This window comes from Triturus cristatus, chromosome 1_1, assembly GCF_964204655.1.
Source record: "Triturus cristatus chromosome 1_1, aTriCri1.1, whole genome shotgun sequence".
Taxonomy (NCBI): domain Eukaryota; kingdom Metazoa; phylum Chordata; class Amphibia; order Caudata; family Salamandridae; genus Triturus; species Triturus cristatus.
The window spans coordinates 1,218,898,110-1,218,970,198 of record NC_140579.1 but is presented as its reverse complement, the minus strand read 5'-3'; positions in this window follow the sequence as shown (position 1 = coordinate 1,218,970,198).

Sequence of the window (72,089 nt, the reverse complement as noted above, 5' to 3'; positions counted from 1 at the left end):
CCTCAAGTGTTTGGCAAAGGATTGTGGGACAACGTATGCATGTCGGCAACCCAGTAGGAAGCTGCATGTAAGAAGACAATAAAATCAGGGCATTTTATGGCACTACACATCATTAGATATGTATTCTTTATTGTTTAATTTAAATTCCTAAATATATTTATATATGTGAAACTATTGATTTGTTTATTCCCAATCCAAGATGGTGAACCTTTTTTTGGTTTTATCACATCTTGTTTAGCACTATAAAAGGAAAGACCATTTTGAATCCAGTTGTGTTGCAATTTTGCTTGCTGCCTGAACTCCATGGATTTTCTGCTTTCACCAGTTCCTGTTATCTGTCGAATACTACTTTGTTGTACCCAAGAATTCACTGGAGCAAAATGATGCCAATTCCCAATGCCCCTCCTGAGTGTCTTCTCAACCCCCTCGAATATTTACAGGGGGTAAAGAATTCCCAAGGAGGGAAGGGGGTAGTGGATAAAATAATAAACAACAGAAGAGTCTGCCTCGTTCTCACAAAAGTATTTTCTTTCCTAAAGTACGAAAGCATTCTGAAAAAGAGAAGACAATCATAAGCATTAAATTCTTCTTCCTGACTGATAACTCTCAATACTCCTGGCGATTATATCACTTTACATACCCTTTGAAAGTACAGGCTTAGCTCCTCTTCTACAGTCTGTATGGTAATTACGAATATTCTGTATACTGTAATACACTGCAGGGCAGATAACAATTAATCTCTGAGCAGGACCCAACAGGTGATTAGGGCTATACTGTACTATATTCTGAATGCCCTTTTATGTCTAGAATTTCATACTGACTGCTAATAAGTAATAATGGCACATTAAATAATTATACTCTAATTCACATTTGTTTCTTTTTTTCTTCTTCTATATAGGGTACTTGCGTGACTGCAGTCCGAGATGTTGACACAGCAGCACTTCACGGAAAACAGCAGCGCTTCTCAGGAAACAGCAGGTAAGGGATAAGGAAGGGGAAAATAAGGAAAACTAACTTGCAGTAAGAGTTCTCAGTAGCCAAAACTGAGGTGACTGAGGGAGGAAAACGGAATAAATTCCTGACGCAAGACTCTGACAAAAGGAGCCCGACGGCCAGACGCTACACTAAACGTCCGACGCGCAAGCCCAACGGAAACTTGCCCTAAACACTAATCTAAATGAACAGGTTCTGAGGGGAATTTCTTGGAACACTAACTCGAGGACAGGTTCTTGGTGAAGTGCGCAGAGCGGCGGTTGCGCAGGTGCTTTACCTCAAGCTCTGCTCACGGGCGCTGCCACAGAAGACTAGACTCTTTACCTGCATAGTAGTGGACACAGCCATTTTCAGAGCTCTTCGCCTCACCAGGGAGCTCCAGGACGGATCGATTTGTACTATACTGATTGTATGAGGGGGGTCAATGACCGTTTTACTACGGATCCTGATATTATCTTCCTGCTTTTCATCTTGCTACTTGGCCTGGACAGCTGGAAAGTTTTTCTCCCATCTCCACTTTTTTTCTCCCGACTGCTGGTTTTATTTTTGGGAAAAATTCTAGACTCCCAATTACAATCTGGCATCTGGGTTTGTTTCTGAGAACTGTAGGCTGTTCCTTCACACGAAGAAGACCCTACACCAGGTGGCAAGACAACTTGGTCTTAATTGGAGACACTCTTATGGAAATGTTTAGCAAAGCCTAAAGGTGAATTAGGTTTTGGGTTTTATTTCGAGGTAAGAGCACACTAACCCCAATATATAGTATGCCCTATTTTTATATATTAGCTACCTACCCTGTTGGCTTCCAAGGCACCATTTAGGGGTGAGTTATGAACAGTGCTTTAAATGGGAAAAAATAAGTGCAGGTACTCATTAAAATGAGCTAGAGGTGTAATGAGGGGGCGGGGTTAGGGGCGCGACTAAGGGCAAGACATGATTAAACTTAACTTCTATATTAGTTGCAGCACATACCAAAACACATGAGAAATTTGTTTATATAAACAAAGCAGTTTAACTCATTACACAAAATGAAAAAGAAATGCGATAATATGTTAACATTTCCTTTTTTTGCAATAGTTGCACCTTCTTAATGTCATACTGTTAATTGCTGTTTGGCACAATACTATATATTCTTGAGCACGCGAGTAGGAAGAGACTGAAAATACCCCTCCGTTGAACCAAAGCTCTTATGTCACCAAGCAAATGAAGCAACTCATAATGACCCTCCCCAGAAGATATCTCTTGTCTCTTCCATCAATCTATCCATTCATCCTTTCATCCTACCATTTACCTGCTGATGTCCACCATTTAACCGTTACATGCTATCGTCTATTCAGTCTTTCATCAGTCATTCAGTTTTTCACCATTCCGTCTATCCACCCTTCATATCTAAACCTATCTATCCATCCATCTCCAAACCTATCAATTCATCCTTTCACTCATCCATCTCTTTATCCACACTTTCCCTCATCCATCAATAATTTCGTCCATCCATCCATCAACCCTTTCACTCCTTTTTTCCATCCCCCTTTCACTCAATCCCTCCTTTCACTCATCCATCACCCACCCTTTCATCCATCCTCCCTACCTTTCATTCATCCATCCATCCTTTCACTTATCCACCCATCATACGCCCTTTTATCCAATCATCAACCCTCTTGCACCCATGCATGCTTTCACTCATCCATCCATCTATACATCCACCCTTGCTCACTCATCCATCCACTCACTCATCCACTCACCCATCAACCCACCAACCCTCCCTTTTACGTTATTTATGAATCTTTGTCACCGGTCAGACATGTACAAACAAAGTGCCACACATTTTCTTTAAAATACCTCCTGAGAGTGTCTTGATTCTCTCTTTCTTTCACTTTTCTCTTACAAAAACAGGCATCCAAATGTAGGCAAACACACAAACATAAGCAGACACACAAAAGACTCGGGTATGATAAAAGCCATGTTATACTCTTCACATACCATGGCTTTTTGAATTGCCACCAGGGCCGGACTGGCCGTAGCCTGATTGCCACTGCCAGGGGACTGCCATGATTCCTGTGTTGGCACAAATTCACAGGATAGTGTGAATGTGATTGACAGTGTAAAGAGGACGTTCTCCCACGAGGAAAATTGCACCCTCCCGGCACTCCGCTCTTGCTTTTTTAATAATTATTCTTTCGATCACAGTTTTGGCCATTTTCTATTTAATTTGGTTACAAATTTCATTTAAATCATCTTGTGGTTATGCAGCACTAATGTTGACTTCACATTGTACTTAGCATACATCTTCACATTGCTTTAGCACAAACCCCGATTCCAAAATCAAGAATCACTCTTTGTAATAATCCAAGCGCTTGATACCAACGTGTGTATAAACTCATTCAAAAAACAAAGTACAACAATGTACTGCTCCAGTAACACCTAGTTACCATTAATCAATGGTGCCTTAATGTCACAATCATGCGTTCAAGTTCCTGACCACGTGAAATGACGTTCATAATACAAGTGGCTCAGCAGCCCCAAGGGTGACTGTGGAAAAATAACGGGTGTCTGGCACAAGAATGTGCCCCGTAAGAAAGAATGTGTGCCTGCTTAATTGTGATACTGAACTTAAATAAGTGCTCGTGACATAGATCAGAATCCAAGTGAATGAGAACCCGGTGCAACCCGGAAGTTAATAAAGTGAACTCCGCTTCACCTAAAATACAAGATGTCCCGAATGCTGGGACGTGGTGTCAATTACATGGAATAAAAGAACGTGTAACGTGACGAAGAATTGAAAGGAAACAAAAAATTGAAAATGTAAATGTGAGTCACTGTCTCCAAAGTACAATAACTGTGAATGGAAACCATGTCAGTAAGACGCGTACTGTGGGTCGAATTCAGGCAAGGAATACACACTGGCACCCTAAACATAAGGACAGGGACAACTTCATGCATTAAGCTTGTTTACACTTAAAGGAGTGCGATCGCAACCTTCGTTTTTGCAATGTGATTGACAGCACAGAGCCTGAACGGACCCTGCTCCATCAAACACATCACAGCATGATGGCGAGCACCCGGACATTATTCAAAGGAGCCCTGCTGAATAGCTCAGCTGGGGCTCAGATCGGGGCTACAGAAGCGGCGCCTTGGCTGACAGAGACACGTTCCACTCCTGCTCACCAGCACAGCCAATGAGCCTACCTTTTCATGAGTACCGGTACTCTCCAGGGCGGTAGAGAAGTGCCGGTACTCAGAGTGATAATTCTAAGAAGTGCCGGTACTCAGTACCAGTGAGTACCGGCCCATTTAAAGCACTGGTTATAAATATATAAAAATAAGCTTCATCTACATGGCAAAGGAACTTTTCCCTGCTGTGTCACTACACTGTATTTACACTTTAGCCTAGCCAGGGTACGGTGCTGCTCCTGGCAGACATATTTTTCTTATATAGGTGCTTAGTGTAAATGTATAGTGCAGCCCACATATGACACTTGCCTTCTCTGCCATTAATGTATTTTATGCACTATGTCCTATGGTCTTACCGGACAGTTAAACAGACCAATAGAGTGAAACCAATTTTACCAATACCATTTTAAGGCCACAGCACGGGAAACAACCTTTACAACTCAGTCATTACATCGCACTAGCTTTACAACGCAGTCATTACATCGCAACATCCTTTACATCGCATGTCACTACAACGCATGTCATTACAATGCATGTCACTACAAGGCAGGCATTACATCTCAAGTCATTACAATGCATACCATTACAACGCATAGTACCCTTACACTATCTGACACTTACCATACTGTTGCACTCACTGGAGTTAGAATAGTAATTTTTACCTCTACACTATCCAACACACCCTACTACTGCACTCACTGGAGTTAGCATAGTAATTATTACCCCTACACTATCCAACACTTACCTTAAATGCGATGTAATGGTATGCATTGTAATGGTATGTGTTGTAATGGTATAATGCGATGTAATGGCATGCATTGCAAAGGTGGTTGCTAAAAATGCAATGTAATTGCATGCAATGTAAAAGAATGCGTTCTAAAGTATGTTGAGATGTAAAAACTGCGTTCTAAAGGCATGCGTTGTAGATGTATGCGTTGTAACATCATACATTCCCACAGCACACGCGCTGTGGCACTAAACAGAAGTTTCACAGTGCGCAGAGTCCTAATACCAGCAAATATAATATCCAGAAAAAGGAGATAAATCTGAGGTTACTATACAGAAAAGCCACATTTTCTTAAATTCGCTTTATTATTTTTGACAAACTCTTTTTTTAGTGATTGCATTTCACTTTTGAGGGTTATCGCACTCATTTTTGGGGCCACTTCTACCAAGTGTTCAAGGAAGGGTCACCAATATTCAACGTCTGGATCACCGCCTCTCGTTTGTGGTACTACTCCATGGATTAATTTTTTCTTCCCAAGGGGCAAACACAGACTCTCTTAGTGCCGGGGGTGTGAGAAAGGCAGCCTTGCACTCTCTGGAAGGCGCCACTCAGCCACCACTGTAGATGTATGGGTTTGACAGAATAAAAAACAAGGAAAAGCAGGTGTTCAGCCTTTCAGGGACAGAAAATAAGAAAGTTGCAAAGTGATTAACGTGTTATTGCTAGTGGAGGGACCCTGAGTGTTGTGTCCTGCTGGACCCAATCTAGTGTTTTACCAGCCACTCCCACGAAGGCGGGTCCTTACACCCACCCCATACCCATCCAACACAGGCGTTACCGGTCAGGTGACCCTGCCAATGAGAGGGCCTGAGTGCATGTGCTCGTGGCCAGTTCCAGTAACTACTATGAGGTGTCTGTGCCATTTATAGTACGGCATATAGGCCTCGGGCCCAAGACACAACAATGGTGACGTGCGGGTCTGAACCCACGTGTTTGCTGGCAGCTACTTTGCTATTCTTCATGGGGGAAAGTGTTTAAGGCACCCCCTGTACCGGCTGCCAGTGTGACAGCAACCGAGAGCTGACAAAGGAGAAGTGTCGCAGCAGCACTGCGCTCGAGGTGCCTCTACGCTGCTGACCCTCACTGTAGGCAGCAAGGAGCTCCGCCCCACCCAAACTGCCAGCGTGGGTGAAGAAGCTATGCCAACATTGAGGTGGCCGAAGTGCCTGCAGGTGAGAGGAGCGTGAATCAGCCCTCCGCGTCCAGTAGTAAAGTCCCCTCCTGCAGCACTTGGGACAGAGCCAATGTGTTAAGTGGGCAGTGCACCCCTAGAAGAGAGTGAACTTTGGTTTTGCCGTGCAGGGGAGGACGGAGACTGTCCATCTCCAACACCTTGCCATCCGCCTGCCTCCAAGTGTCCCAAAAGTGGGAGAAGCCTGCAGCGCTGTCTCACGCTGCCCGTGTAGGCCAGATCAGCAAGGTTGACAGACTCTCATAGCAGCCTGCAGAGTAGCTGCGCACCAGTCTGCTGAGGAGAAGAAAAATCCCCATTGTGCCCACCTGATGAGTCCTAACACACATAAAGGGAAGGCGTAATTGATTTGGGCAGGAGGCCCAGAGCAGTACCACCAGTGCAGGAGGTCTGAGGGCAAAGAGAAAGCAAACTTGAAGCACCGCAGATGCCCAAGGAAAAGCTGTGAGGGTGAAAGAAGGCTGAATCAGCGCGGCGGCCGTGTCCTGCCCATGTGGTGTGAAGGAGAAGTCTGTCCTTCCTCGGGAGAAGGGTCGCAGATTAGCCTGCCTTCTATGCTGCTTCCACAACGCCAGCTGTGCCCCCAGGGAGAGAGAGGTGAGCTAGCGGCAGCACTGAGCAACTAGTATGCGGCAGCATCTGCATCTTCAGACTACGCAGGGCCCGAGACATAAAAGACAGCTGTCAGGGCCGGAGAGGAATGGTGGCTGTAGCGCCACCTAGCGGTCTCATGGTACCCAGCACTACGGTGCTAGAAACCATGCAACCCTGCCAAAACTCTGGCCCAGCATTGGTGAAAGTGCTGCACCGTATTAAGGCCTGTGAGACTACCGCGAGACCAGCCTGAGAGTGCCACCAACGTGTTAGGGTAAGGTAAGTCCCTTGTGAGGCACATAGATTCAGACACGGTTGGCATGACTAGTGAGTGGAGGGGGGAATCACAGGGGGCGGGAGTTTAATTTAAAAATAATTATAAGATTTTTTTTTAACTTACCTTTCCTCTGGCCGGGTCCCGCGTCTTCACTGCTCCTGCTCTCCTGCTTACCTGTCTCTGGCAGGAACAGGAAGCAGGCAGCCAGGCTCCCTCCCCTAGGCCAATCACAACGCTGCAAACAGCGTTGTGATTAGTTGGGATGCTGCCCAGCCAGCGCCTTATGGGGAGGCCAAACTTTCTTTGCGCACTCAGGGGTGGGCACACCACTCCTCCCCTGACCTGGTTGCAAAGCAGCCCCACCCACCCCCAACCAAACATAAAATGGTAATAACTTCCAGTTATTAACCATTTTATGTTTCTGCTTCTCGCACTGTGAGAAAGCAGTGGGGTGACTCTCCTCCGCCCTAGTTGAGGAGCCGCCCCCGCATAGAAGCTGCCAACTGCCTGAGCATCAAAGGTAGGAAAAAAAAAGAGGACAGTGCTCACGAGAGAGCCCCCTCCCTGCCGACTGCCCGACGTGACCGTGCAGATGGGAGTCTATGAACACAGACCGCCCCATCAGACAGTGAAAGTGCAGGGAACAAGGTCTGTGACTCCTGTGCTCAACAAGAGACTCAAAGGCTGCCACTCTTCCTTCTTTCCTGCAGCTAGTCGTGCACCTTGGAAGTCGTCCCTCAAGGAAAAGGACATTGCATGAAGCTGCACAGCACCTGTAGCTGGCCAGAAGCTGCCACTACATTCACCACTGCCTGAGCCCTGCCACAGAGTGGGGCAATTACATTTAAAAAAGGAAAGAGGGCTTGCAATGCCCTGCGCTCCAAGCAGCAACAGCACGAGACTGGTCAAGATGCGACCACACGCGTGCTGTTGACTGCCTGTCATTTAAGAGAGGAGAGACTGGGAACCTCTACAAGGAGACCCAAGAAGCCCAAAGTTGCCCAGCCCAGAAAGCAACCAAAAGTCAAACCAAAGCTGAAAATCCCAAGGAGAAGAAAAAGGGAGTACTGCAGCACAGGTCACAGAATGATCAGCTGCAGTGCCTGTGAGGAAAAACATAGCCCCTCAGCGTCAGGCAAGAACTGTTGGACACGGACATCTTAAACACAGCACGCACCACTGTTACCGCACACAGCCAGAGATCCATTTCCCTTGAGAAAGCTCAAAGTGTATAGGCCTGAGAGAAGAGTCCACACAACGGTAAACGGCCCTGATGAGAGACAAGAGAGCTGCGCACCACCTAATAGCTGTCTGTTGGGATCTTATGCTAGAATGTAGAATGTGCTAGGAGTGGAATGTTGATGGAGAAGATTTCACTTATAAAAAGAAATCTGCTTTTATGCGCCATTGTTTAAGGTCGGAAGGTAGGGAAATCTTGAAACATTTACCACAACAGCAGGCAATTTTGGGGGAAGGTGATATAGTGGATGATTACATGTCTGCCATGAGGATGTTAGACACGAGGTTCAAACCACATAAAAACGTCATGCTAGAAAGACATAAATTTCATAAACGTCATCAATTGCCAGGAGAGCCAATTGAAACGTATGTTGGTGATTTAAGGGTATTTGCGTCTACTTGCAAATACAAGGAGTTTGAAGAAGAGTTGATTAAAGATCAAATTGGTAAGTACACCAAAAAAAAATTTTTTCAAAAGATGTTACTAACTACAACTAATCTCATCTTAAAGCTGTAGAATTAGCTGCAGGTATAGAGAGCACTGCTTCATTCATTTCAGAAATGTCTCTTGGTGGTCATTCATCAAAGAGTATGGTGGTTTGTGTTTGTGACAAAAAGAAAGAAAAAATAGAAAACCAGAACATTATTATGTTACAGGTGTGGAAATACAAATTATTTAGGGAATTCAATGTTGTGTTCTGCATGTGATAAAGTATCTTCTAGGAGTAAAAAGAAAGGGCCTTTTGTACAATTGTGTAGATCTAAAATGAAACCTAAAGCATCCTCATCTAAACTCGCAGGTAATGTAGGCAAACAAGATGAACACTCATCTGATACCAGTGATGAAAGTGAAATATTGTGAGTAGATATTGTTCTCAATGATCCGCCAAACAAATGTGAAGTTATGGAAGTGAATAGTAATTCCATTTAAAGGCAATATTGTCACATTATGGTCAATGACATAGCTGTTACCATGATGGCAGACTGTGGCTCTCCAATCACGTTGTTAAGCATTAATGAGTGGAAAAAGTTTCATGGAGTAGATTTGGTAGAGTCATCCATTAAACCTTTAGCATAAGCTGGGAAACCTATTGAATTTATCGGAGAATTTACAACCAATCTTTCTTTCAAAGGGAACAACACATCTGCTGTTGTATATGTTGCCAAACATGGGACTTCATTGTTGGGGTGGCTAGAAAAACGTAATGTAGGTATCATTCTGGACCCCAATAGTGTGGAATAAGTACTGCTCAAGAAAGAATTGTTGTGTGTTAATCATGTACAAGAATCTGAGTGGCTGTCCAAGTTTTCCAAAGCTTGTTTTGTCGGTAAAGTATTTGTTGAGGAGATGGTGTTTTGGGTACCTTTTGAAGCAGGAGAAGGAGGGGTTGCATCTGAGTTCATCACGGAGGGAGTTCTACAACCTGTGTACACTACCCAAAAAGGATCTGGACTGGGTGGTTTTCTTTTTCAGTTTCGGAGGGATGAGAAGAAGTGAGTTAGAGCTTCTCAGAGTTCTGGATCTTCCTGCTTTCACAAGTTTGCTGTTTAGGTAGTTGTGGGATGAGTGTGAAGGGTTTTGTGTGTCATACATGCAGACTTGTAGATGCATTTACCTTCAATAGGAAGCCAGTTGAGTGATTTAAGGGTTGGTGTGATGTGTTCAAACCATTTAATGCCTGTGACGAGTTGGGCTGCCATATTGAAGACTGACCTAAGTGGGGCTAGGTGCAATTTTTGTCCCTGTTAGGGTGGTGTTCCCAAAGTCCAGTCTAGAGACAACTAGAACTATTGTCTTGAAATCATCATGGGGATGAAAGGTTTAATTTTCTTGAGGTGTTTTAGGGAGTACAGTGAAATATTTGGCAGATTGTTTGACTTGGTCTTTCATTGACAAGTTCTCGTCCAGGGTAATGCCTAGTGACTTTACCGAATCGGAGAGGATGAGGGAGCAGTTTAGGGCATCCAGGTTCTTGAGCCAATCCTGTATTGGTAGGTGGTTATTTTTCAGAGAGAACAATATTAATTCAGTTTTGTCTGGGTTCAGTTTTAGGTGGTTCAGGCGAAACCATGATTATATCTTGGATAGGGTGTCATTGAGGTGTTGGATGTCACTGGGAGATTTGATTCTGTAATAGAGTTGTGTGTCATCTGCATATAGGTGATGTTTAATTCCAGTTTGCTTTAGTATGCTTGTGATTGGTTCCATGAAGAGATTGAAGAGGGCCGGGGAGAGGATGGAGCCTTTGAGCCTTGGGGGACACCAAGCGTGACTTGTGAAGGCTTAGAGAGACAGGAGTTAATTTTAATTTGTTGCAATCTGTGTTGAAGGTAGGAGGTGAACCATTTTAGTACTGTACCGTTAATGCCAAAGTGTCTTTTTAGAGTCTCAAGTAACGCTGTATAATTTATTGTGTCGAATGCCGCGGATAGGTCAATAAGGACGAGAAGACAAGCTTCACCTTCATCTAGGGGTCTGTGGATATCATCGGAGATATTGAGCATAGCTGTTTCAGTGCTACAGCCCTTTCTGAAACCTGATTGAAAGGAATCAAAGAGGCTGAAATCGTCAATATATTTGTTGAGTTGTCGGAGGACACATTTCTATAGGGTTTTAGCTAGGAATGGGATATTAGATCTGAGGTTGTTGTGATCATTAGGGTCAGTCCCTGTTTTTTTTAGAATAGGTGTGATTTGTCCAAGTTGGAGTGAGTCAGGTACACAGCCCGAAGTGACAGAGGAGTTAATGATTTTTGTCCAGTAGGGGACGATGATGTGGTTGAGATTTTGTACTATTGTGGAAGGGAGGGGGTCAGTGGTGTGGAAAGTGGGCTTCAGGCTCGGAATTATGTTGAATACTTCTATTACGGACATGGTTTTGAATTCTGACCAGTTCATGACACACCCTGTTTTGTGAACTGTTAGGACCTACCTCAGATCACCCTCAATGTCAACGGATTAGAACAGTTGCAGACCAAGGACTCGTTTCCACCGGTGTGCTGCCTGAGTGTTACTGATGTATCCAAGTCAACACTCGTGCCCTGAAACACTGGGATTAAGTTATGGATGCCAGTGAAGATGCACTGTTGCAGTCTGTGTCATCAGTCCCATGCACGCTGAGGTCCTGCTGTTCGACTTTAGAAGCTGATGGACCCTGTGGTGTTCATTTTGTTAGTTCTTTGTCATTCCTTCCCACAGATTAGACTTGCTTTTGTTTTTAATGCTGTGTCCTGCTGCAGACAGTCTAGTGTTTTGTCAGCCACTCCCACGAGCGCTGTTCCTTACACCCACCCCACACCCATCCAACACAGGTGTCAATGGACAGGTGACCCTGCCAATAAAAGGGCCAGGGTGCATGTGCTTGTGGCCAGTTCCAGTTACTACTATGAGGTGTCTGTGTCATTTCTAGAACGCATGTGGGCCTAGGGTCCAAGACACAACACTCGAGTAAAAGGCTTCTCCTTGTCTTTCCACCGTCTTGTTTAGCATGCAGATAGAGAAAATAGAAAAAAAAACAGAGATTCGAAAGATGACCGAAAAAAGAACAAAGTAACACTGCAGAAAGATGAGATGAAGAGGGGGGCGACACTGACCGGGGAGAGAGATAATCAGATAGGTGGGAGACAGCTAACAAAGAGAGATGGGGAGACAGGTGAAAAACAGGGCTGTAGTTGTGGGGAAGATCAGGGAGCATAGCAGTGCCCATTCAGCCTTTTTTTTGTCTTTGGGATCACCAATGACCCATTCAGGGAGTAGAGTATCTGCTTAAAACTGCCTTTAAATGATTGCATTCACCATGGACTTCAAACAAGAGGCAAACTAAAGGGCAAGACCTGCTCTGCTCCCAGAAGAGTAACTATGTCTGAGTTGGTTTATGGATAGGGACATCTTTATCATAGGCACATTGTATCTCCTCCTTTCTTAATCACTGTTAATGTTAATGGGATTTATAAAGTGCACGTATACCCGGGGGTGTCTTGCTGCTGAGAACACAGTAGCCCGATCAAGCGTCTAATTCTGGAATCACCAGGTTTTTAGTCCTTTCCTGAAGATGGTGAGGGAGCTAGCACTTCTAAGTTCACTCGGAAGAGTATTCCAGAGTTTGGAGGTGCCATAGAGAAAGCTGCGGCCGCCCCAGTGAGATGTACGGATTCTAGGTACCGTCAAGAGACTGGCCCCTGTAGAGCGGAGTTGTCTGGCTGGTTCATACCAGACGAAAAGGTTTTGAAGAAAAGAAGGACCTGTGTGGTTAAGTGCTTTATAAGCCAGACACGGGGCCTTAAATTTGATGCGTTGTGATACAGGGAGCCAGTGCAGGTTGCGAATCTCTTTGGACACCGATTTGTACCTAGGAATGTTGACCAGTAACCGCGATGCTGTATTTTGAACTGTCTGAAGCGTTTTTAAACATTGCTTCTGTAAGTTCAAGTAAAGCCCTTGGCAATAGTCCAGTTTGGACTGGATTAGCGATGTTACCAGTGTCCGCGGGGATATAAGGCAAGATCTTCCTTATTTTCTTAATAAGAAAGTGGGAGGCAGAGACAATAGCATTTGTCTGATGAGAAAGTGAGAATTTATTGTCAAACCATACTCCCAAGTTCTTAGCCTTGACCGCTAGTTTTGGCGATTCTCCCATCTCTGCCGGCCACCACAGATTACCCCAGTTTGGATGCATATTCCCAAAAATTAGGACCTCAGTTTTTTCAGAATTGAATTTTAGACAATGTGTACTCGTATATCTATTTATTGTACTCATGCAGTTCTGAAATTGTTGAGTAGGAGGGGCCTGATTTCTATATGCAGCCACCACTATCTGGGTGTCGTCGGCGTAAGACGTCAGACTAAATCCAAAATCCCAGATCAGAGGAGCCAGTTCGGAGATGTAAACATTGAAAAGAGAAGGGCTTAAGGAGGAGCTCTGAGGTACTCCGCACGGGAGGGTATATGGCTCTGAATGATACCCATCTACCGATACTGTTAATCTCCTGTCCTTGAGACAGTAGGACAGTAGGGCTAATGCTGTACCCCTGAACCCCAGACTCTCCAGCCGCTGTTGCAGGAGAAAATGATCCACAGTATCAAAAGCGGCTGACAGATCAAGGAGCACAAGGGCAGATGTGCCTTCTCCATCCATCACCGCTCTGATCTCCTCTGTGGATTAATGAGTGCTGTTTCCGTGCTGTGCTCTTGGCGAAATCCAAACTGGGAGTGATCAAGAAGGTTATTATCACGAATAAATTGGGATAATTGAATATTCATAATTTTTTCAATTATTTTGGCTGGCAACAGCAGCCGGGCCATAGGCCGGTAGTTGTGTGGGTTAGTCTCATCCAAGTTGGATTTTTTTAGCAGTGGAAGGATGGTGGTATCTTTCTATCTGGAAGGAAAGTTGCCAGAGTCAAACAAAGAGTTAAAGATTTCTGTGAGTCCAGGACTCACTACTTGCGCTGTTCTATAAAAAATGCCGGCGCGCACGGGTCAGAGGGGGATCCAGACTTTGCTTCTCTTATATATTTTTCCACTGCTTCAGATGAAGTAGGGGAGAAGCTGACCAGGGTATTAATTTTAGAATCAGGGCTTGTCGTTGAATGATGGGGAGGTGAACTGATGCATCCTCATAGACTTTAAAAATGTCCAAGACTTTGGTTTTAAAGGCAGCTGCAATGTCGTCACAGAACTTTTGGTTGCCCTTTATCTCTGAGTTTTTGGGTATAGCTAGTTTGTTTACTACTGCAAATAATGTTTTAGAGGAGTTTTTTGGTTTCTCGATCTGATAAGTAAAATAGTCCCTTTTTTCTAATATCAATAAGTTTTTATAGTGAGTAAGGGCAGTTCTATACGCTTTTCTCTCAGGTGTGTAATAATTTGCTCTCCAACACCTTTGTAGTCAACGACACCTTTGCTTTTCTTTCTGTAGTGCGTCAGAGAACCAGGGGGCTGAGGGGGTGTTCCTATTCCCTGAGGTTTTTTTGTAGGCACTGAGGCCTTCACTGCATCATTAAGCCATTCACTATATTTGGTGACAGCTACATCTGAGTGACCGTTTAGTAGTAGTCGTGAGCCCTCCAAATGTGTACGGAGGATCGTTTTATCCACTTTACTCCACTCTATGTGAATAGAGGGGGGGGGGCTTAAAGGTCCCTTCGAGCCTGACAGTGGTGACTGGGATGATGAACTTAACTAACAAATGATCTGACCATGTCAATGGAAGGATTTCTTTTAGTGTGAGTCCTTGGCCCAAGATACCGTCTAGCGTGTGCCCCGCCTCATGGGTGGGGGTCTGTTCTAGTTGAGTTAAGCCTACAGCTCCCAATGTGTCTAGAAGTACACCTGTCTCCCTATTGTCCTTGTCTTCATGGTAGAAGTTGAAGTCATTGTTTAAAAGAGTTGGTTCTAGGAGGCTATCTAGATTCAGAGTGAAAGTGCTTCTAGTGCCTGGAGGACGGTACAGTAAAATGCCTCTGAAGGTCGACCTTGGGCTGAGTTCGAGGGCAAAGTGAAGAGCCTCATAAGAGGGCGTGAAAGTAGGATTTTAAGGTTACTGGGGACTGCTCCCTGAAGATAATTGCTACTCTGGCCCCTCGTTTTAGTGGCCTATTGACCCCGATAGCCTGAAATCCATTCGGAGTTGACAAAGTCTGGGTCGGAGGCAGCATCTGCCTAAGTTTCAGAAATAAAAAGTATATCTAAATCAAAGTTGGAGATCATATGTGCGATTTCATACTTGTGCTTTGCCAGTGATCTAACGTTTGCAAGGCCACAATGAATTTCAGCACTCTCTGGGAATTTGGAAGAATTGTAGCTCCGGGGAGGTGGGGAGGCTGGAAGGCTCTAATCCTTTGTGGTTGCGGAAGTGTGAAGCCGCAGGGACAATTTGCCTTCTCTCCTCCAGGAATTAGCGAACAACAATTATCCTTAGGGATGTTAAGAAGGAGTAAATCCCTTGCGGTGTGTCTGAGAATATGGGCATTCAAAGTCCCAGGGGTTATGGCCCTGGCCCGGTCCAGGCGCGGACGAGCGCAGACGGACTTGCTTTAGGGGCGCCAGCGGCGCACCTGCTGCGCGCGTCCTCTGCGCGTCTGCACCATCTGGCCGTTAAATGTGGAATCCCGGTGGACGACTAGACCCCGTCCTAACCGGAAGTGCCTGGTGGTGGAAGTGAGGAGAAAGTAGTAGAGGTGGGTCTGCCCGCCGCTCAATCGGCACAGCAGCCGTGGCGGAACGGGGTTGGCACCCACTCAACACAGTAACGGGCTAAAGTGCAAAGTGCAAGATTCTGGTGAGGAGCAAAATTAAAGTATTGGTTTTAGCAGCAAAAGATTTTTAAAACAGAGATAAGGTTTGGTAATATTCACAAAGTAAAAGCACCACAATGAAACAGTTAAAACATACAGCCTAAAGGCAAGGCTAAAACAAGCTTGTGCGAGGCGCCAGCAGAGCTAACTTGAGTCCGCTGCGCGTCTGCACCATCTGGCCGTTAAATGCGGAATCCCGGTGGGCGACTAGACCGCGTCCAAACTGGAAGTGCCTGGTGGCGGAAGTGAGGAGAAAGAAGTAGAGGTGGGTCCACCCTCCGCACAATCGGCACAGCAGCCGTGGCGGAACAGGGTCGGCACCCACTCAACACAGTAACGGGCTAAAGTGCAAAGTGCAAGATTCTGGTGAGGAGCAGAATTAAAGTATTGGTTTTAGCAGCAAAAGATTTTCTGCCTATTCCCTGAGGTTTTTTTGTAGGCACTGAGGCCTTCACTGCATCATTAAGCCATTCACTATATTTGGTGACAGCTACATCTGAGTGACCATTTAGTAGTAGTCGTGAGCCCTCCAAATGTGTACGGAGGATCGTTTTATCCACTTCTCCACTCTATGTGAATAGAGGGGGGGGCTTAAAGGTCCCTCCGATCCTGACAGTGGTGACTGGGATGATGAACTTAACTAACAAATGATCTGACCATGTCAATGGAAGGATTTCTTTTAGTGGGAGTCCTTGGCCCAAGATACCGTCTAGCGTGTGCCCCGCCTCATGGGTGGGGGTCTGTACTAGTTGAGTTAAGCCTACAGCTCCCAATGTGTCTAGAAGTACACCTGTCTCCCTATTGTCCTTGTCTTCATGGTAGAAGTTGAAGTCATTGTTTAAAAGAGTTGGTTCTAGGAGGCTATCTAGATTCAGAGTGAAAGTGCTTCTAGTGCCTGGAGGACGGTACAGTAAAATGCCTCTGAAGGTCGACCTTGGGCTGAGTTCGAGGGCAAAGTGAAGAGCCTCATAAGAGGGCGTGAAAGTAGGATTTTAAGGTTACTGGGGACTGCTCCCTGAAGATAATTGCTACTCTGGCCCCTCGTTTTAGTGGCCTATCGACCCCGATAGCCTGAAATCCATTCGGAGTTGACAAAGTCTGGGTCGGAGGCAGCATCTGCCCAAGTTTCAGAAATAAAAAGTATATCTAAATCAAAGTTGGAGATCATATGTGCGATTTCATACTTGTGCTTTGCCAGTGATCTAACGTTTGCAAGGCCACAATGAATTTCAGCACTCTCTGGGAATTTGGAAGAATTGTAGCTCCGGGGAGGTGGGGAGGCTGGAAGGCTCTAATCCTTTGTGGTTGCGGAAGTGTGAAGCCGCAGGGACAATTTGCCTTCTCTCCTCCAGGAATTAGCGAACAACAATTATCCTTAGGGATGTTAAGAAGGAGTAAATCCCTTGCGGTGTGTCTGAGCATATGGGCATTCAAAGTCCCAGGGGTTAATGAGGCTGAAGTTATCTTCTTATTCGGCCAGCTTCTTATTCGCAGTCTGAAGTTAGCTTCTTATTCGGCCAGCTTCTTATTCGCAGGCTGAAGTTAGCATCTTATTCAGCCAGCATCTTATTCAGCCAGCATTTTATTTGCAGGAAACATTTTATATATGCAATCATAAATAATTCAATTAACTCCATCTTATGGGACTCTGCATTGCCATGCAGTGAATATGTTGTTTTGGGAATACAACACATACCACTATTATGTCTATTAGGATTTAGTCTGACATTAGCAATCCTTACACCATCACAATTTAAGCAATGGAGTACCTGTTTGTAAGTTGTCTGACCTGATCATAATTTGTGACACCATATGGGTTGCCTTGACCTCAGAGCATCCCCGGGTAGTTATATTCTAATAAGTAATCATACTTTCCCTATAAGAAATTCACTTTGGATCACAATCATTTTAAAAACAATCCATCCTCCCACAAAATCCATAAGGACTTACACTGAGCCAAGCAATGTTACCACCTTTGCCCACTGTGCCACCCTCAGGCCAATGCATTCATATGGAGTTATTGATGAATAATTAACCTACATTTCTCCAATCAAGATCACTTGGCTCACCCATTTTCATACTGATCTGAATAAAGGAAGTTCCCCTCTACACTTCTGATATGTAAACTGCCTGATCCGAGCAAAATTTGCCACAACAGGTGGCACCAAACTGGTTGCCCTCACTTCAATGCATTCCTATATAGTTCCATGCAAAAAAAGTAACTGTGGTTCTGTTCTAGGAAAAACACATTGGCTCGCAAAAATTTATTTTGTTTTTGAACCATACCACATCCCCCTACAAGCTCCATAAGGATTTATCCTGAGCCAAGCAACGGTTCCACTTGTGCCCACTGTGCCACTTTCAAGCCAATGCATTCCTATGGAGTTATAAACGAATAAGTAACCATCCTTTCTACCATGGAGATCAGCTTGGCTCACCCATTTTCACACTGATCCTAATAAAGGAAGTTCCCCTCTACACTTCTGATATGTAAACTGCCTGAGCCGAGCAAAATTTGCCACAACAGGTGGCACCAAACTGGTGGCCCTCACCTCAATGCATTCCTATATAGTTCCATGCAAATAAGTAACTGTGGTTCTCTTTTAGGAAAACACATTTGCTCGCAAAAATGTATTTTGTTTTTCAACCATACCACATCCCCCTACAAGCTCCATAAGGATTTATCCTGAGCCAAACAACGGTTCCACTTGTTCCCACTGTGCGACTTTCCAGCCAATGCATTCCTATGGACTTATAAACGAATAAGTAACCATTCTTTCTCCAATGAAGATCAACTTGGCTCACCCATTTTCATAATGGTCCTAATAAAGGAAGTTCCCCTCTACACTTCTGATATGTAAACTGCCTGAGCCAAGCACAATTTGCCACAGCAGGTGGCACCAAACTGGTGGCCGTCCCCTGAATGCATTCCTATATAGTTCCATGCAAATAAGTAACTGCGGTTCTCTTATAGGAAAAACACATTGGCTCGCACAAATGTATTTTGTTTTTCAACCATACCACATCCCCCTACAAGCTCCATAAGGATTTATCCTGAGCCAAGCAACGGTTCCACTTGTGCCCACTGTGCCACTTTAAAGCCAATGCATTCCTATGGAGTTATAAAGGGAATAAGTAACCATTCTTTCTCCAATGAAGATCAACTTTGCTCACCCATTTTCATAATGGTCCTAATAAAGGAAGTTCCCCTCTACACTTCTGATATGTAAACTGCCTGAGCCAAGCACAATTTTCCACAGCAGGTGGCACCAAACTGGTGGCCGTCACCTCAATGCATTCCTATATAGTTCCATGCAAATAACTAATTGTGGTTCTCTTATAGGAAAAACTCATTGGCTCAGAAGATGTATTTTGTTTTTCACCCATACCACATCCCCCTACAAGCTCCATCAGGATTTAGCGTGAGCCAAGCAACGGTTCCACTTGTGCCCACTGTGCCACTTTCAAGCCAATGCATTCCTATGGACTTATAAACGAATAAGTAACCATTCTTTCTCCAATGAAGATCAACTTGGCTCACCCATTTTCATAATGGTCCTAATAAAGGAAGTTCCCCTCTACACTTCTAATATGTAAACTGCCTGAGCCAAGCACAATTTTCCACAGCAGGTGGCACCAAACTGGTGGCCGTCACCTCAATGCATTCCTATATAGTTCCATGCAAATAACTAATTGTGGTTCTCTTATAGGAAAAACTCATTGGCTCAGAAGATGTATTTTGTTTTTCACCCATACCACATCCCCCTACAAGCTCCATCAGGATTTAGCGTGAGCCAAGCAACGGTTCCACTTGTGCCCACTGTGCCACTTTCAAGCCAATGCATTCCTATGGACTTATAAACGAATAAGTAACCATCCTTTCTCCAATGAAGATCAACTTGGCTCACCCATTTTCATACTGGTCCTAATAAAGGAAGCTCCCCTCTACACTTCTGATATCTAAACTGCCTGAGCCAAGCACAATTTGCCACAGCAGGTGGCACCAAACTGGTGGCCGTCACCTCAATGCATTCCTATATAGTTCCATGCAAAAAAGTAACTGTGGTTCTCTTATAGGAAAACACATTGGCTCGCAAAAATGTATTTTGTTTTTCAACCATACCACATCCCCCTACAAGCTCCATCAGGATTTATCCTGAGCCAAACAACGGTTCCACTTGTGCCCACTGTGCCACTTTCAAGCCAATGCATTCCTATGGAGTTATAAAGGGAATAAGTAACCATCCTTTCTACCATGAAGATCAGCTTGGCTCACCCATTTTCACACTGATTCTAATAAAGGAAGTTCCCCTCTACACTTCTGATATGTAAACTGCCTGAGCCGAGCAAAATTTGCCACAACAGGTGGCACCAAACTGGTTGCCCTCACCTCAATGCATTCCTATATAGTTCCATGCAAATAACTAATTGTGGTTCTCTTATAGGAAAAACACATTGGCTCAGAAGATGTATTTTGTTTTCCACCCATACCACATCCCCCTACAAGCTCCATCAGGATTTAGCCTGAGCCAAGCAACGGTTCCAATTGTGCCCACTGTGCCACTTTCAAGCCAATGCATTCCTATGGACTTATAAACAAATAAGTAACCATCCTTTCTCCAATGAAGATCAACTTTGCTCACCCATTTTCACACTGATCCTAATAAAGGAAGTTCCCCTCTACACTTCTGATATGTAAACTGCCTGAGCCAAGCACAATTTGCCACAGCAGGTGGCACCAAACTAGTGGCCGTCACCTCAATGCATTCCTATATAGTTCCATGCAAAAAAGTAACTGTGGTTCCCTTATAGGAAAAACAGATTGGCTCGCAACAATGTATTTTGTTTTTCAACCATACCACTTCCCCCTACAAGCTCCATAAGGATTTATCCAGAGCCAAGCAACGGTTCCACTTGTGCCCACTGTGCCACTTTCAAGCCAATGCATTCCTACGGACTTATAAACGAATAAGTAACCATCCTTTCTACCATGAAGATCAGCTTGGCTCACCCATTTTCACACTGATCCTAATAAAGGAAGTTCCCCTCTACACTTCTGATATGTAAACTGCCTGAGCCGAGCAAAAGTTGCCACAACAGGTGGCACCAAACTGGTTGCCCTCACCTCAATGCATTCCTACATAGTTCCATGCAAATAACTAATTGTGGTTCTCTTATAGGAAAAACACATTGGCTCAGAAGATGTATTTTGTGTTTCACCCATACCAAATCCCCCTACAAGCTCCATCGGGATTTAGCCTGAGCCAAGCAACGGTTCCACTTGTGCCCACTGTGCCACTTTCAAGCCAATGCATTCCTATGGACTTATAAACGAATAAGTAACCATCCTTTCTCCAATTAAGATCAACTTGGCTCACCCATTTTCATACTGGTCCTAATAAAGGAAGTTCCCCTCTACACTTCTGATATGTAAACTGCCTGAGCCAAGCACAATTTGCCACAGCAGGGGGCACCAAACTGGTGGCCGTCACCTCAATGCATTCCTATATAGTTCCATGCAAAAAAGTAACTGTGGTTCTCTTTTAGGAAAACACATTGGCTTGCAAAAATGTATTTTGTTTTTCAACCATACCACATCCCCCTACAAGCTCCATAAGGATTTATCCTGAGCCAAACCACGGTTCCACTTGTGCCCACTGTGCCACTTTCAAGCCAATGAATTCCTATGGAGTTATAAACGAATAAGTAACCATCCTTTCTACCATGAAGATCAGCTTGGCTCACCCATTTTCACACTGATCCTAATAAAGGAAGTTCCCCTCTACACTTCTGATATGTAAACTGCCTGAGCCGAGCTAAATTTGCCACAACAGGTGGCACCAAACTGGTTGCCCTCACCTCAATGCATTCCTATATAGTTCCATGCAAATAACTAATTGTGGTTCTCTTATAGGAAAAACACATTGGCTCAGAAGATGTATTATGTTTTTCACCCATACCACATCCCCTACAAGCTCCATCAGGATTTAGCCTGAGCCAAGCAACGGTTCCACTTGTGCCCACTGTGCCACTTTCAAGCCAATGCATTCCTATGGACTTATAAACAAATAAGTAACCATCCTTTCTCCAAGGAAGATCAACTTGGCTCACCCATTTTCATACTTGTCCTAATAAAGGAAGTTCCCCTCTACACTTCTAATATGTAAACTGCCTGAGCCAAGCACAATTTGCCACAGCAGGTGGCACCAAACTGGTGGCCGTCACCTCAATGCATTCCTATATAGTTCCATGCAAAAAAGTAACTGTGGTTCTCTTATAGGAAAACACATTGGCTCGCAAAAATGTATTTTGTTTTTGAACCATACCACATCCCCCTACAAGCTCCATAAGGATTTATCCTGAGCCAAGCAACGGTTCCACTTGTGCCCACTGTGCCACTTTCAAGCCAATGCATTCCTATGGAGTTATAAACGAATAAGTAACCATCCTTTCTCCAATGAAGATCAACTTGGCTCACCCATTTTCATACTGGTCGTACTAAAGGAAGTTCCCCTCTACACTTCTGATATGTAAACTGCCTGAGCCAAGCATAATTTGCCACAGCAGGTGGCACCAAACTGGTGGCCGTCACCTCAATGCATTCCTATATAGTTCCATGCAAAAAAGTAACTGTGGTTCTCTTATAGGAAAAACACATTGGCTCAGAAGATGTATTTTGTTTTTCAACCATACCACATCCCCCTACAAGCTCCATAAGGATTTATCCTGAGCCAAGCAACGGTCCCACTTGTGCCCACTGTGCCACTTTCAAGCCAATGCATTCCTATGGAGTTATAAACTAATAAGTAACCATCCTTTCTACCATGAAGATCAGCTTGGCTCACCCATTTTCACACTGATCCTAATAAAGGAAGTTCCCCTCTACACTTCTGATATGTAAACTGCCTGAGCCGAGCAAAGTTTGCCACAATAGGTGGCACCAAACTGGTTGCCCTCACCTCAATGCATTCCTATATATTTCCATGCAAATAACTAATTGTGGTTCTCTTATAGGAAAAACACATTGGCTCAGAAGATGTATTTTGTGTTTCACCCATACCACATCCCCCTACAAGCTCCATCGGGATTTAGCCTGAGCCAAGCAACGGTTCCACTTGTGCCCACTGTGCCACTTTCAAGCCAATGCATTCCTATGGACTTATAAACGAATAAGTAACCATCCTTTCTCCAATTAAGATCAACTTGGCTCACCCATTTTCATACTGGTCCTAATAAAGGAAGTTCCCCTCTACACTTCTGATATGTAAACTGCCTGAGCCAAGCACAATTTGCCACAGCAGGGGGCACCAAACTGGTGTCCGTCACCTCAATGCATTCCTATATAGTTCCATGCAAAAAAGTAACTGTGGTTCTCTTTTAGGAAAACACATTGGCTTGCAAAAATGTATTTTGTTTTTCAACCATACCACATCCCCCTACAAGCTCCATAAGGATTTATCCTGAGCCAAACCACGGTTCCACTTGTGCCCACTGTGCCACTTTCAAGCCAATGAATTCCCATGGAGTTATAAACGAATAAGTAACCATCCTTTCTACCATGAAGATCAGCTTGGCTCACCCATTTTCACACTGATCCTAATAAAGGAAGTTCCCCTCTACACTTCTGATATGTAAACTGCCTGAGCCGAGCTAAATTTGCCACAACAGGTGGCACCAAACTGGTTGCCCTCACCTCAATGCATTCCTATATAGTTCCATGCAAATAACTAATTGTGGTTCTCTTATAGGAAAAACCCATTGGCTCAGAAGATGTATTATGTTTTTCACCCATACCACATCCCCTACAAGCTCCATCAGGATTTAGCCTGAGCCAAGCAACGGTTCCACTTGTGCCCACTGTGCCACTTTCAAGCCAATGCATTCCTATGGACTTATAAACAAATAAGTAACCATCCTTTCTCCAAGGAAGATCAACTTGGCTCACCCATTTTCATACTTGTCCTAATAAAGGAAGTTCCCCTCTACACTTCTGATATGTAAACTGCCTGAGCCAAGCACAATTTGCCACAGCAGGTGGCACCAAACTGGTGGCCGTCACCTCAATGCATTCCTATATAGTTCCATGCAAAAAAGTAACTGTGGTTCTCTTATAGGAAAACACATTGGCTCGCAAAAATGTATTTTGTTTTTCAACCATACCACATCCCCCTACAAGCTCCATAAGGATTTATCCTGAGCCAAGCAACGGTTCCACTTGTGCCCACTGTGCCACTTTCAAGCCAATGCATTCCTATGGAGTTATAAACGAATAAGTAACCATCCTTTCTCCAATGAAGATCAACTTGGCTCACCCATTTTCATACCGGTCCTAATAAAGGAAGTTCCCCTCTACACTTCTGATATGTAAACTGCCTGAGCCAAGCATAATTTGCCACAGCAGGTGGCACCAAACTGGTGGCCGTCACCTCAATGCATTCCTATATAGTTCCATGCAAAAAAGTAACTGTGGTTCTCTTATAGGAAAACACATTGGCTCGCAAAAATGTATTTTGTTTTTCAACCATACCACATCCCCCTACAAGCTCCATAAGGATTTATCCTGAGCCAAGCAACGGTTCCACTTGTGCCCACTGTGCCAATTTCAAGCCAATGCATTCCTATGGAGTTATAAACTAATAAGTAACCATCCTTTCTACCATGAAGATCAGCTTGGCTCACCCATTTTCACACTGATCCTAATAAAGGAAGTTCCCCTCTACACTTCTGATATGTAAACTGCCTGAGCCGAGCAAAGTTTGCCACAATAGGTGGCACCAAACTGGTTGCCCTCACCTCAATGCATTCCTATATAGTCCAATGCAAATAACTAATTGTGGTTCTCTTATAGGAAAAACACATTGGCTCAGAAGATGTATTTTGTTTTTCACCCATACCACATCCCCCTACAAGCTCCATCAGGATTTAGCCTGAGCCAAGCAACGGTTCCACTTGTGCCCACTGTGCCACTTTCAAGCCAATGCATTCCTATGGACTTATAAACAAATAAGTAACCATCCTTTCTCCAATGAAGATCAACTTGGCTCACCCATTTTCATACTGGTCCTAATAAAGGAAGTTCCCCTCTACACTTCTGATATGTAAACTGCCTGAGCCAAGCACAATTTGCCACAGCAGGTGGCACCAAACTGGTGGCCGTCACCTCAGTGCATTCCTATATAGTTCCATGCAAAAAAGTAACTGTGGTTCTCTTATAGGAAAACACATTGGCTCGCAAAAATGTATTTTGTTTTTCAACCATACCACATCCCCCTACAAGCTCCATCAGGATTTATCCTGAGCCAAACAACGGTTCCACTTGTGCCCACTGTGCCACTTTCAAGCCAATGCATTCCTATGGAGTTATAAACGAATAAGTAACCATCCTTTCTACCATGAAGATCAGCTTGGCTCACCCATTTACACACTGATCCTAATAAAGGAAGTTCCCCTCTACACTTCTGATATGTAAACTGCCTGAGCCGAGCAAAGTTTGCCACAACAGGTGGCACCAAACTGGTGGCCGTCACCTCAATGCATTCCTATATAGTTCCATGCAAAAAAGTAACTGTGGTTCTCTTATAGGAAAACACATTGGCTCGCAAAAATGTATTTTGTTTTTGAACCATACCACATCCCCCTATAAGCTCCATAAGGATTTATCCTGAGCCAAGCAACGGTTCCACTTGTGCCCACTGTGCCACTTTCAAGCCAATGCATTCCTATGGAGTTATAAACGAATAAGTAACCATCCTTTCTCCAATGAAGATCAACTTGGCTCACCCATTTTCATACTGGTCCTAATAAAGGAAGTTCCCCTCTACACTTCTGATATGTAAACTGCCTGAGCCAAGCACAATTTGCCACAGCAGGTGGCACCAAACTGGTGGCCGTCACCTCAATGCATTCCTATATAGTTCCATGCAAAAAAGTAACTGTGGTTCTCTTATAGGAAAACACATTGGCTCGCAAAAATGTATTTTGTTTTTCAACCATACCACATCCCCCTACACACTCCATAAGGATTTATCCTGAGCCAAGCAACGGTTCCACTTGTGCCCACTGTGCCACTTTCAAGCCAATGCATTCCTATGGAGTTATAAACGAATAAGTAACCATCCTTTCTACCATGAAGATCAGCTTGGCTCACCCATTTTCACACTGATCCTAATAAAGGAAGTTCCCCTCTACACTTCTGATATGTAAACTGCCTGAGCCGAGCAAAGTTTGCCACAATAGGTGGCACCAAACTGGTTGCCCTCACCTCAATGGATTCCTATATAGTTCCATGCAAATAACTAATTGTGGTTCTCTTATAGGAAAAACACATTGGCTCAGAAGATGTATTTTGTTTTTCACCCATACCACATCCCCCTATAAGCTCCATAAGGATTTAGCCTGAGCCAAGCAACAGTTCCACTTGTGCCCACTGTGCCACTTTCAAGCCAATGCATTCCTATGGAGTTATAAACGAATAAGTAACTCTCCTTTCTCCCATGAAGATCCACTTGGCTCACCCATTTGCATACTGATCCTAATAAAGGAAGTTCCCCTCTACACTTCTGATATGTAAATTGCCTGAGCCGAGCTAAATTTGTCACAACAGGTGGCACCAAAAAGAGTGCCCTCACCTCAATGCATTCCTATATAGTTACATGCTAGTAAGTAATTGTGGTTCTCTTATAGGAAAAACACTTTGGCTCACAAATATGTTTTTTGTTGTTCAAACATACCACACCCCCCTACAAGCTCCATAAGTATTTAGCCTGAGCCAAGCAACGGTTCCACTTTTGCCCACGTTGTCTCTTTCAAGCTAATGGCAATAAAGAAGCCTAATAAAGAGAGCACTGCTATGGAGCATGGGTCGCATACAAGGACCAGCTTTGGCCCACTGAAAAGTACTTTAGTTGTGTTGTCGACAACAGACGAGATGTGGGAAGCAACAGCCGATGCTTCGGCACCAAAGCACAGGCTTGTCAGTGATACGTTGTTGCTGAGATAGTCAAATCATTGATTCACTGTGCTCAAACCATAAGATGTAGGCGATGCATTGGGAAGTGGAGGTGATGCGCCGCAAAGTCGGCAATGCGATGGCTTCTTTCCTGGTTGCAGCAATGTTGCAGCGGCATGGTGTGAGATGCACCGGTTCAGATCGGTGCAACAGCATTGTTGTGTGGATTCCAGCAGTTGCAGTACTTTATATGCACTTCCAAGGGCCCAGGACTGGATTGGTACCACTTGGCAGGTCAAGACATGCAGCAAGCAAAGTTCAGGTGCTGTTGCAGTTAGATGAGAAGTCTTTGATATCCCTGATACTTAGAACAAGGTACAAGCCAGCATGCCCTCCAAGTCACCTCAAGTGAAATTGGCCCAGTCCTTCCTCAGCAGGGCAGAGGGTGGTAGGCAGCAGGGCAGCACGGCATAAAGGCAGTTCTTCCAGAGCAGCAGTCCAGCAGAGTGGCAGTCCTTGTAGCAGCACAGCAGTCCTTCCCCCAGGCAGAGTTCTTCACTGGTCCAGAATGTGTAATCAAGTGGTAGTGACCCAGTAGTTATAACAACTTGTGCATTTGAAGTAGGGGGTGACTTCAAAGAATGGTCTTTGGAGTGCACAGAGGTCTTTTCTTCATACCCTGGCTCTAGACTCACCACAGGGTGGCATGCAGCCCTTTGTGTGGGGGTAGGATGCAGCCTTTTAAGGCATGTCAGTTCCTCTCTCATCCTGTCCAGGATGACCCATCAGGATGCGGATGGGTCATCAGCCACATCTAAGCTTCCTTTGTGTGTGGCTATCTAGAGGGAAGGCACAAAGTCCGTATGTCACCCACCCCAGATGTGTAGTTAAGACAGGCTGCAGGCAAAAAGTGCTAAGAGCAGAAAATGGCATCTTTCTAAAAGTTGCATTTTTAATAGTGTAATGATAAATTCACTTTTATGAATAAAAAGAGGGTTTATGATTACCATTCCAATGATATGAAACATGATAGACCTACTCCTTCTCATTCGGGAAATACGAAATTCTCAATATTAATCTAGAAGAGGGGTAGGCCTCACAGTAGTGAAAAGGGAATTTGGGAGTTTTTCACTACCAGGACATGTAAAACTATCCTACCTTTTAATTAAACAGCACTCTGGCCTATGGGCTATATTGGGCCTGCCTTAGAGGTGATTTATATGTAATAAAAGTGGAGTTAAAGGCTTGGCAAAAGGTTCTCAATGGCAAGTCTACATGGCAGTATAAACTGCACACACAGGCTTTTCAGTGGCAGGCCCGAGACATGTTTATAGTGCTACTTGTGTGGGTGGAGCAATCTGTGCTGCAGGCCCACTAGTAGCATTTAATGTGGTGCATTTTACTAGAGGCTTATAAGTAAATTAAATATGCTAATCATGGATAGGTCAATCTAACCATGTTTGAGTGGAAAAGCACATATACTTTAGCACTGGTTGGCAGTGGTAAAGTGCTCAGAGTCCTAAAGCGAACATAAAGAAATCAGCAAAAAGATGAAGAAAGCAGGCAAAACGTTTGGGGAAGAACACTCAAAGGCTGTCAGGTCGAACACACATTTTCCACATTACCTTTTTTAATCCTTCAGGTTCTGAACTGTCTGGAAAATTCCAAGGGGGCATTATGGCTACCTTACTCAGCATGCTCCATCTTTCTCCAGCTGTCCTTCCTACACCATTCTGGCAGGACTCCTTTCTGTCTGAGTCTAACATGTGAACGATGACAGTCCCAGACACAAAAGTTACTTAAATGTATCCCATGCTTCATAGGAGGGAGAGGTGTAGTGCAGCGGACAGAGTGACTGCCTCCAGAGCGTGGGGGTCATGGTTCAATCACAGTCGGCAGCTCAGCTCAGCATCATGTGAGTCTGAGCAATATCTCGCTTAATCTCCCCGATGGCCCCCGGCGCCTTGCAACCTTAAGGGGTGATATGTTTGCACTTTACAAGTATGGATTCAAATTATTATTATGCACTGAGAGAAACTCAGCAAAGGGTTCCTCCTCAGAGAAATACTGGAGTGCATATATCTCTCTACAGTGCAAATGGCAGGCTCATTAGTTCTTGTCTGCCCAGCCTTAGGTGGGGAAAGTAATCCAGATGTCATGATGCAGCTGCAACCAAAGGCAGGGGTATGATCACAGTCCAAAACTCTGTGTGAGAAGCAGTCCACAGATTCCACATTCAAGTTATGTTACTTTATGCATTCCTTCATTAAATGCCACCTTTCATCGGGACACTGACATCCTAATATTAACACCAGCTTAGCCATTATTCATCTCAAACTTTACTAATTCAAGAATTTCAAATCTGCCCTCAGTATTTTCAAAGCAAGTATTTCTGTAATGAAGCCTAATTTCAAATAACACCAATGTGAAAAGTGAAGTAATTCTATCTTAAAGTATTGCCTTCATGGCAGTATTCTGCACTTAAAGAACTGCCAAATAAAAACTAAGGGGATCATTACGATGGCGGACGGGCTCGAGTTCGCCTGTCATCCTAGTGGGGATCGATACTGCCCACGAGTTATGAGGCAGTCCCGCATTATAAATTAGGATGTGACCGCCACCATGGCGGTCGCATCTTGCAATTTAACATTGATGTGGGCGCTGCAGACTGCAGTGTCCCCCGCGATGTTAAAAATGCATGTGTTGCATTCCACTGCACTAAGTGGCAGGCACCACATGGTGTCTGCCACTTAGTGCAGTGAATTGTGCTACCCCCCCAGTGCACCAACACCTCCCCCCAACACAAGGAGTGCCCACAACAGGCCCCTGAAATCAATCACCGCCAGCCTTTCCATGGAGGTTTCGCCGCCATGGAAAGGCTGGCTGTAGCCAGCATTCTAATTTAGCGGATGGTACCCGTTAGGCACCGCCGCCATCTTAGGGATGCAGACCGCTCCGACAGGCAATTGGAACAATTGCCTATGGCGGTTCAGTGGTGGGCGGTCTATGCGCCCTCCACAGTCGCGGTCTGGATCTGCCTGCCATCCTAATATGGCGGGCGGTGAATCCACGTTCGATGGCGGAGGGCTAGCCAGCGCAAGGCTGGCTGTGGTGGGCCTTCCGCCATCGTAATGACCCCCTAAGTTTATGTATGACACCTTCAAGCTTAAGTGGCCATGCATTATGTTTATAGAAGTCACACGCCATGCAAGTTGTGTAATAATAATTTCGGATCAGGAGTGCTGTCCTACTTTTCCCCTAGCGACTCTTTTTTAGGTCGAGCATTTGAGACATATTGTATATACTTTAGTATATACTTATATATGTATGTACTTTGTGGGCTCTGGAGATCATCCCTAGGACTTGTCTGCATCCGCTAAGGGACTTTTTTCCATTCAACTGCCTCTATTTAACTGTCTTAATAGAAAACGACCAGCAGAGGTCAGTAAAATACCAGATTTGCTTTCTGCTTAGGAACTTTCTTTTTTTTTTCTGGCAACTGCCTCTATTTAACCTTCTTGATAAAAAACGACCAGCAGAGGTCAGTAAAATATCATAATCACTCTAACATTCTCTATATCCAGTTCATTGAAATGATTCCATAAGCACCCGTAGACAATAATATTTTTTTCAAATCTTGTATTTTCAGTGATATGACCATCGAAGGTCCTGATTTTATATTTAAAACAGAGCTTTGTACTATACCATTTCGCGCTGAAAGGCAATATTTCTCTCCATGAATTCCCATACCTGCTGTATCATGCAGTTTGGTGCTTATTTTCCCTCCTTGTTAAAAACAGTAGATGTTTCAGCACCCGGACTAATGTGCTGCATAGCTAAATACATATAAGGTCCCAAAGGCGAGACCGATCGCATTGCAAATGCTTGTTGTTCTACTGTTTTATGTCTTGAAGGTTTGCTTTCTGATACAAAATGACCTTTTGAGGCTACCATACTAATGCATTATTCTTTAAGCCTGCAGAGGGCACCAAAGTAATTCAGTGCTGGTTTGGTTGCAACACAGTTCTTTGTCTGCAATTTCTGAGTCTGTTGTTTACTACAGACCTCAGAATGTCACTTAAACACCAGAAGGAGATGTGCTATAAAGATAAGTCTTGCAGTTTATAGAAATATAGCAAAATCATGAGCTTTTCACATATCAATATGCACTGTATGGAACTTTTGTTGTTCATTTTGTAACATTACTATTGGTCTCCAAAGGTTTGAGGGCTTCATTTTACCATCAGTGGGCTGTTTCCTAATATAAGCCTAAGAAGAGCAAAAGGATATTTCCATAACAAACATTCATGTTTGGAATCATTGTTATTTATTTTGCAAAGTTGCTTTCTTGTTTTCAGTTTTCCTGATTGTTCTTGCTCTTGTTGCCAAGAAAGCACCTCACGTCTTAATCTTAACTTTAAACAGGACTGTGATATGGTACTTCATTGTAATTAAAACGTTTGGTGGCAACTTTCATATCAAATATTATTTTCAAACAGAAATGTATGCAAGGATTGTAAATTGTTGAAAATGTCCTGGAAGCTTGTTTCTGATAAAAACTTGGAAAGTAAACGTATAAAGTTATTCCAAGAAAATATTGCATCTCTAAACAACGAGGGTTACCGTAAGTCTAACTCTGTTTGGGGAAAAATTGGATTGGAACTTGGACAGAACAAGGTTATGGCTTTATCATGTTTGGAGAGAAGACAGAAGGGCAATTAAGACAAAAACACTAGTGTATCAAAATAGTAAAAAAACAGACATGCTTGTCAAGGATCAACCCTCATTTTCTCAAGGAGAAGATGAAAATCTATATTGTGTCTGCAGGCAAAAAAATGACCCCCGACAACCATATGCCCAGTGTGATTCATGTAAAGAATGGTTTCATCCAACTTGTATTGGCTATTAAAGCATTATGGATATAGCATCTATTTCACCAGGGTATTGCCCTAAATATAAAGCAAAAAAGAAAAGTGCCAAGAAATTAAGATTCACAGACTTTGTTTCATTTGCATCTCCTAAAAGATTATTCACATCACAATTTAAGTCTTGTACGAATTCAAAATAATTAAGTCAAATCTTGCCTATTGAGAGTGGGAATGATAAAGATGTCTCTCAGCCAACTGTGTTAAAGCTTGTTATAACTTCTAAATACCAAAATGAATATGCAACAGTAAATAAAAAAAAGAGGACTCTTCTGAAAAAGCAATAGATTCTAAAAAAAGCAAATACTTTAGCCATACAACGTTACAAAAAATGATGCTAACAGACACATCTATGGCTAGTATAAAACATGAATGCAATCTACCATCAAGATTTAAAATAAAACTAACTAAAGAAGAATGGAAACGGATAAAACCAGAGAGCAGGCAGGGGTATCGTCTGTTATTGAATTGCTGGTCTGACTTAATTTGCAGCAAGCTTAATGAAATTAATAAATTCTGTGTGATTTCTTTCAAATACAATAGAGTCAGATCCAAAGGGTCGCGAAAAAAAGTATCTGTTTTCTGGCGTGGCAAAGGACATTGTAAATTTAGTGGGTGCACCAATTATGATTTCACAATTGCCAAAAAACCCACAAAGCATAGCAATGTCATTATTCAAGTGGAGATGACTGGTGCAATCAACCATACCATTCAACATTTTCACAAGAGGCATACTCGTGGTCTAGAAAGAGAGAAACTGAAATCCTGTTTAGGAGAGACACAACCTTCTCATCTATATATAAAATCCATAGCTAATGCAGATCCAGAACAACTTTTAGCTGGTAACCTGAATACCGTCAAAACAACTACAGTCTTACAGAAAATTTCCAGTGAAAAGAATCTTAGTAACCGAATGAATACAAATTTATTTTTAGACTGGCTCGAACTGCAACAAAGACAAGATCAGAAAGAACATAATCCAATTGTGACTGCTCATGCTTTCATTCAATATATTTGCATGAGCCCTCTAGTAATTCATGTGTACAACGATGTTCAGCTACACATGCTGAAGGACCTTCAGGCATCTGGTAATTGTTATCTGTATCTTGATGCAACAGGGTCAGTCATTGCAAACCCCAAAGAGACCCACCACAGAATCTTGTATTATGCTTTGTGTCTTCAAACAAAGACACCTACCAATCATACAGTCCCAGTTGCAGAAATGTTATCTTCAGACCAAAGCACACCAACCATTTTGCACTGGTTAAACTGTGTATGTCGTGATTTCCTCAAGCTGTCCAACCGCAGACTCATCCCACAAAAAGTTGAGGTAGACTTCAGTTGGGCAATGATTCATGCAGCTATGCAGGCTTTCAATCAGATTACGCTTGTTCAGTACCTAAAACACGGTTTGAACATGTGCAGTGGTGGAGAGAAAAATATGTTGACTGTGGTCCATATCTGTGCAGCTCACATGATTAGACTCGTGGCCAATAAAGTGAGCAAAGCGGAAGCCAGAAAAGAAGCCAAAGAGTTGTTTATGTACTCCTTCGCCCTTTTGCAAAATGCAAGTAAATTGAATGAGATTAAAGTACACCTCAGGAGAGTACTCTATGTTCTAACAATGAAAACTGAGACAAATCTATATTTTGAATATATGACCGAAATGAGAGCATCAATCAACAAACAAAAAATTAAGTTCTGTAGTGATGATTTAGAAGACACATGGTACGCGGACACTGCAGATGACCTTTTGAAAGAGTCCACCTTAAAAGAGTCTGCTCCATTTTCAAAAATATTTCACAACATTTTATCTGAAACTGAGAAAAAAGCACTGAAGTCTGAAAATGAAAATGAAAATCTGAGGCAAAACATGAATTGCTGTCCATACTTTGTTAATTTGTTAGGCAAATATGTCACAACCTTACCACTTTGGAGTGGAATAATGTTAGGTGAAGGACAACATAGAGACACTAATGCAATAGTGGAAAACTGGTTCAGGACCGTAAAAAAGATGTTTTAAATGATAGGTTACATCGGAGATTAGGTGACTTTTTGCAAATAATGAAAGAGTTTGTTGAGGGGAAAATGCGTGAGATTGCACTAGTAAACATAAAATGTGCCGCAGGTGAGAAGTGTAAAAGAAAACAATAACAAAACATAACATACACAAATGCAAGTGAATCTACTACAGACCACTTTGCACAGGGAGATGAGATAGGTGTAAGCCTAATCCATGTTTCAGAAGATGAAGGACATATGTTAACCCATAAAGAACAATGGAAAAAGAGGCCGAAAAGGAAAATAAAGCAGGCTAAGTACTATAGCTCACCAACACCTAAATCAGTATTAAAGAAAGTTGCAAGCAACTGCCTACCATGGTCAGGTACAAGAAAGTTGGGAAGAAGAAGCATTAAATTACGTAACACTTGTACAATTGACAACTTGCTATTTGTTATTCACTTGGCACTACAGAAATATCCTCAGGTTTTTCATGAGTTGATGGCTATAGCACAAAAAGAGCCATGGATTCAAGCACTTATGACAGTGCATGCACATTTTACTAAAGGACAGTGGGTGAAAGGAAAGATTCAGTGGTTAAACCAATTTGCACGCTTTAAAGGCAAAAGTATTTGGGATGCATTTGGCACTGAAAACGACCTAGTTGTCTGCCGTCTTGACTATCTTCTAATCACTACTGTTAAAGCAAGATGCAATGCCCCCTTTTGCCCGGAACCATTGATCATGAGACAAACAAACTTGATTGGAGTCTGGTAAGAAATGATTCATTATTCATAGCCTGATATTATGTTAATTACGTCTGTGAGACATATATGTTAAAATCTGGTTTGCGATGTCAACATAATCGGCGCCATCTTGTCCCCTCCCAGGCTCGCACGCTCCCTCAAGCAGTAGCCATTTTCGAAAGCGCCATGGCCCCTCTGCCCCTCCCCTCCCCCGCCGACCACCAACGCGTTCCCTAGGCGCTGCAAAACATCCCCCACGCGCCGGTCGCCCCCGCTCCCTCATACATAGGCCATGAACCCTCTCCTTCTGCGCGACCCTGCCATGAAACCACATCCCGCACCTGGCCAACGCCTCCTTTTATCCCTTACATGGTCATACATCCTTTCGGTAACCCCTTCCTCCACGCCTGATCGTCCGAACTGATCCCAGGCCATCACCTAGCCCTGCGGACGCAGTTTTATTGCCCCTACTGTAAAGGAAGCACCTCACATCTAAGGGATTGCAGTAGATCAAGGCCTCCAACCCCTGTGACCCGATCAGTCGCACTCACCCCCGGGAATTGGCGGAATGTCCAGCTGTGTGATAGCCATCTCCTACTGTGGGTGGGGTGGGGACTTTCACTGTAGTTATGTGTGGGAGCGGATCTAAGCCGGGGATTCCGAGGATGTTCTTTCATGTATCATAACAACCTCAAGAATGTGCCATGTACAATAAACCGATAATAAAACAATAAACCTGTGTATAAGAGGCCAGGCCTCAGAGATGTGGTTAGAGCATCTCGAGAAGATTCCGTGTGGGTCTGATCTGATGTGTTCTCCTCCGGAGAGAATAAAACTTTGTTTCCTGCCTTCCAGTCTCCAGCGCCTGCCTCTTTTATTGGTAAATCATTGAATGGTATAAGAGGCGATTACCGCCGGGCAATACTTGAAAGGTTACCGACTGAAACTGCCGCTACCATTTAACAATTGGCGTCCCAAGCGTGGGGCCCATCAGCGACACGTGGATCCAGTGGGAGAGGTCCCGACGACAGAGTGAACGACTGCAGCGATCGGGAGAGCTCCTGCCTGATAGACCCTCGTCTGGCAGCCGATCATCCGAACTTCACTGGTTCCGAGCAGACCTCTCTCGAGTGATCTACGGTCCTGACTGGGAACCATCAGGAGTGCCGCGGCAAACACGGAGAGTAGAGGACGATCGGGGCGCTGGAGGTGGAAGACGGGAAACTGTCCATGCGGTCCGGGTAAGGTCGTGTAACACGACGAATTGCGAAACGATTGATTGATTGATTGATTGAAAATACTAGTATTGCTTATTGATTGTTCTTTTTGAGGTATTCGCTGCCTGCAAACGGGGAAGAGTAGAAATACTCTCTCTTCCTTTGCAGATAGTGAAGGGTAGGTAGCGCGGACTTTTGTCCCCCATTGTAATCTGTCGCGCCTATTTTCCTCCCCACTGATTGATTGACCGAATATTGATTGTTTTGAAGAATAGTACTTCTTGAGATATTCTCTGTTTACAAATAACATAGAATAGAAATATTCTGCCTACGTCTTTGCAGACAGTGAAGGATAAGTAACGCGGACTTTTGTCCCCCATTGTAACCCGTCGTGCTTATCTCTTTTCTCACCATTGATTGATTGATTGTCCGAACACTAGTTGTTCGATATTGGTTCTTTGGAGGTATTCTCTGCTTGCAAATAACGTGGAATAGAGATATTCTGTCTAGTCTTTGCAAGCAGTGAAAAGATAGGTAGTGCAGACTTTTGTCCCCGTTGTAACCCGTCATGCCTATCTTCTCCCCACTGATTGGTAGTTGGTTCTGCCCGGACCGCTTATTAGAGGTGAACCATCCGGCTCCACTGGAAGGCACCCCTAATAAGGACATATTTACTAAATATGGATCAGTCGCTGTAGCCTACAACAAACTAGGGCATAAAAATCGCTATAGAGAAACAAAAGTAATCGAGCGAGACCAGTAGACCACTGATGGGATCCTTTTGACCCTACAAAAATAAGAAACACTAAGAAATAGCCCTTTGCGAAAAATATGAAACTAGGGGAAGGAGCTAAGCTCACAGTCGAGATGGCCACGAGGTAGTTCGGCTCCATCGCTCTCGCTGCCTAAACATGTCTGCCCTACCACCCACCCCGCCCAGTAAACACGACAAAATCCTGCACAAATGGAAGTCTGCTGATACCCACCTTCGACGTTACCGAACTGGGCTAGATCGCACACAATTGGGCTATGTCATTTTCCGGTTACGCAATAACACCCTTGTGCTCGTTGCCAGATTACAAATATATACAACACTCCAACAAAGTAGTATAATTAAGACGTTTTTAATAACTTTTAGATATATGCAACACTCCAACAGGGTAAGCACGTTAAAACACGTTTTTAACAACTATTTACATGACAGCCTGCTGCAACACCCATCCCAGAGCATTCACATCCGCGTGACACAGTCCTCGCCCCTCCTTCCTCGAAGTAGTAACATTGGCCTGTTTTGGGCGGTCTTCTTAGTCGGCTTTGGGCTATAAAAGGCCCGCAAAAATCCAGCGGCCTGTGAGGCGGCATCAGTGGCGGAAGGCTGTGCGAATAGGCCGGAGGCAACACGATGCGCCAAGACCAGGACGGCATAAGAAGTGGTGTCCAACAAGTTGTTGTACTGGTCTTGCCAATCTACTATGCTGCACAGATCGACAACGAAGGGTGCCCTGGCGGGGGGGAAGTGACGCGAACGGGCCTCCCCCGCCTCCCCAGGTGGAGGCTCACCAGCTGAGAAGGCACCCCTGCCGTTTCACTCGCCGTCCAGCTGAGTAGGCGCCCCTGTACTCGCCGACCAGCTGAGAAGGCACCCCTGCCGTTTCACTCGCCGTCCAGATGAGTAGGCGCCCCTGCACTCACCGGCCAGCTGCAGCAGGGGAGCCATTTACGTCTCGCCTGCCGGACGACCACCCAGGCACGGGTTCCTTTCTGCACCAAGATTGCCATTAGCGTTCGACGCAAGAAGTGGGCCCCCGCAGCCAAATGGTCGGGGGGACCCACCTCAGTGGCTGTAACGAAGAGCTGCTGCTGCCACTGGACTCTCAAAATGGCGGTCGGCTCTTCAGATTCAGGCCTGGTCCACTAAAAGATGGCTCTGGGCTACCTTGGAACTCGGAAGCTTGCCTGCTCGGGCATGGGCCACACCCTTGAAAACGTCCTCCCAGCTTTGCAGATTCTGCGGGAGTCATTGGCCCTCGACTCCCATGGACTTCCGGTGGGGGCAACCGCCGCTATTGCTCGATCATTCCACATTAACTAGTCTTTGCCCCGGGCGGCAGCCATCTTGCCTCCGTTTGGTGCCGTGAGAGACTGATTCAAGGCGTCGGCAGAGAGACCTGCCTGCTGTCCCGCCCTAAGAACGGACCACGGCATTGCTGCGAGACCGTGGTGACGCCATGCTGACGCAAGCTTCTGTTTGAATTACCAGGAGACACTGTAGTCTACCAACCCGAAGCAGTTCTGGTGGAACCCCAGCATGATCCGGTAGGAAACAACTTTGCTTTCCCCACCTTCGATTCACGATTCATGCTGTCTGTTCTTTCTGTTGGCATTAATGGAAATTTTTGGACTGCCGAAAGGGATTCTGGTCCGACCGTTAGCTAGTGGAAACATCTAGACTGTACACTGGACCCGCCCGACCTCGCCCCAAAATGGCGCCGATGTAGGAGGGGCCTACAACTCCTTATGGCGTTCCAGGTTACTTGGCATTGATGTTTAAGGATATGTATACGGCCTTCTTGCACATGGCGGGCGGGGGACAGGGAGGGTACTGAATGGACATGCGGACAGCCTTATTGATGCTGGTCTTCTCATTATTGATTATTTTTATTTTCGCATTAAGGTAGTATTGCTCATGATTCTTGACGCCTCTTGCACCGTGGCCGGCCTATACGGTTGTAGGCCCGTATTTGTATACTGACATTTTCACAATAAAGGGTTTTCGAAAGAATTATGGAATCAGCGTCATAACAATCGTCTAGGTTGGTAAGGTTTTAAATAACGGCCGTCATTCCCAAACAATAGAAGACAGATAATGCAGACCCTTTGCCTGAATTTTGGATTGATGAAAATTTGTATCCATGTAAGGTATGGTATTTTGTCCAATAATATACGGCTAATTGAGAAACAAATGCACGAAGAGGGAACTCGAATTTAGGGAAAAATAATTTTAAAAAAATGAAGAAATTTTGGTATATTAGAAAAAAAGGATATAGTACACAGAAAAGAAAAATGCGAAAAGGAATAGTCAAGATCTGTGGTATTGTACGTTCCTGCAGCTAGTCTGGTACGTGGTAAGTAGAACTTTTTCGTGTCTACGCGCGCTAACGTACTTTGAATGCTGCACCCCCCCCCCCTTTTCTTTTTTTCTCTATAGGTCACATCGGAGTTCCGACTGAAGAATGGAGTGGACATGGACCGCACCGTGCTCAATGTAGGGAAAAACATAGACAAACGTTGTGGGATGGTGCGTGAAGTGCAGACCACCACTGAGAACGTGAAAAACTGTATGGTATGACTGTGCGTATGTGCCCTGACTGTACGGTATGAATGTGTATGCATTACATATGCTTGGGTCGCTGGAAGAGAACGTCATCGTATGACTGAAGTGCTTGTCTATCGATCAAAGGGAGGGGAGTAAAAGGTCCGACACCCCCCCCAAAATGAATTACGGAAAATACTGAAAATACTCAGCATGCATAGGAAAGAGGACAGGAAAGGAGAGGTCCCCATACTCAACGAAGCTCTGTGTCTTCGTCTTAAGTTTCTGCGCTTGATGTATGTACTGTTACGCCCTATCCGGTATTTGTGTGTACGTGAACGCCGAATTTATGTTTCTCCCCCGCTTGTGTTATCCTACGTAGAACTGACCCGTGCTACTCCATGTTGTGTGTACACCAAGTAGCCTATTATCGTACACATGTCTCTCTCTCTCTCTCTCTTTTTATGTCGTACGTATACGAAATAGCCTACTTGATGCGCACGTCTCTCTCTCTCTCTCTCTCTCTCTCTCTCTCTCTCTCTCTCTCTCTCTCTCTCCCTCGCTGAAGGCTCTCTTGCCCTCTTTTCTTTTTGAATAAATTAACGACACTATACCTCCTCAGTATGTGTATAATTGGCCTAAAACACGACAGTATTCGAACAAATTGACAGAAGCAAAACGACCGTATTTTACCACATTACTACCTCTCCTTTCTGTAAAATGTTGAACTTAACTGGCTGAGAAAGAAAGGACAGGTAAGACGACTGATGTCTCCCAATCTGGCCCTCATCACGGGGACTATATGTCAGTGGTTTTCGTTTTAGAGCTCTAACGACACCACCTCCACCGCTCAGAATCGCCCCGCCCAATTGCTCAGAACTGGAACGTCTAAGCACCCCGTCCTCCCAGAATAGCCCCAGTTCTGTACTAGCCGTCCCAGGGTATTTTGAACAATACAGCTGATGACTTTATTTTCTGAAGATACATCGCCTAAACTGATGAGGGTTACCTATTGTCTCCAGCAAGAAAAATGTTTAGCTTGTGTCCCTCCCCGAAATAGATATTTGTGAACCCATAACAGTAGCACCTCGCACTTTTTCATAAACTTAGCAGTCCTCGGAGAAAAATATGAATTAACAGAGCTTGTGTTAGAAGAACGAGTCTCTACCGGAGAAGCCGGTTCGAATTTTGATAGACCAGAAAGTTGACAGATGTCAGGCCTCCTGCCACGATTATAAGGTACAGGAATCGACACCTAGCAGGCCAGACGATGGAAATTTGCAGGAACACCCACAAAACCTTCACCACAGCAAATGATTAATAAGTTAGTAACATACACCGACATAAGAGTTAATAGACATCCATCATAGAGCGACCGATAAAAGCTTTTCCCCGACTACTCGGCGGTTGGGAGAGAGAATGAAGTGTGTAAATGTCTTCCCTGCCAGCTCTCTAAGATTTTGTTTCTTGTACTCATTCAAAGATAACATGCGGTCATCGGAAGAGAGGGGTCGGACGTGACGCACAGCCTGGCTGCGGATCATGGAACACCTATGGCATCGACCAAGGGGGAGCCACGAAGCAAAAGGATGCGGGACGAGGCACCATTCTCAGCATGGAGAGCGATAGAACGAAGGGCTATCCCGAAGCCCCCTGCTCGCTGATCAGCTCGTGCCTGAAGTCCCAACCCGTCGAGCCCGATTGATGGGCCCAGTGCTGAAAGATTCTGCTCCCCTTGGCCCACTTTTGATCCGATCCCACTCCACCCCCTCTTCCCTCGGCCTCCCAAAGCACCCCCATTTTTGAACTTGACTTGACAAAAGAAGAATGAGAAGCGGGTACTCCGTCTCAAGGTACCAATGATAAGACCAGTCAAGGGACAGGACAGAACAGGACTGTGATCCAAGAGCAAAGAATGGTCACACCCAACAACGCGAAAGCCTGGTGCTCAACAGTGCCAACGAAAGAAGAAACCCCCCCCCCTCCCTGACTGTAACTCATGTTGAGTTGTATTCCTCTCCCAACCACTTTTCAATTGACTATCTTCCAATCAAGTTTCCAAGGTCCTTTATCGGTCACTTCCAACTACACACTAATATCTAAGAAACATTAGCTTGGTATAAAATGACAATTGTATAGCATCAGCCATACACATGACTATGCTGATTAGTTTGATCCACACAAAATTCTAGGCCTTGAGTAATGTGCGTAATATTCCTTGTCTTGCCGGACCACCTCTTACGGTATCGAATTTGTGTTCAAGCGAGCTTCCCTCCACCTATCTCCGGGTCTGACATATGACGCAGCTGATGTAATTTTGTATACGCTACCTCCTCGCCTGTCACATCAACCACATGTAACTATGTACAATTGTGTCAGATTGTTCCTGTCTGTCCTAAAACTCTGTACTTTTAAAAACAGGAACGCATGAAAGCATTTACGATATTATGGCTAAGAGATTAACGAAGGTGAATGTCGGCTAGACAAGCTGGCTAGATATGTTGAAAAGGGAGGACTGTTAAAATCTGGTTTGCGATGTCAACATAATCGGCGCCATCTTGTCCCCTCCCAGGCTCGCACGCTCCCTCAAGCAGTAGCCATTTTTGAAAGCGCCATGGCCCTTCTGCCCCTCCCCTCCCCCGCCGACCACCAACGCGTTCCCTAGGCGCTGCAAAACATCCCCCACGCGCCGGTCGCCCCCGCTCCCTCATACATAGGCCATGAACCCTCTCCTTCTGCGCGACCCTGCCATGAAACCACATCCCGCACCTGGCCAACGCCTCCTTTTATCCCTTACATGGTCATACATCCTTTCGGTAACCCCTTCCTCCACGCCTGATCGTCCGAACTGATCCCAGGCCATCACCTAGCCCTGCGGACGCAGTTTTATTGCCCCTACTGTAAAGGAAGCACCTCACATCTAGGGGATTGCAGTAGATCAAGGCCTCCAACCCCTGTGACCCGATCAGTCGCACACACCCCCGGGAATTGGCGGAATGTCCAGCTGTGTGATAGCCATCTCCTACTGTGGGTGGGGTGGGGACTTTCACTGTAGTTATGTGTGGGAGCGGATCTAAGCCGGGGATTCCGAGGATGTTCTTTCATGTATCATAACAACCTCAAGAATGTGCCATGTACAATAAACCGATAATAAAACAATAAACCTGTGTATAAGAGGCCAGGCCTCAGAGATGTGGTTAGAGCATCTCGAGAAGATTCCGTGTGGGTCTGATCTGATGTGTTCTCCTCCGGAGAGAATAAAACTTTGTTTCCTGCCTTCCAGTCTCCAGCGCCTGCCTCTTTTATTGGTAAATCATTGAATGGTATAAGAGGCGATTACCGCCGGGCAATACTTGAAAGGTTACCGACTGAAACTGCCGCTACCATTTAACATATATGCCTTCTTTACTTGTTCCCACCACATATCATGGTGGTGCATTAGCTAGAGTTAGGGCATCTCCAATGTCCATTTCATATAGTCGTGGCTGTATAAGAAAAATCAAGGCAGTAGGAAAAGCTTTTCTGAATGATAATGTCTGACCAAAGATGTGTGCTTATTAGTTCTTCCCGAAAGTCTCCTTGACCGCATGTATCTTTGTCTTTTTCAGTAAAATTTTTGATGAAAGAACATTTCCGATGTAGTATGGGGTATAGATTTAAGCAATGCTAAAATGGCCTTAATAATCTTCAGACTGGCCAATAAATTGGTGTGATAAAGAAGTCTGCATGTCATCTCATGCTGTCAATTGCAGCAAGTGTGTAAACAGGTCTAATCACTAACCGGTTCCACGAAATACAACCATGAAAAGTGTATCACCAAGTATCCAATGTCTGCACTAAAAAAACATCCTGGTCAAGCAATAAAGTGGATTGTTATGCATGGCTTCCTCTGTGCACCTTTTCGTGAATACCAGATTCTAAATCTGGCTATGCACTGCTATAATTCAGAGACAGTGGGAAATAGAACTTGTTTCTCACCGTTGCTGCACCATTAAAGAATTCCAGGCTGTTGTGAGAGCACTTTCTGAGAGCCTGTCAGTGCAGAGTAGCTCTTTGCCTCCATGGATAGCAGAGGGTACCTCTTGAAGAGGCCAGGGACGGGAAGGAGGTAGACAACTCTCATGGCAGTGGGGGTGGGTTGCAGGAGGCAAGGTATTTTTCTATACATTTGGCATAGGCTGTAGAGGCCAAGTATGTATGACTCCCCAATAACTGGGAAGAATTTGAAAAAAGGGCTAGAGGAGATTGGGGGCATACATAGCATAAAATTATAGATGCGTAAAATGTGAATTTTGGGGATGCTTTTCGCTTTGAGGTTCTGACTGACATCATAGGACAGTTAAGCTTCACTCTTGTCTATTTGAGAAAACTCAGAACCCCCTGATGAAAGAATTCCTGTCATTCACTGTTTGACACCGATGACTATATATGTTCCAAGCTTCCACATGGAAATATGCACTTTCAAGTTATAGGACAGAATCTGGAGCATGCTATGGCAGTACATATGATACCTTCAAATGAAGTCATGGCAGCCAACTATCAAACTGTTCCCTCAATCCAGGTGGGAAAAAGTCCTAAAATCAATTTCTGGGAAAAAGATGTTGCTTTATTCATGGAGGATTTCTCATACCGTGCTATCTTGGCTTTCCTAGCAGTGTGTTCCTTGAATGTTGCTTGAGCATGAAGGTTAGCTGAGGGTGAATAAAAATGATTCCACATTGTCTATTAGCTATAGAGTGAAGTCATCTTGGTTCATGTCAGTGAGATAAGATTGAATTTGTGGTTGTCTGAAGCTTTCTTGTGTTGAGCTTTGGACATGCATTCAACATCCAGTTGTGGATAAATTTAAGGCAGGTTTGAGTCAAATAACATCCTTTGGTAAAGAGATTTTTAGATATGGTTGTGTGTTGTTGGCAAATTGATGTATCTTGATGGTGTTGGGTGTATCATTCAGAGGTGTTATATACAGGTTTTAAAATGATGGCGGAGAAGATGAAACCCTGAAGCACTCTGCATAATAGAGGAAGGTTTTGGGATTTTGCATTTTTTTTATTAATCACCTGCAGTGTATGAGGTTGAGGTAAGAGGGGAAACATTTGAGGTTCCTTGATTGCTTCAAGGTTATAGCTCAGTGCTTGATGGTCAGCTGGGTGCGAGGCTGCAGTGTGTTCAAGCAGTATCAGAAGGCAGGCATAATTTCTGTCATTGATGAGTATTGCCAGGTACATGAAGAGCAGCAGTCTCCATGCTGCAGCTTGGAGTGAAGCCTGAAACTAGACTGATTTAAGTGGTGCTTGGGCACTAACGTAGCTTAGGCAGGAAGACCTGTGAATGACTCGGTCCCCTTGCTGTTTTCTGTGCTTGGACCATGTGTTGCATGCTGTAGTCAGCGATCAGGACATCATTGAAGTAAGTGATAATGGATGTGATGAAGAATTCCTTTTGGCTGTGTTGTATGATGACGTCAGGCATATCAGGGGGTGGAGTTATTATGTGCTTTGCAGCAATCTTCAGTACACATTAATGCTTTTCATGCACATACACAATTCAATACAGGCATAGTATTTAAAGTGTAGTTTTTCTATTTCATCTGGGGTCTTTTTACAGAAAGGTGGTTCAAACCACAAAACTCTGCCCTTAGCTTTTCAGTAAAACAGGCAACATTTACATTGCAATGTGATAATGCTTCCTGTTTTGGAAGATAACATCAAACCTACTGATAATTATATGTTTAACTACTGAGAATATGCAAAATTGGATCAAATTTGATAGCAATTAATAACTAACAATGTGAAAACTAGAGTAATATTTTTTTATGCATTCTAGTTGTGATGATCTCACAAAAATTCAGGAGGTGATGGACAATTGGCTATCAGGACATACTTCTGAATGTAAAAGGAAGATTTTAGGGTAACATTTCCATTAACAATTTATATATTGTATGAACTTTACTGGTGGATGCATACAAGAGGCCAAATGAGAAAAACCAACATTATGACCAGTACTCTTTGCAATATGTAAAGAGGACTGCCTAACATTCTGACCACATATACTTGCTAAATGTTTGCTGCTGTAAAGAGTGTCCCTAAAATACACACTCGTCCTAAACCTCTTTTATTGAGTAGTTCAAATGTTAATATTTTATGTTCATGTAAAAAGGTAGTACATGAAATTGTTGACTCTAGTCTCCAACATTCATTCTGATCACAGTTCTCTATATAAAAAGTAAAATGTTTCTTCTGTGGCAATCCTAAAACGTACATTTCATTTCCTCCAATACATTACTATGGAAAATCTTGTCAAGATCACATTTTTTAGAAATTGTCTTCTGTGTGTAATAGACACTAGTCTACATACCGGTTCTAGCAAGTGGGTAAACAAACAGCAGTGGATATGTCACATTCTATTTTACTTAAAAGGCAACAGCCACAGTCCTTGTCAGGGTCAATCACAAAAGTCACTAAATGAACTTGAAATTTGGTAAGTACTTTTCGAGTTATGAATTTTTACAGTTTTCAAAAATGGGCACAGTGCAATTTCTCAAGCGGTAATGTTATCCTCTGGAGGAAAACCATGTATTGTGTTTGAGCATTTGACAACGACTTACAGGACTGTTCTTGAGGACTTACGGTGAGTATGTTGCAGGGTCCAAGGCCACTCTAACAGGTCACCTTAGAAAGCTCAGGGGCGACCGGGTGTAGAGGTGTCACGGTGTTGGGTGTCCCATTCACTTAAATAGGGAACGGTTTGGTTACAAAGAGGCTGCAAGCTGGGACCTGGAGAACAGTCTGGGGAACCCACAATGGGGCTCGACACTCGAGAGTCTCGGGCATGTATGGGCACCATTGGTCTACTTCTCCATGGGCTGTAGGGCTTGGGTGCAGTGGTGTCTTTTGACGTCAAGTTCTGATGAAGGAGCTACTTGTTTTGGAAGGGGCCTACAGACATAGGCAGCAGGCGGCGAATGGAAGTCCAGTATGGGCAAACCCAAGTGTGGGCTTGGCTCTTGTGGGTCTGGGGACCCTGTTGTCACCGTCATTTCCTTTGGACTCAGGCTGTGGAGTGCAGGTGCATGGTTGCTTTGAGGCGTCGTGTGGTAGCGGTTGCAATCTCATGTCTTGTTCTTTGTTTTGCAGAAAAGATACAAACAGGACAGCTGGGCCACTCATGTTGGGGGTCTCTGTGTCCCTAAAGTCCCTTGATGTGCAGGTTAGTCTTCTTCAACGTTGGTGTCAGTACTGGACACAACAAGCCTTGTTTTCTGCCTGGGGTCCAGTACCCCAGGTATTGGTCATGTGCGGCTTTTGTTGGTCCCAGTGTCCTCCAGCTAAGTGGGGGGGACAGGTCAGATCTTCAGTAGCACAGGGTCCTCTTCCTAGGAAGCTGCTGTGTGGGGCTGTCCGGTGAGTGGCAACTCGGTGGAATGCACCTTGTGTCTTTGGTGCCTGCTGCTGCAGGGGAGTAGCTTCTCTACTCCAAGGGAGTTTTCTCATGCAGTTTTTGAAACACTGGCAGCCCTCCTGGTTTCTTGGTGTCTGCACAGCGGAAGGATGAATCTGTTTCTTCCACGATTGTTGGGGGCAGCAGTCAGGTTGGCAGGGTTGGTGCCAAGTCAGTTTTTGATCCTTGGTTCTGGTGACGGGAGTCTTCTTTGTCCAATTCCGTTCTTGATCCATCAAAAGTCTGTAGTCTTGGTATCAGGGGGTCCCCTAAATACTCAATTTAGGGCCATTAAGGGGAGCGAGGGGAAGTAGCCAATGTGCTTCTTATCTCTGAGGTCACCACACCTCCTAGATGACCACGTCCTTCAGGGAGAGGGCATTACCCTATCAAACAATTCCTAATTCCACCGCACACAAGATGGTGGGATTCTAAATTTGGTGTTCACTTAAGGCTTGGTCACCCTAGAGCTGTGTCCAGCCTGGCAGTGCAACAAGCCTCCTGTATAGATAATTTTCTTGCATGCCTTGGTGCCAAATGGGGTGTAGACGAGGGGGGTTTGGCAGCCCCTCGCCTCTGAGGGAAGCTACATTTGCATATCAAAAGCGACAGGCTCTTTGAAGCTTCCTGCCTTGGAATGCTAATTTACCAGCCTTCCTTAGAGGAGGAGGTAATAACACCTCTCCCCAGAGCAGGCAATGTTTCTGTACTCTGAGAGCAGCGCTCTCACTTACTAGGGGGTCAGAAACACATCTGTGGTGGCAGTTTGGACTGGACCTGTCAGCCAAAACTCCAGAGTAGGTTTCAGGAGGTACCTCTAAGGTACCCTCTGGGTGCATGTATTAATAAATCCATCACTGTAATCAGTGTGGGTTTATTAAGACGACGTGCTTGATACCAAACACCCTATGTTTCAGTGAAATCATTATGTAGCTGGGGAACTCATTTGGAGAAGTTCCCAGTACATACCTTAAGATGGCTTACCTGCACACTTGCAATATCTAGTAATATAACTAGACATCACCGGTGCATATCTGGTCATGCAGATCTGTCCTAACATAAAATATAATGCACCCTACCTTAGGGTTCAAAGTTCTGCTATAGGGGTGACTTACATATATTATATGTAGTGACTTTGGCATGACACACAGAAGTGTGTCATGCCAAGTCTTCACTCATGGTTTGCACCATGTTACGCAGCATGCATTGGCAGTCTGTGTGGAATTTGTAGGTGGGTCCCTTAGGGTGGCATAAGATATGCTGCAGCCCTTACAGACCCTATTTTGTACCTCTGCCCTAGGTACTTGTAGTACCATTTACTAGGGAGTTACATGTCTGCTGAAGTACTCGGCCAATTGTAAGACAATTGGACTTTACCTTGTTTTAGGGAAAGAGCACAGGCACTGAGGTCTGGTTTGCAGGCATCGGTCCCCTGTCCGAGTTGAAAATCAGTATCTAGTAGCTAAAAAGAGGGCAAAAATGTTGTGGGGGGTGGTGACTGCAACAAAAGCCCAGTTCCCGACACTAACATCTTTAATAGATTTTTAATATCCAAAACAAAACAATAGACAATGATGCAGTACAAAGTATTCATGGATGTTCATTAGAATAATAAAAAATTTAAAAAAACACCAACATTATCTCAACTTGTGCCTGAAAGTTATAATATAGTAACCAGGAAATCGCGGATCATCCACATATTCATATAAGAGTATAACTTCATGAATTAAGAGGTAATGTACTGGCTAAGCACCTCATACATATACACATATTGCTCCGAGTTTGGAGCTGGCACTCTGGGCCTTTCCAATCACGAGTAGGCAAGTACTTAAGGACCCTCCGAGAGAGAGGCCAGGCTTAGGCATGAACTTCTTCCCTATATTTTGGATGTTGTTCCCCATATCTTGTTGAACTCCAGAGGCCACGACACTCAAGGCAGTCTATTGTCTGATTTGAGCTCCTTTTCCAAGGTAAGGGAGTCCCAGCTGACCATGATTTTATCTGCTCCTGCTCTAAGCCTCAGGCATCATGATGTGGCAACCTCAGCCTGCACCCACTTCTAAAGTTCTGCTTTCTGACTCTCGAGAGCAGGAAGCTGTGCTGCCTTCCAGTTTTGTGATATTGCTTATTTGCCAAGCAACAGGGCAGAATCAACAAACTTACAGTTGGACCTGCCAATTTATAGGCATGACTATCAGACCCAGCAAGCAAACTTTCCAATTACACAGATTTCCTTTGCGTGCCCATTTGCTTTCCTAATTTGTTACCTGCAACCAGAACGTCTCGGACCATATGACAAAAAGATGTATATGCCTTATGGCAGCTGGGGCATTAGTGTGGAGCCCGGGGTATGTCATAGTGAGGCAAGCAAATGTAAGATAAGTGTGATGAATTTAACTAAGTTGCAAATATTGGAATTTCTATGTTTCAAAGATTTTGTCGTGTTTTTGGAGAGGTTATTCGGATACTTAATTATGTAGCTGTTAGTCCCTGACTTCTCTAGTCTGAGGTCCATTCTGGACTGAGCGAGGAAGGGCATGATGGAAAGAGAGTAGGTCATGTGGTGAAGATGAGAGGTCATGGTATACAGGGTTCCTGAGTGTAATCTTCACCGATGGTGTGTCAAGTAAGGAAAGGCGGGATCAGAAGAGGGCCGTAGCGTTAAAGCTAATGGTAGCAGTGAAAACAGTAATAGCAGTAATAGGGCCTCTGAAGGGTGCAGAAAGTTGAAGGAGGCGTGGGATTCGAAGAGGGCCAATGATGATCAGCTTCCACAACATCTTCAACTACAGATCTGTGGCAAACGCGTCCAACCGTGGGAGTAGGGGTGTGCTATTGATCTTTATGGCTAGCGGGATCCTAGATAAAACTGCTTTGACTGAGGGAGAGAGGGTTTGGGTAATGCCATTACCATTGATGCCTGGGGGAGCCAAAATGAGTTTCCAAGAGGCTCTATGTGCCTGCGGAAGTACCTTTGATCAGGGTTTGGCCCTTTTGGAGGAATAAGGTTTAAGCGGTAACTGGGGTCATGCTACAATCAGGGATCGGCCCTTATGGAGGAATAAGGCATACGCGGTGACAGGGGTCATGCTACAAACATGTTAACATGATGTTGGAGCTCCGGGGGAGCTCAGCGGGAGAGGAAGGACTCCCATGAAGTAGTACGGCCTGCTGAGGCATCGATGAACAGGAAGCGGCCATTTTTAGACCATGCAGGAAAATGAGAAAACGTGGGTTCCTGGAATCATGATATAATAGTGTTGGAGCTCGGCAGAAGCTCTGAGGGGTAGAAAGGTCACCGGTGAGGAAATGGGAATGCACCGTTAATCCGGTTATTTCAATTCTGGGCAGGGGGCTGCCATTTTAGGAAAATCAGGGTTGAGATATTATAGGGAAGGCAATGTGCTGGCACTTACCCCATCCTCGTGGCGTGGCAATGCGATATATGTGAACATCAAATCAGCACGCCTGAGGAGAGCGAGACCAGGCAGCTTGTTGCGTCGGAGTTGTGTGCTCTCATGTGCTCCCTAAGCAGTCTGAAGCGGGAGCAGCCGCGGGCAGAGTAGTTACCGGGCCGGAGACCGAGAGCTACGAGTACCCTCATAGTGGTGGTGGCCGGTTCACGATAGGAGGTTGGGGGGCTCAGAGGACAACAAGCAAAGCAAAGAAGGAGGTTAGGGGGCTCAGAGGTCTGCAAGCAAGGTCTGGGCGACAATTTACATCCTTGGTATAGGGAATGTCAGAGTCCTGTTCACGACGGAGCTGTTCTTTAAAGTAGTCGGCTTGTGGTGGGAGTGAGAGGGGCTAAGAGCAAAAGTCAAAGCAAGCACGTCGGCAAAGATCAAAAGTGGCCGCCGATGTGAGGCAGGATAGACCGGAGGCAGTCATCCCCAGCCATCTGTAGATCGTCAGCTGCAGAGTCGAGGTGGTGTGCAGGGGGGTCAGCTGGCAGGCGGGAGAACTGAAGCATACCAAGCCCCAGGACAGCGGGCAGGGGTTGAAGCAGAAGATGGGTGCAGCTGACTCTGGGGCTGCAAAGACTAGACGGGGAGACAGTAGGTGCTAGCTCACCTCCACTCGTCAGCAGGCTAAACACGGAGTAGTCGACGCATGCAGGCAGTACCGGATTTATGGCCGCCCTGTCCCAGTCGCCCCACGACGTTCCAGTAAGCCGTAGGCACCAGGGCAGTCACAGTAGCGCTTGGACGGTCCCAAAGGGAGTGGTCCCAGATGACCGTCTAGGTCAGCAGAGAAGCAAAGTAGGCAACGGACTGACATCCAGACCCCAGATCGACAATGATGGCCCAGAAAGCAGCGGACCTCAGTCTCCGAGAGTCAAGTCCAACTCGTCGGGAGGCCACCAGGAGTGAGGCAGAGAGGAATGCCAAAAGCTGGCAGGCAGGCAAAGTTAGCGGTTTGGAGGTGAAGTTCTGGCAGGATAGATCGATACCATCCCTGGGGGGTGAGTCAGCTCCATGGCGGCTGAGGTCGTCTCAGCCGTGGATCAGTCTCCACTGGGCCCTTCTCAATCCGTGGCTTGTGGATGAGCAGAAGGAGGGCACAACGGCTTTGGTTGTCAAACATCGGCAAGGATCGTGAAAATAGGGTAGGAACGTTACGGACGATCCCTGCTGTCGAGATCAGTGAAGGGTAGCGTGTCGTCGATCCCGGTGGGCAGAGTTTGCCAAGAAGATTGGGGCAGATATGCTGTCGAGGCTCTACCGCTCCTGGGCCAGCAGTTTCACAGCAGGTACGTGGCTTCAAAACTCGGTATCGATCCCTTCTCTGTCAAGATCAGTGAAGGGTCGCAAGTCGTCGATCCCGGTGGGCAGAGTTTGCCAAGAGCGTCGGGGCACATGAGTCGTCGAGGCTCTACTGATCCTGGGAGAGCAGTTTCACAGCAGGTAAGTGGTTTCAAAAGTCAGTATCGCTGTGTTGAGTGTCGCATGCAGATTGTAGGTGAAAATTGTGTTTGGATGGCTGGTTATCCGAGGGTTATCTACCGATAAGGTAATCCCTAACCAGGAGCTCTAGGAAAGAGCTCCTACTCGGCGGCCATCTTGCTACCAGGGTCATGAATTAAATTTGATATAGCATTATAACCTTTTAACTTATTATGGGAACTTGTGAGCTGAAATCATATAATGGACCAGTGCATTTATAAAAGGCACAAAACTATGCCCACAGCACATGTAGATAGCTGAGCAGTTTCTCCCAAGTAAGACCTCCCCCCCCTGCCATTCCCACATGTAACCCTTTATCTCCAACCAATTGGCTAACCCACGCTTCACTTCTCAGGGTTTTTTGCCCTTTTACTCCCTCGCTGTTGGAGAAATACTTAATTCTTTATCAAGTCCATAGTATGTTCTCCATTTCCCTCAGACCTTGTGAATCATTGCATTTTTGTCTAGTAAAATATATTTCGTATCATATGACCACAATCCACACCATGTAGCAGTGTATAATCCTTGTTTTCACTAAGATTATGTTTTTTTGTTCCCAAAGGACATAAAATTCTCAAGCTTCTTGCACTCCGACACTTTTAAGGAGTTGACCACATCAGCATTGCCAGAGAGCATACTACTCAGGCGAATTCTAAATGACCTAGTGTCCCTACATCAAAGATTACCATGTGGTGGGGCACCAGACTCTGTTTCACCTAGTGTGAAATGCGTTTGGTGAAACCTCTGTGGCTGAGTCAGGGACGAGAGGTTTAGTGCATCCCCTAATCAAAGCCCTTTCACAGCATGGATAAGCTTGCAAATGCTCCCCAGGTACACCATAGTTGGCCCTTCACCTGACACCCTGGTCAACCCACCACCTCATTAATTGTTATCTACTATGGTATCTAACTCACATTTATCACATGATCAGGGCAAGTGGTAAATATGAGAGGAAGGTGCCACAAGCTAGGAAAACATTTCTTGTTTATCCCTGTAGCTCATGGTCAAGCAAGCTATTCCTCTTTCTGTGGACTTCAACTCAGAATGCTCAGATCTTGGTTGGAGATACCATCTGGAATTGGCAATTTTAAGCCCAGGAATTTTCACGCTTGACTTTGGGCAATTTGGAATGGGATCTTCAGGATGTAAGGTCTTTAAATCTTTTTTTTTTTACTAACTCCTCAAAGATCAGTGGCTACATAGATGGCTTCCTCAACTATTGCCTTCTTCTACTCTGTCATACGTCATTCATGTTGGTTTTTCAAGTACAGTGTTCTGTTAACAATTATAATAAAGATTTATTAATTGATGGTGAATGAGGGTTTATTAGCCGTTTATTCTGTCAACAAGTTGGTAACACTGTCCTAAAAAATACCAACATAAAGAGTTACAGTATAGCTTACTGTCATGCCAATACCACTTATCTAAAGGGTATATTTAATTTTTTTTAAACTGCGCATCACGTGCCTTAGATTGATTAAAAATTTGAATGCATGTTTTCTTCTCAGGAAAGAGATACAGTGTCCTGGTATGAGGACGTATTCCTACAGAAAGTTTGAGCACGGTCTGCCATGCATATTGATTATCGCAGCTTCAGCACCAACAAAAAATAATGCCACATATCACACCCCAATTCCTGACGATCTTCAAATTATTAGTATACAAGGCTGCAGGTAAGTCAGTTGAATTTTTAAGAGAGGCATGGACTAGTGCCCAGGAACCCACAACCAAAATCCTAAAAGACTTTGGGGCAGATTTACAAGCCCCGTGCGTCACTTTTGCGCTGTTGTTGCATCACTTTTGTGACGCATCGGCAGAGTAAAAGTTGCGGCCCTTTACAACGTGACGCATCTAGGGAGATGCGTCACGTTGTAAAGCCCTGCGTGACATTAATCCTGCGTAAGGTATAATTTATGCAGGGTAGGCGTTCCCACACAGGAAAGCCTCGTAAAAGTGACGCCGTGAAATCTACAAGATTTCACTGCGTGACTTTTAGGATGCCACTGCGTCAAAACTTACGCCTGCTTGAAGCAGGTGTAAGGAGTGACACAGTGTATTGGGAATAGGCCGCAACACGCATTGCTGGAGTTGTGCCGTGCTTGCGACACAACTCCAGCAATGCGTGAATTTCCCATCAACAGATGCGTCAGAATTTCTGACGCATCTGTCAATCTTTGCGCCATGTTGCGCCGTATTGTAAATACGGCGCGCTTCCATGATGACGCAAGGGTTTCGCATGGTGGCGCAGGGAAAGTGACGCATCTATACAGATGCATCACTTTCTTGTAAATCTGCCCCATACTCCCTAAAGCCCCCAAACGCACCATAGGCCAACTAACACATATACCTACTTTAAAAATGTTTAATGGCACAAGCAAAAAAAGGCACCAGCAATACTCCTCCTGCCCCTATAAGATATCTAGACTTAGTAATACCTGAACATTTCATAATGACACCTTACAAGGAACTTTTCCTATTATATGAACACATAAACAATGATAAAGGAATCCTAATATCTTCTACAGCAAATAACATACTAATACTATACCATTGTCAAACCTAGATGATGGATGGGAACTTAAGTGGTACACCTTCAAAATGTGTCTGAATCCATTCACTCAGATATGCAACATACATGGTGAATATCACAACACAAATATTCCTTTTATAGGTGCCCTACCACCAAATAAAAAAGCAGCACTTACTATGAACTCTTAGACCACACTAAACATAAAAAATATATCTACTACCCACAAAAAATAATCATAGAATTTGAACAAGCAGCCGGCAATCTTCCCCTGCAGCAGAGACCCTCACGTGCAATCCATGTTTATATAGCCATTTAGTGCCTCAGTCTTGTAATCGATGCTCTGTTAGCTGCCTCACCCCTCCTGGTACCACAGTTAAGTGTTATGAAAATTTTCGCGCTCACTGAAAAATGCCTGGAACAAATTGCCGGCTAGCATTCAACCCCCGCAACAGCGTCCTTAAGCTTCCAAGTTATGTGCTGATAGACATTCAGCCCAGCTTGACGCCTCAACAAGAGGTGGGCAATTTAGATTACTTCACCATGTTAACTCCGCCACTTCATGACCCTCACATGAAAATGCCTAGACCTAAAACTGCCTGGACCTAAAATGGCGGCCGGAGATAGACCCTCTTTGGAGTACCACAGATTGGTCCGGAAACTGGCCGACCCTGACAGTGCGCCTACGGAGATCGACCGCATTGAAGGAGCCTGCGGAGTCAGAGGAGGCTGTTCCAATGAGACTTGCGACGGCAGGCTCATTATCGGGAGAGCCCATGTAACTTCACTCTGCCTTGTTGCTATTGAGAAATAAACAAAAGACTCAACCACAAATAAAACCACTTGAAACTAAAGAAGGACCCTGGCTCTACTTTTACAATGTTTCAGCGGTAATCAAAGAAGGACTTTGACCCTACCTCAAGAGATAAGAATTGAACGGCCATCTTTGAACAACCCTTTGAGCTCCCTGTTTCTGTAATAGGAAACAGACTCCCCATCACCCTGCCTCACTATATTCGCAGAAATCATGACGCTAATCCTATTTGCTACATCCCACTGACCACTGGTTTCCCCTAAAATATTCAGATGCTGCTTCTCCCCTCTACCTTCCTGCCTGTTTTTAACCTCGTTAGGTATCTTCTTTTGGTCCTGATCTGACCTCACTCCTGTTGGTTTATTTTCACTCGATTTCCGGAATATGCGCCCCCTTCTTATTATACTTCTTTGCGCTATCGCTACCCTAGTGGCCCCTTTTTCTACCCCCCACACCACACCATCACCTCATCTCCTTATCATGGCTTCCATTCGAATTAAGTCTGGAATTAACTGCTTCCAAATAATTTTTCCCCCTAATCTGTTCAAAGCAGCAGCAAAAAAGTTCAAGCATAACACCATTGAACAATTTACAGATTCCCTCTTTGTTGACCAATTCCATAATGGGCGTCTAGGGAAGATCAAAAATGACTTCATTTTCTTCACTCACGACATCGCTTCCTGGTCCTCCAGCTTCTTCAATTCCTTCAACGTCTCCTCCTCCTCTTCTTTCACACATGGGAAGCGGTTAAAAAGGTCTCCCTCCGCTTGCTTTAATGGCTCTCTCACCATTACACTTTATAATATTGGCACTGTCATGATCTAAGCTACAGACTCCTGTCTCTCTCTCTTTGACCACCTCTTCCACTCCCTTCGTCCCACCCCTGCGACTACGATCGCTCTCGATTCTTCTTCTTTTTCTTCTTGCTTGTCCTCTTTCTCCCTTTCTCCCACATGACCCCCATACATTCCTTAAGACCGCTCTCCCGGGAGTCACAGGTCTACCCTTTATATACCCCTTCTCTTGCTCCCTCCCCTCCCATTCTGCCCCCTTCCCAACTTGATCCCCCCCTTACCTCGTCTGCTTTACCTCCCGCTTCCCCTCCCCACCCTGCATCTCCCCAATACTCCAATCCCATCTCCTGCCCCCTAACGCCCCTATTCCTACCCATTTCCCCCTACTTAATCCACCTTTCTTACAACCTGAACTTCTGATCAACTCGCCTTACCCATCCCCTTTCCTCCCCCTTTCTCCTCATCCCTTTCTGCCCTTCCCCTTCCCTCGTACCTTCAATTCTGCTCTTACACCTCCCATCTCTCTACGACCTACACTCCCCCCTCCTATGCCTCACATCCCTGCATCCCCTCTTTGTAATTCCACCCTCTTCCCTCCCTCTGACCTTACAGTCCTTCCTCCTATGCTTCACAACCCTGTTTCCCCTCTTGGTAATTCTGCCCTCTTCCCTCCCTTTGACCTCACAGTCCCTCACCCTTCCCACAACTACCATTTAGCCCAACCCCCCACTCTGCCTGGTGCCTGTCCCCCTACATTCACCTTTCATAGCCCATGGTACCTGGCCTGCACCCTCTCTCTTCTCCCCATTCCTCTGGCTTTCCATTGACCTCCCTCCCTTCCCTGTACAGCCCCTTCTCCTCTCATCGTACCGTATCCCTGGCCTTCCCTTAACCCCCCTTCTCTCCCCCTCCACCTCTCGCCCTCCCTTTCTACTTCTCAATTTTCTCCTCCTACTTTTGATCTCTATTCTTCACCTCTGCTCAACACCAGTAAAAATATCACTGTAACTCCATCCACTGCTTTCTACCACCATCTTTCCCCACCTTCGACCCTTGCACCCCAACACTCTCCCCAGTCCCCCTCATCCCCCTGTCCTCCTTCACCTACTTCAATCCCTCCCCTACCTTCGACCCTTACACCCCAACACTCTCTCCAGTCCCCCTCATCCCCCTGTCCTCCTTTGCCTACTTCACTCCCTACCCCACCTTTGACCCTCGCACCCCAACACTCTCCCTGGTCCCCCATATCACCCTGTCCTTCTCCGCCTACTCCACTCCCTCCCTTAACCATTCAGTCACCCAACACTCTGTGCTCAGCCCACCTATCCCTGGAAACTAAACTTGATTCTCTCATCTCTTCCATTTCCAAGCTTGAAGCGTCCATTTCACTCTTAAGTGCTAAGATATCCCCCTCCCCTAATATCCAGAGGAGTTCCCTGCTCCCGTGCCCCAATAAAGCCAACCACAGTCTGTCCTCCACAGACATCACCAACTTACTGGCTAGCTACAAGACTACCAACGTCCATCCCCCTCCACTCTCCTCTCCTAACAACTCTGCTCAATTCACCATTCAGACCATCTCTTCCGTCAGAACTTACCAGACTCCCTTCCAAGGGGCACCCTTATCAAAGAATCTAATCCCTATCCCCCTTATCAGCCCAAACACTCCAATCACCAAAACAGTTGCGTCAGAGCTACATTGTATGCTCCACAACTGCAGATCTGCAACCAAACACAAACTGGAAATCTCTAACACTATCTCCTACCACAATCTCGACATGCTCTTTCTCACTGAGACCTGGTTTAATGACTCCTCTCACACCTTGTTTGATCTTCTGATACCTACCGACTACTCTATCCTCAGAAACGACAGAACAGACAAGATCGGGGGAGGTGTTGCGATTATCTTCAGAAACTCCCTTCAAATCAAAGCCTCTCCCACCATCTTCTTCCGCACATTCGAATGCCTATCCCTAGAACTTCAAGTTCATCACGGCTCACCCTTCAGGTTCCATGCCATCTACCACCCGCCCGGTAACTGCTCTTCCTTCATGGAGGAATTCACCGACTTCATTAGTGACCAATATTCACAAAGCGACAGGCAGATCTTCCTAGGTGACTTCAATCTCCACTGGGGCTCCGTGGAAGACACGGCTGCCAACAAGCTTGCAACCTTTCTCTCAGCTAACGATCTTGTCCAACACTGCTCGGAAATTACACACGCCAAGGGCTCAATTCTGGACCTTCTTATTTCTAAACCAGACCACCTTACTATTGCTCCCCCTATCCATGTAGACTGGTCAGACCATTTCCTCATTCCCTTCCGTTTTCACCTCTCGCACATTATAACTCTCGGCCAACCTAAAAGGGCTTCTACCTGGTTCCGCAACACTAAAAACATTGATCTTGAGACTCTGTGTGCTTCTGCTATGTGTTCACTTCCTAGTCTAGACCCTAACGCGGAAGTCAACGATCTCACTCCCCATTGCCTCTCAATCCTTGCAGTCAAAATCGACAATGTCGCTCCACTCCAAAGCAAAACGAAAAGACCCACACCCTCAGCACCTTGGTTCAATAAAGCTGTCTATGACGAAAGGAAAAACCTTAGAATCTTGGAGAAATATTGGAGACAATCCCCATCCACCTCCAATCTCTCTCTTTTACATTCAGCAAGATCCAAATACCACAAGCACATCTTCCATGAAAAAGCATCACATTTCAGATCCCTCCTCAACTCAGCTAAAAACAGACCCAAAAAACTTTTCGACCTCATCAAAAACCCAAACTGTTCTCCCCAAACCATCAAACCTGAGGATGCTTCAAAGAAAGCAACTGAATTCGCTATATTCTCTGATGAAAAGGTCAAATCACTGGTCACCCACCCCACCCCCATTGAGGAGCGAAAATCCTTAGTCACTTGGCAGAACTTTGCCGCCATCTCAGAAGATGACCTCCTCAAATGCATCCTCGAAACCAAACCCTCCAACCATTCTTCTGACCCAATACCTAGTGTCATCGCCAATGATTTCAATACCAATACTCTCTCTTATTGGACCAGGCTAGTTAATCTCTTCCTCAGTCAAGGATCCCTCCCAGCTGTCCTCAAAATAGGACAGGTTACCCCTCTTCTTAAAAAAACCTCAGCAGATGCGAACAACCTCAATAACTTCCGCCCCATAACCAATCTCCCTTTTCTTTCAAAGATCACAGAAAAATGTGTTGCAAAACAACTTTCCCAGCACATTATGGACAATAATCTCCTTGACGTGTTCCAGTCTGGCTTTATTAAAAATTGCAGCACTGAAACAGCCCCACTGCGAGTGATCGATGATGCGCTGCATATACTCGATTCGTGGGAATCGTGCCTTCTGATTCTTCTTGACCTATCTGCAGCCTTTGACACTGTTAATCACAACACCCTCCTTAACACTCTTCAACAGAGAATGGGCGTGGAAGGCACAGTGCTTAAATGGTTCACCTCATTCCTCTCGGACAGATCCCAAATGATCAAGATTGCGAACAGTCTCTCGTCTCCACTGGTGATTGGTCAAGGCGTCCCTCAAGGTTCCATCCTTGCACCCACTCTGTTTAATCTCTATCTGGAACCTTTAGGGAACCTCCTAAGCAAATCTGGAATCCTCTACCATCTCTATGCAGATGACACCCAAATCTACCTCAAGGTGTCTTCCTCTCAAGATCTCTCACTACTCCACTCTATTCTCAACTCTATTCACAACTGGATGTTAGTTCAACAACTCATTCTTAATCCCTCGAAAACTGAATTCCTCCTCCTTTCTACCTCTCTCTCCCCGCCTCCTGTTCAATCCTGGATGGATCAGCTGAATTTACTTAACAGTAAACCCATCATTGTCAATTGCGCTAAATCCCTAGGTGTCATACTTGACAAAAGACTCCACCTAATCACACACATCAACTCCATTGCCAAGAACGCACGTTATCAGCTGCGCCTTCTGTGGGGGATTCGTCGGTTCTTACCGGAGAAAGACCTAAAAACCTTGGTCCAATCGCAAGTTCTCTCTAGACTGCATTATTGTAATTCTCTTCTGACTGACCTTCCCAAGTCTCACCTCTCCCCCCTTAAATCCATCCTCCATTCAGCAGCTCGCTTCATTTCAGGGTCCAAACGAAGTGACCACATCACTCCTATCCTGTCTTCTCTCCGATGGCTTCCCATCGAGGCTAGAGCTATTTACAAAAGGCTTGCATCACCCACAAAGCCTTGCAGTCTTCCTCCCCTCGCTATCTGGCGAATAAACTTAAATTGTCCGGAGGCTTGAGACCTTCTCGGAATGCAGAAAAGTTCCTGCTTGAGCCCCCCTCCTTCAAAAGGGAAAAATTGATGGCTCAATCATTCTCAGGTAATGCGGTGAGAATTTGGAACTCACTTCCTCCTTTGCTCCGTGCAACCACCTCCATCCGGATCTTCAAAGCGGACCTCAAATCTCTTCTATTCCAAAGACACTTTCAGAACTAATTCCTTCATTCTCAGACCCCGCCAGGAAGTTTGTTAGTCATTGTAAATTTGTTATATTTATTTATTTTTTGTAAATTCCTTGCTTGCTGTGTTTGATATTGTGTTCCTCTTGCCTGCTGTGTTTGATTCTGTATCCTGCTATTTTTGTACATTCAATCTTGTAACATTTCTCTCATGTAACGTAACTGGTTCTATTGTACAGCGCTCTGACACCTTCGGGTAAAGTCCGCGCTTTATAAAAATGCATAAATAAATAAATAAATTCAAACAATTTTAAAAATGTACCCCCACACGGCCATACAAGGATGTTCCTACCATTTCAATCAAAGCATATGGAGCTACCTCTAACAATCTGCACTAAGTGTAAAATATGTTGCAAACATTTAATTTGTCTATGAAATAAAAAAATATATTGCTAGCCTATGCCCCTGTCACAGAGGTAGCTAACCACAAAAGTTTGCTAATAAAAAGTCATTTCTACCGAGAAAACTAAGAAAAACTACGCCCCCTAATGGATTATTTCAGAGACACTTTGGTTAACGGACTGCATTGCTCCGGACACAGATTCCAGGAAAAAATTCCAGATACTATAAAGGAATGTCCATGACAGCAGATTACAACAGGAAGCCAAACATGCAATGAAGTGGAAGGATGGCACAATGACTTCCATTACCCACTAGGCAGAATCTAACCTACACTCTATAAATGTATAGAAGCATTACAAAAAGAGCAAAGCTACCAACAACAATGAATGGAGCAATCTGCAACCAAAATTGCTCCTAGACTTAGCAAACAAAACAAAATATTATACGGCATGCTACAATTTAAAGTAAACTTCTTCATAAACAACAAAGGAGTAGGTTACTAAGAAATAATACATAAAAGCATATTATAAAATAAATACTAAACATATATTATCAAACCTCCTACAATAAATGACATGCAAAATTTTCTTCATCGATATTAAAAACTCCACTTAAAAAGATATTCTTACCTATAATATTCCTGTCGATGATACCAGCTTTGAGTTCCAGACACAACATGGATCAAATTAGGTTTGGGATATATAAACGGATCACTGACATAATATCAATTACCAAAATATCGACTACATAAAATATCATTGCCAAATTATCGACTACAATATTATCGACTCACTATACTTATTAAAGAAAATACTAAAATATCGAGAACACAATATCGTCTTTACAAAATATCGTATATCATTATATCGAAATAATAAATATCGTTAACGAAAATATCGTCTAACCTTAAATAACTATCTAAATGACAATTATTGAAACCCGAAATATAGACTACCAAAATATAGAATGTCACAATATCGACTATCTAAAAAACAATGAATAAAATATACTTTTTGCACAATACAAAATCATCATTGTAATACATAATAAAACACTTAAATAACATAAAACATTTTTGTTCAAACACATACATTTAAAAATAAACATTCCAGAACCAATATTAATACATTTCACAACATAAATAATTTTATAATTATTATACATGCATTAAACCACATTACAAAATATATTTAAAGAATTTAATACTACAAATAAACCATCACTTACTACTAATAAGTTGCTAATTAGCGTTGCCCTTACATGGAAACAAACAGCCAAAAAATAAAAAAACATCAAGGTGGACCAATGAAATGGTCACATTTCAAATTCAACCACTGAAATGAAGCAACTAATTAATTTCACAGTATAAAAACACTACATTTCAACATCTCTTTCACACTACAAACTGAAAAGAACAAAGAAGGTGAAACTCTACTCAACTGTTTCCTGAAAGAAGATTTACAGTCCAAAAGAAAATTTTACAACTACAGAAAGTAAGTTAAACTCTATTTAAAATACACCAATACTAGAATGCTACAGCTTAAACTATTTCTATAAATGAATTTACTACACTTTATTTAATTACATTCATATCTCCTCTACAGATACCTTGTAAACATACCAAAAATTTTTCGACATCACCACAACTCTAATATTAATCAATGTAAGTATATTTTAAATTTTTCCAACCCACCTAGAACTATTAATTACAAAAAACTTTGTAAAACATATTTTATGACTGATTTCTCTCCTCTACAGAAAACCACAAAACCATCCAAAACTACCTTCTACACAATCACCTACTGGACCTAAGAAGTAAGTAAGTATATAAATCTAAATCATAAACAGCCTAAAATACGCAGCCAAAATTTTACTTTCCCCTTAAAACAGTATCACATTCCAAAAAACGTATCCAACTATTAACTACTTTTTTTCTCTTACCAACAGAAAATCTATCTCCAAGATTAAACTGAAAGCTTGAAATCAGCTAATGAACATCTTTCAACACATCAAATTAAACATTGTAAGTAAGTATATTCACTAAAATGTAAATATATTTAAAATATCTGTAACATTTTTAGATTTACAATATCTTTTTTCATCTCCCCTAGCATAATACAGAACAACATGACTGAAGGTGCAGATTTTATAAAGTCTCAAAAAAACAAAATGTTGTTATGTTATATGGGTTATGTATATACACAAGAAAAGCAAAGTGGTCTGAAAATGTTTTGGAAATGTAGCAAATACTACTCAAACAAATGCTGTGGGAGAGCTATTACAAAAGAAACCACTGTTCTTTCTGTAAAAGAACATAATCACCCCCCCCCCCAATATAACAGAGATAGATGTTAGAAATGCTCTTGAAAACATTAAAGAAGCAAGTACTAGCACTGATAAACCCACCACCCAAATACTCAAAGAACAATTATTAAAAATACCACACCATGCATCAGCACAATTGCCCTCAATTGATTGTTTAAAAAGAACTATTGCTAGACAAAAAAAACAAACTACCCAAACTCTACCTACCCCTAAAACATTTGAAACAGTAATCATTCCCCCAGAATTAAGCATAACTCACACTAATGAACCATTTATTTTTTTTTATAACAAATCTCCTGATAAAAGAATAATTATGTTTGCTACTTCAAACAATTTAGGTGGCGATTCCGATCCGGTAAAAAAAAATACCGTACGACTCGCATCCGTATTTTTTTACGTACGAGTCGCTCAAGTACCGTACAAACTGCCAAGTACGATTCGCATGGGAAAAACTCCATACGAATCATATCCGGAAAACTCCCCCACACGTCCTCGGGTCGGAAAATGTGTCCGACACTTCCCCGGACGATTTACCGTACGAGTCGGAAAAATGAAGTCCGACCGCGCTAGTACGATCACTACCGTCCTTTAGATTTTACAACTGTATGCTAAAAACACCGTACGGACCGAACTCCCACAGCAAGCATGGAGACACGTGTCCGCATACGCGCCGAACACCCCACCACAGACCCCGCATGTACGCGCAAAATGCCCCCCCGGCCGCGGATGTACGGGCCGAACCCCCACCGCACCCGTGCATGTACGGACCGAACCCCCACCCCACCCGTGTATGTACGGACCGTACCCCCACCAGTGTATGTACAGACCGTACCCCCACCCCACCAGTGTATGTACGGACCGTACCCCCACCCGTGTATGTGCGGACCATACCCCCACCCCACCAGTGTATGTACGGAACGTACCCCCCACCCGTGTATGTACGGACCGTACCCCCACCCCACCCGTGTATGTACGGACCGTACCCCCACCAGTGTATGTACGGACCGTACCCCCACCCCACCAGTGTATGTACGGACCGTACCCCCACCCCACCAGTGTATGTACGGACCGTACCCCCACCCCACCAGTGTATGTACGGACCATACCCCCACCCCACCCGTGTATGTACGGACCGTACCCCCACCCCACCAGTGTATGTACGGACCGTACCCCCACCCCACCAGTGTATGTACGGACCGTACCCCCACCCGTGTATGAATGGAGCGTACCAACACCCCACCAGTGTATGTACGGACCATACCCCCCACCCGTGTATGTACGGACCGTACCCCCACCCCACCAGTGTATGTACGGACCGTACCCCCACCCCACCAGTGTACGTACGGACCGTACCCCCACCCGTGTATGAATGGAGCGTACCAACACCCCACCAGTGTATGTACGGACCGTACCCCCCACCCGTGTATGTACGGATCGTACCCCCACCCCACCAGTGTATGTACAGACCATACCCCCACCCCACCAGTGTACGTACAGACCGTACCCCCACCCGTGTATGAATGGAGCGTACCAACACCCCACCAGTGTATGTACGGACCGTACCCCCCACCCGTGCACGTACGGACCGTACCCCCACCCGTGTATGAATGGAGCGTACCAACACCCCACCAGTGTATGTACGGACCGTACCCCCCACCCGTGTATGTACGGACCGTACCCCCACCCCACCAGTGTATGTACGGACCGTACCCCCACCCCACCAGTGTACATACGGACCGTACCCCCACCCCACCAGTGTATGTACGGACCGAACCCCCACCCCACCCGTGTTCGTACGCACCCTACCCCAGGCCCACACACCAGCACCCTCACCCAACATCGGGCATGTACGAGTCGTACTAAGCCATAGCAAAGGACAGCACTGTACAACAACATGGCCCATGTACGCACCGTACAGACGCCAAAAACACTCCTACTGAACCATAACTAACCAAAAAAACACAAGGACAGTCAATCCGAGGCACACATCACCACAAAACATATCCAACAAGGACAAATACATCCTATACACTGACCTGCAACTGACAAACAGATAAACAGAGGCCCAAACCACTACCACTCCTTATAACACACCCACCCAAAGTTCAAACACAGCCACACCCACAAATGGACCAATAAAAAGGCCCAACACACACAAACCATTATCCTTTGCAACAGATCCACTGCTGCCAGACCCCAGAGACAACGCACTGCACCATACTTCAACCATCAATACACCTTACACTTGCACTCCTTCACACAACCACCATCACAAACACACCCTCATCACATTCACACCCACAACCATCCACACACACACCCATCCACACCCCCACCCCCACAACCATCCACACCCTCACCCCACACCATGCCCACCAACAAGAATCCAAAGTTCACAAAGGAGGAGCTGGAGGTCCTTGTCGACGAAATAGTCAGAGTCGAGCCACAGCTCTTTGGAACATTGGTCAGACGGACCAGCATATCAGAAAAAACTGCCATGTGGGAGAGGATAGTCAATTCCGTGAATGCTGTTGGGTCCACCAGAAGGACCAGGCATGAGTGCCAAGCCAGGTGGTACGATCTGCGGAGGATGGTCCGCCGCAAAATGACGGACGAGCACAACCAGGCCAACATCACTGGAGGAGGGCCATCCCGCAGACCGGTACACTACCATCCCTGGGAGGAGAAGGTGATGACCACGCTGGAGCCGTTGGCATGTGACGGACTAGAAGGAGTCCGAGAGCCTGGTGAGTACACAAACAACTCACCTCACATGGGGGGAACGCCATATACAACCCAAATACCAATCATGCACGCAACCCCCCCAAAGCCAGCACCGGACACAACCACACCCCAAAAACACACACATGCCACTAGCGCCTCCATGCCCCATGCCCCAAGCAAGGCCATGCCAAGTCACAGGCCACACAAAACACCAACACAAGACAGGATGTCCCCGATGCCCGGAGGGTGGGCCTCAAAACTAACATAGAGCAACTCTGAAGCACACAACAATGCCCTCAGCCCATATGGCTTAGAGCACAGCCATACCAACAGTGTATCCCCACACAGTACTGTTTTGCCTGCTAATGGTGGCCGCGTTGCAGGACGACATGGGTATGAAGGCACAATTTGCACATAACAGCAGCCAATGAAGACGCAGCACACTGAAAGAATGTCAGCACACACCGCCACAGCAGCAGCGCACACTCAGACACTCCGCCCAATGGGTGCCCGCAGAGAAGAAACAAACCCACATAAACAAGCCAATGGCCTTTGCAAGACCTGCAAACTGTGTGTGCCCAGGAAGCTGGGCTGAGGTGACAGAGGGTGACACACAGAGGGAGGGAGAGGGGCAGAGAGAGGGACACAGACAGAGGTGGACACAGGGAGACAGACAGAGGGAGGGAGGAGGCTGACAGAGGGAGGGAGAAGGGGAGACAGAGGGAGACGGACAGAGGGAGGAGGCTGATAGAGGGAGGGAGAAAGGGAGACGGACAGAGGGAGGAGGCTGACAGAGGGAGGGAGAAAGGGAGATAGAGGGAGATGGACAGTGGGAGGAGGCTGACAGAGGGAGGGAGAAAGGGAGATGGACAGAGGGAGGAGGCTGACAGAGGGAGGGAGAAAGGAGACGACAGAGGGAGGAGGCTGACAGAGGGAGGGAGAAAGGGAGATGGACAGAGGGAGGAGGCTGACAGAGGGAGGGAGAAAGGGAGACGAACACAGGGAGGAGGCTAATAGAGGGAGGGAGAAAGGGAGACGGACAGAGGGAGGAGGCTGACAGAGGGAGGGAGAAAGGGAGATAGAGGGAGACCAAATCACCCTTGGGTGGTGTGGCCATGTCCGCTCGTCAGCAGGTGGACTGTGTGCATGTAGACAAGGTTTGGCAGTGCCTTAACCCCCCCTTCTACCTTTGATAAACACTAGGCCATGCGTCAATCTGTGCACGAGTACATCCGTGCTGCAGGCACAAACAGAACCGTACACCCAGTATACCTACCCACTGTGTTCGTCAGAACCCTGTCACAAATTGTTAAGTTACCTACCTGCATTCTCAAATAGCATGGAAAAAACACCATTTGGCCACGTACAGTGCAACACGTAAGGCGGCTCTGCATGGCTTGCTATGCCCGCTCACTACACTGCTGACTGCGTTCCCAAAATATGCATCAACTAAGATTGTGTCACACATAGGTAAAGTGTCGAAAGCTGTGGCCAAGGGACATACCCATGCACAAGTGCACTGTGTGAGGAATGCTAGCCAAATCCAACCACCCAGAGGAACTGTGCCAAATCAAAAAAGAATGACACATGGATGTCGCATGTAACACAATTAACACTGTCTCTCTCACACACAGGTCAACGTCGTCGATCTCCCCCCAACACTGGGGGGGAAGACTCACAGGACCAGGCTCTGCGTGAAGAGGACCCCAACGCCAGCGACGACTCTCACCACTCCGTGGATGACCCAGACCAACCTGGCCCCTCTGGTGTCCAACCACCTGCAGCACTTGCGTCAGGTACAACTGTGCCAACCACCACCCCCATTCCTGCCACATCCCAGGAGACACCCAGGAGCCCTGCCCGCACACAACAACGCAGCCAGTCTGTCCAGGAGGGACAAGGTTCTTCGGGCACCCAGGAGGAGGCAGGCGACACCGCAAATGCCATCCCTCAGGGGTCCCGGAGACTCGATGTGCCCACAACGGCAGGCCAGGCGCAAGTGGGCAGGGGTGGTGGTAGTGGAGGATGGCGGAGGCCCGAACCTGCCCAGTTGGCTCAGGACCTGGCTATGGCACACGTCAGAACCATCCTGGACGCATACCGGCGTGACTCCAGAGGCATCGCCCAGGTAGTGGAGACCCTCAATGAGATGAAGGCCCTGCAGGTTGAGCATCATGCCAGGATGGAGGCAAGACATGCAGAGCACTTGGCGGTGCAGAGGGACCTGAGCCAATCCCTCCGTCAGATCGCCCAAGGCCTGGCAAACCCTCCCTGTGCCAGCAGGCGTAGAGCAGCACCAGCCCCAGGGAGGGAGGAGGAGGAGGAATCATCTGACAGAGCGTCCCTTGCACCGTCAAGCCAGGCGTCTGAGGGTCCCCGCAGGAAGGTGGGTCGTCAACGCAAGAAAACGTGAGAGTCAGCGGAACATCACCATCTCCCAGGTCACCTGGCCTGGCACCTGGCCCTATGGCCCAACAGCAGCACAGCAGCAAAGTACATTCTCTGCCACATGGCCTTGCTGGTCACTGTCTGACCAATGTTGACAAAGACTGTGGCACAGACTCTGATGACTGTCAATGGCAAGGACACCAACTCCCCCTGTGAACTTTGGATTCAACACTCCCGCCAAGCACCTCTTGTCACCCCCCCAAACACGTACCCCTGCACTAATAAAATTCATCACAATCACAAGATGATGCCTTCATTTTGCATTATTCCACTACATGTGTGTGTTGTAAAGTCAAACCATGCCTGATTCCTGAATTAACTCCGAACCACCATACCCTGGGGTCTGAGTCTGGCACAGGACACACATGGGGCACAACGTACCATCCAAGACAGACATGGAGCACCATACTCACCCGTGATGGGCCCAACCAGCTGAGGGGGTGCCCGCACAACTGTGCCCACAGACATATTTAGAAGAGCAACAGTCATGCGCAGAGGTCAGGGATCATGTGGAGTGTCCTGTGCTGGGAGTCCCAGGTATGTGTAGACTCGTGGCAGAACCATGTCCTGCATGCTTGAGTCAGGTGGATGTGGCAAATGGTGGGCCAGCCAAGGTTGGATGCATGGAGATGGCATAATAGGGTGTTGGATCACAGTGCCACAAGGTTGTGTTGTGGGTGTGGACTGCATCCTGAGGGTGTGCGTGGATTGAGAAGGTCATCCTGCAGCTGGCAGTGATCCACTCCCCCCATCTCTGTTTGACGTTGATGTGGCCTGGTCGCCGGATGTAGTAGCAGAGCTGTGCAGATGCACCCTGGATGTGGACAAGTATCATGGGATTTTTAACGCACATGTCCGTAGAGTGAAGGGTAGGAGTAGACACGGATGTCATAGTTGACCTGGGGGATGGTCTCCCTCTTGCCTTGAGGTTGATGGAACTGGGGATCTAGTGCATGATGCAGAGTGTGCTGCCGCATGAGGCACAGATGCTGCTGATCAGCATAGCACATGTCAGCAAGCAATCCATGATGGACACCAGCTCGTTTGCGTGGACACTGGGTGCCCTTGCAGCAGGGCCTGCAGCAGCATTCGCCATGTCAATGATACAATGCCACAAGTAGCATACAAAGACAAGGATCTCAGGAAGGAACCATGCAAAAGGGGCATGTCAAGGAAGGAATGTCTGGTTCAACATGGCACACACACACACAATGGATTCACATGCGGCACAGTGGCCGTCGTGGAGACTGTCAGGCCACAAAACCTACACAGCCATGGACATCATGCACAATACAGAATCTAATCCCTGACAAACAGCTTGCATCTTGCTACTCTATACATAGACTCATATGCACCATCTCTGAGAACAATGCCAGACATGCCGCATGCACATTGGCAACAGACCACCATTGACAGAGATGAGGCACCTTGGAGGCAGAGGGACACCTTTATTACTCATGTGTGTCGGAATGCCAATGCAACTCTGTCTACACATACACAGGTCATGTGGATGAAGACGTGGGGCCAACACTGGCACCCCCCTTAGCACCACAGATGCTGGAAATCCATGGCACTGGCACACAAGTGACGGGTGACAGCTAAACACCCCCTGCTGCTCACGGAGAGCCTCCTATACAGCATTGAGCCCCTAATGGGGAATTCACACACCATGTTAACCCGGTGCAACCCGTATGTTTCCGAGGCCAGTGTCACACACATTGATGGCTCCATCACAATCCCATTACAGATGACTGTCACCAAGTCTGACCATCAATTCAGGTGAATTCTGCTTCAGGTCATGTGCCCCATGGTGATTCTACATGTATGCCAAGTAACCAAACATGAACAGGAGCAGTGCACACACATTCAAAACAAATACCACTCCCAAAAAGCCGTGCTGCATCCCTTACCCGAAGGAGATTTTCAAACTTGTCCGTGCATGTAACGCTGATTCAGCACATGTTGCTGTGATCATGAGGAATAGCAGGAGCACAACAATGCCACCAGCAGACAGCATGCGCAAGTACCTGTGGATGGGAGACACACCAGAAGTCAGCCAAATGAAGTCCATCCGCATGCATGTGCATGTACTCGACACGTATTAGGTTGTCAACATGCTAGGTGACAATGATGACTCTGGAAAAACATTCTTCTATTGCACCATCACTCGAATGACACATCCAAACACACCTCTGACTCACTTGGAAGACATGCAGATGGGCACACACATTGCAACACATGCCACACACAGCCCAATGCGTGCACACTCAGACACTGGAACTCACCACTAAGCAAAGAAGTCGCGTATGAGCCGACTCCGCATGTCCTCTGCCGCATCCTCCTCCTCCACATCACTTGCCTCGTGCCCAAGCCCTTCATCCTCCACAGGTGGATGGTCCTGCTCATCTGGATCCAGGATGAGTGGCACAGCTTTCTCCACTGCCATGTTGTGCAGCATGCAGCACACGAGGAATATCTTGCAGACCTTCACCGGTGCATATGGGAGTGCGCCACCGGTCTTGTGGAGGCAACGGAATCGGCTCTTCAGGAGGCCAAACGTCCTCTCTATCACTCGCCTGGTCCGCCCATGGGCGTTGTTGTAGCGGTGATCGGCAGCCGTGCGGGGGTTGCGGAGAGGCGTGATGAGCCATGGCATGTTGGGATAGCCAGCGTCCCCTACATGGAAACATCATGGACAAGAGTGGGTCAGGAGAAGCAGTAAGACAGAAAGATGACGTTAAATACAGGACTGCCAGAGTATACCCACCAACAATACATGCTCGTTTGTTTCGCTGCTGCAGCATCATTTCAGGCACCCTGCTACGCCTCATGATGTACGCATCGTGTGCTGATCCTGGAAAACGAGCACAGACATGTGAAATCACCATGTTGGCAAGACACACCGCAAGGGCATTAATGGAGTGGTAATGCTTGCGGTTACGGAAGGCTACCTCCTGTGCCTGTGGTGGTACCAAAGCCACATGTGTTCCATCTATGGACCTAATGACATGGGGCATCCCTCCCACGGCATAGAACTCACGCTTGACAGCTGTCAACTGCTCAGGAGTTGGGATTTTTATGAACTCATCAAGGTGCTCCAACATGGCCTCTAAAAAATCATGCAGAACACGGCTTAACATGGTTTGGGATATCCCACCCACATGGGCAATGGTATGTTGAAAGGTACCCGTGGCCAAGAAATGTAGGGCTGCCATCACCTTCACCTTGGGTGTCAGTGCACCAGGATACCTGTGTAGCGGTTGGAGGTGTGCTGCCAGCCGTGTCGTCAAGTCCTGAATCAAACGTTGGGGGAAGCGGTAGCGGCGTATACAGTCATTTTCCCGCATATCAGCTAAGTCCGGAATTGCTCGAGGGAGAGGCGGAGCCCTGCAGTGAATTAGAAGGGACAACGAAGAGTGAGTACAGTACACCACCAATGTCAATGTACTCAGCACATGGTCAACAGGCAATACACACATGCTACATACAGAGTCAGGTCTGTGCAATATGCCCTGGACACGTTTGCCAGCCATGTGACACTCCTACCAAGAGACAGCTCCAAACGTTTATTCTCAACCTCATAATGCCATGCCATGAAACTAGCTGTGGGCCAGTGTAAGTGAGCAGGCAGACGCATTGCAGGAGTTACAGACAACCAAATATGTGCAGAGGAAGGATGTTTATTGTACAGACCGGTTGCGGAACACTAGAGGCACAGGTCACATGTGATAGAAAAAGGACAGACCACACACCTTGCCATGAAGGATTACATTTCAAGAAAGATCCCACATACATTGAGAGGATGCAAAAATGTCCTTGTTTTGAAACTCCGTCTCGACGCATACACACACACCTTACGTCGGATTCCACATGTGGCCTGGTATGCGTAACACTGTGCCATGGCCATCTACACACAGACACATGTTGGTTGCAGCAACTGCAGATGCATTTGACCAAACACCTACAGCAAGCTAATGGCAACACACGACACATACATGACATAGTCACAACGTGCAACACGGGTAGTCACATGTCAGGTGTGAAAACCCCTGTAGCTGGCATCAGGGGACAGTTGCGTGTGTTGTTGACTGTGCCATGGCAGTGACGCTTTTCACAAGTGTTCTGTACTACATGCACACATGTCAAAGGAGTGAAGGGGATGTCTGGCACACAGTCGACCATCACACATGACATCTGTGCACATCTCATCATACATCTATTGCCTTCACAACTCAGGAGTAATGTGCCACATTACAGCCTGACACACCTGTGCCCCACACATGTAGTACTGCACAGACAATGCCTTGATGTCCAGCCTTGGACAAGTATGTCAGCTCTATTCCTTTCTGTGTGCTGCCTGTCACCACTGTCAGGTGTGAAATGCACCGTACATGCGCTCTGAGGGCGTGTGTACGTTCCTCATCACTATGGGAGTGCTGCCGTAGGCCTACCCATAGTGAAACGGCCCGTACACGCGTGTGTACGGGGCGTAACACTATGGGTACGCATACGCGAG